This window comes from Rhinoderma darwinii, chromosome 2 (assembly GCF_050947455.1).
Source record: "Rhinoderma darwinii isolate aRhiDar2 chromosome 2, aRhiDar2.hap1, whole genome shotgun sequence".
NCBI classification, from domain to species: domain Eukaryota; kingdom Metazoa; phylum Chordata; class Amphibia; order Anura; family Rhinodermatidae; genus Rhinoderma; species Rhinoderma darwinii.
The window spans coordinates 463,613,074-463,685,162 of record NC_134688.1 but is presented as its reverse complement, the minus strand read 5'-3'; the positions used below and the strand labels follow the sequence as shown (position 1 = coordinate 463,685,162).

The window sequence follows — 72,089 nt, the reverse complement described above, 5'->3', positions numbered from 1 at the left end:
TGTAACAGAACTGTCGCATTATAAGGGTGCCCATTCAAATGAGCAACGTCTCTCTGCTTTGGCTCATAGCGGAGGACCTTCTCCATGACGTCTATGTCCTAATAAGACATTTGGACAGGGGTTGTCCTAATAGGACATAGAGAAGGTTTGCCTTAATGCAGTGGGCCCTTCCCTCTCTATGACATCAATATGTCCTAACAGGGCCTTTAGACAGTTGTTGTGCTAGTAGGGTATATGATCAAAGCTTCATCATAATGGGACAACCTTTGAAAGCCTAACTTCACTCAAGTAACTGCACATATCTAGTATAATAATAGTATTATTGTAATGCCCGCGGCCACGGACCACCGGTATCCCCTTCTTACCGGAAGCCACGACCGCAGGACTATGCCTCTCCGTCGTGTGCTCTGACCTCTGCCTCCTCTCCCTGTCTGTCCCATAGTCCCCAGCCTTCCCTGGCCCTTATACGTGACCCTGCCCCTTTCTCCAGTGCCTGAGCAATGTTATTTCTAACCCAGAGTTAGTATGCAAAGGTTTCGTATCCTGTTCCCTGTAACCTGTGTCCGTGCCCATTCCTGTATCCTGAGTCCAGTGTCCGTGACGAGTCCAGTGTCCGTGACAAGCCAGCTTCCGATAATCCCGCACAAGCCTCCTTCCAGCTACCCAGCACCAGCCTGCTTCCAGTAATCCGGCACAAGCCTGCCATCATGGTACCATCTACCGGTCGACTGCACCATGGATTCCGTCAAAACAACAGAACCCTGTCACAACGGTGACAAACGGAAGCCATTAGCAAAGTTTCCGTCGCCATTGAGAGCAATGGTGATGCAAATGGAAGCTAAGGTTTCCGATTGCTCTTCTATTGAGGGGCTAACCCGATGGAAAGCTCAGACGGAACCCCTCAACGGAGAGGGCAACGCTGATGTGAACAGGCCCTTAGTGTATTAAGTTCAGGTCACCTGCCAACCTCCTGGTCAGCTTTAGACCTGCTATATAATATACTGCCTCTCCATGCTATAGTCACCCTATGTTTTACCCTATACACAGGCTGGGCACTGGTATACAAGTAACAAAGCAGAAGCAACCATTCACTTATTTGTAATATTCTTTAAGAACTTTAAGATGTGGGGAGAGGACGAAACAGGCGATTACATCTCAGTCAGAGCACAAATAAACAGCGTTCTCCTGCACGTTAGGAAAACAGACGCAGAGATTCATAGTTTCACACATGCGGAATCCAATAAACTGCAGCTTGTTTTTAATAAATAAATAAATAATGGCTTAGTTCGCTCCTTGACCTACGGCCTCTTTGATAATGTTTGTTTTATTAACAAGCAGAAGTAATGAGAATTTTATTGACAGGTATGGCTGCCAAAAGCAGAAACGAAAAAGTGGAAGCCGCCAAGTTAATCATAGAGCACAGTGCGGACGGAGCTGCAAATAAGTCCTGTCTGCTATGTTGTATATAAGATACATTATACCTTCCAATGCAATAAGGGGGACACGTTTTTAGGATGCTGCACCAGCCAGAGATGCCTCTAGTTTGTAGAGGGGAGAACTAGAACTAGATCCTTCTGAAATGCACGGCTTACAGAGTACCACATTTAGGGAATATGCAGACGAGGCGAATTAGCTGCGGATTTTCCGCAGCGGATTTCATTGCAGGAAATCCGCAGCGTATTACAGGAGCAGCAAAGTGGATGAGATTTAAACTCTTTAAATCTCATCCACATGCTGCAGAAAAAAATCAGCTGAGAAAACGTTCAAAAAATGTACCCGCAGTTTTTTAATCCGCAACATGTAAATTCATGCTAAGGAACCGTTGCACTTTTGTTGCAGTTCTTACCGTTGAATTCACTGGGGAGGTAAAAGCCACAACAAGTAGCAAATGTAGCAGTTTTTGCTGCGGAAAAAGAACGCAAATCTGAAAAAAATAAAAATGTGATAAAAAAACTCCATCCATACTTCCTTGGCGTTGCCATAGTGACGGCTCCCCGTTCCCCTGGCTGTAATTCGTGCTGCAGGCTTCCTGGTTTGACATTTCATCCCATGTTACCGCTGCTGCTCTAGTGGTCACATGGGCTACAGCGTCATCACAGGAAGATGAGCAGCACGGAGGCCGGAGATGAGGAGAATGAACATGGTCGCTATGGCAACGCCACTGAAGGTAAGTATTAACTTTTTTTTTTTCTACTCTGCTTTCCGCAGCTGAGATTACGCCCGAAAATCTGCACCACAATTTGGAGCTCTCTTTTGGCCAGAAATTCCCTGAGGGCTCTATGTTAGATACGCTGTGGTTTTTTCCGCAGCATATCCGACCTGTGTGCACCTACCTTTATTGTTCCCAGCATTTTGCGCTTCCTTAGGATACGGACCGCCACTGATCAGCAGAATGAAAGAGCAATGATACTCACTGGAGTGCCACGGCCTCTCCACCCAGTACCCAGCCCAGCGAGATCTATATGTGCCTAATTAAAAGTTCAATACAGTATGGTGCCCAAATACAAATAATGACGCCCCCACTACACACCGCTAAAATAATATACTGTACATTGACTAAGTAGCAGTGCCACACAATGCCTACGTACCATCAAACTGCTTAAATAGTGCCATAAAGTGCTATAGAAAGTGATCTAATAATTGTGCAGTCACACATGGCAGATTTTGTTGCAGAAACATTTGCGACTGAAAATCTGTTCCATTCATCTGAATGGAAGTTGCAGAAATCCATGAAACTGCTGCAGACACAACCACATTCAGATATATGGAACCAATCTTCAGTCGCAGAAATTTCGCCGACAAAATCTGCCGCGTGTGAATCCACCCTAACACTGCTATACAAAATATAAATAATACTGCTATGCAATTAATATTGAAGCGTACCTAACCTTTCAGGTGACTTTTCAAAATAAGTGGTCAAACATGTGTACATGATAGATAACACTATTTCTGTCCATTGTATGACTCGTATCTTGCAGTTTTCCCCCTCTTCAGGCTCTAACTCTAGGTTTTCCCCCAGCTAGTGGTAGAAGCCTAACTGGTATCATGTCCCCCATACATTGCACACATAGAGAACAGAACATCCTGCTCCCCAATCTGCAGCACACCCTCAGAAACAGCAACAACCTGGAGGACATCATACAGCAGTAATGAGTAGTGTAGCTGTGTATCTAGCACTGGGGTAAGATATATCGCTTACTAAAAACTGCAGCAGCATAGCAGACATCATACAGCAGTAATGAGCAGTGTAGCTGTGTATCTAGCACTGGGGTAAGATATATCGCTTACTAAAAACTGCAGCAGCATAGCAGACATCATACAGCAGTAATGAGCAGTGTAGCTGTGAATCTAGCACTGGGGTAAGATATATCACTGAGGGTATGTTCACACGCACTGTTTTCAGACGTAATTCGGGCGTTTTACACCTTGAATTCCGCCTGAAAAATCGGCTCCAGTACGCCTACAAACATCTCCCCATTGCTTACAATGGGAATTACGATGTTCTGTTCCCACGAGCCTTTATTTTACGCGTCGCTGCCAAAATCTGGCGCGTAAAATGACGGCTCGTCAAAAGAAGTGCAGGACACTTCTTGGGACGTTTTTGGAGGCATTTTTCATTGACTCCATTGACAAACAGTTCCAAAAACGGCCGTAACAAACGCCGCGAAAAACACGAGTTGCTACAAAAACGTCTGAAAATCAGGAGCTGTTTTCGCCTGAAAACAGCTCCGTATTTTCAGACGTTTTTGGTCACTGCGTGTGAACATACCCTTACTAGAAACTGCAGCAGCATGGCAGACATCATACAGCAGTAATGAGCAGTGTAGCTGTGAATTCAGCTTGGGGTAAAATATAACACGCGCCAGAAGCTGCAGCGGAGTATCATTGTCCCTCTGTCACTCTGCTCTTTCCTCCCCTCTACACAGACTTCTATGGGCAGCTGTAACCTCATCCCTCACTGAGCTGATAGACTGTCTTATCTTGAGGAGACGGATTTCACAGTAAATTCAGAGTGAGTGAAAAGTTAGGAGGGGAGGGGGTAAGGAGTCTGATAAGTGAAGAAAGAGGCATTTATCTCTAATAAGATATATTACAGATTTTATTATAGTCACTTGTACGATTGATTTATGCAAAGTTTGTTGAAAAGTCAGTGACTATTTAAAAATTGGTGGTGGTTGCAAGCCATGGGTGCCCTGACATCGGTTAAATACAAGCAACAACCAACGTCCTGACCTATCAGCTTCAGCGTAAATTCCGTGGCTACGTTTTATCGTCATTATTTGCCACTTTACAGGCTGTGGAGCATGATCGGTTTCGACACATTGAATATATTTGCACTTGGCACAGGATTTGCTTATTAACAGTTACAGGATACAGTTACGCGCCGGCCGAGACCAAACACTGAGTCTTATGAGAAAGTTACATTCCATAAACTGGCGCAAGCCACAACGTTATGTTCCGCGCTGTACCCAAGTTTTGCAGATCTGGGTTTTGTACTTGTTTTCAGACTTCAGATAAGAAGATTGGTGGAGATTTTTTTTCATGACTATAAAATAAACTTCGTGAGCAAATACAGATTTTCAAGGTAAAGTTAGAAGGTGTTTTCTACGGGCTTAATCTATAAAAATGACTTCAAAGAAAACAAGTTAAGACCAGGGAACAATTGATATAAAACAGCGTAATTTAATTTTCTAAGGGTATGTTCACACGCTTCACCAAAAACGTGTGAAAATACGGAGCTGTTTTGAAGCGAAAGCAACTCGCGTTTTTTCTATAGAGTCAATGAAAAACGGCTCCAAAAACATCCCAAGAAGTAACATGCACTTCTTTTTCGCGGTCGTCTTTTTACTTGCCGTTTTTGGAAAACGAGGCGTAAAATAACACCCTGTCGGAACAGAATCCCGTATTTCCCATTGAAATGGGCAGATGTTTGGAGGCGTTTTCTGATTTTTCAGCCGTTTACGGCGGAAAAACGTCTGAAAACACTACGTGTGCACATATCCTTACAGTCAGTTCTGCAGAGTTTTTCATGTTACATGAAGTTCTTGCCGTATGGATGTCAAACCCTAAGAGAAAAAAACTTTATGTTGAGAAAGTTGTTGGAAAAAACTTTTTTTAATAACTTATTGCATCAGTTCAGGATTTACAGGATTGATACTTTTTATACTTATATCTTACATTATGTACACCTTGTATCACTTGACATACATGTGTAATATATACGCTGTATATTCGATTATACACATAACTGTATATGTTTGTGTCAAATGCAATTTTTCATGTTTTTTAACCCTTTCCTGACTTCGGCCATATATATACAGTGCCCACCAAAAGTTCCGGAACACCCTCATAACTTTTGAACGGCTCGAGGTAGAGGGTTGAAATTTAGTGGGATTTAATGGGGTCATAAAATCAACCAGTTAACGCAAAAAAAAAAAACACACCCTTGGGGGCTGTGGGGTGGGTGGGGGCAGAAAAATATTAAATGGGTTGAGTGGGGGCTCATTTGAAATCTCTTTTCAATACAAAAACGATGCTGCAAACGATTTTGAGATAGGATTTTTTTTCCTGAGATATTTAACGTTAAAGTTATCATCTTCATGATCGGCTACCGCCGGTGTTAGCATTACCCGAAATGTACTGTGCAGGTAAAATCCTAAATGTGTGTGTGTGTGTGAGCTTGGGAATGCCACATCAAGGTGACTTTAAATTACGTATTATTACAATCGACCTCGGCGATACAAAATGGACCTTGTCTACGATTGTAACAGGATTTCATGTGTACACATTTCCGTAGTTGCTTGTGAATTTCAGAGAGCGCTATTTCGGAGAGTCATTTTCATTTTTGTACATTTCTATTGTCATATCACAAAATGCATTTGACCGAAACGAAAAGGATCACGTTATTGATGATGAGAGGGTATGGCGAAGACAAAATAAGATCCTATTGAGAAGTAGCGGCTTCATTCAATGCTACTTATCCCATCCGTGATCCAATTTGATTGTCAAGTGTTAAAAGTTCATAGTTTCGAAATAACCGGTTCAATTAAAGACGCACCAAGATCCGGAAGACCCAAACATGCGAGTAATGATGAAAAAGCTTTAGATGATCTGCTCACGGTACATAATAATCCTCATACATCTGTCTCGAGTGGAGCACAACAAGCGACTACCGAAATGTCTACACATGAAATCATGTTACAATCTTAGACAAGGTCCATTTTGTATCGCCGAGGCCGATTGTAATTTAAAGAGAATCTGTCACCACATTATAAGTGCCCTGTCTCCTAGATAAGGAGATCGGCGCTGTAATATAGGTGACAGTAATGCTTTTTATTTAAAAAAACAATCTATTTTTACCACTTTATGAGCGTTTTTAGATTTATGCTAATGAGTTTCTTAATGCCCAAGTGGGCGTGTTTTTACTTTAGACCAAGTGGGCGTTGTACATGGGAGTGTATGACGCTGACCAATCAGTGACCAATCAGCGTCATGCACTCCTCTCCATTCATTTACTCAGCGCATAGGGATCCTGCTAGATCCTTATGTGCTGTCTTATACTAACACATTAACGATACTGAAGTGTTTAGACAGTGAATAGACATTCCATGGGATGTCTATTCACAATCTCTGCACTTTGTTACTCTGTCTGTGGTAGTTACAGCAGAGGAAGCGTAATCTCGTTGTAACCTGTCATTTGCCGCGTATTACGCATCCTCTGCTGTAACTACCACAGAGTAACGAAGTGCAGAGATTGTGAATAGACATCCCGTGGAATGTCTATTCACTGTCTAAACACTTCAGTATTGTTAATGTGTTAGTATAAGGGCGGATTTAGACGAGCGTGTGCGTTTTGCGCACGCAAAAAACGCGGCGTTCTGCGTGCGCAAAAGGCACTTAACAGCTCCGTGTGTCATGTTCATGTGGTGCGCGGCTGCGTGCTTTTCACGCACCCGCCATCATTAATGGCACTCCATTTGGATGTTTGTAAACAGAAAAGCACGTGGTGCTTTTCTGTTTACATTGATTTTTTTACTGCTGTTGCGCAAATAACGCGCGTCCCACGGAAGTGCTTCCGTGTGGTGCGTGTGATTTTTACGCACCCATTGATTTCAATGGGTGCGTGATGCGCAAAAAACGCCGAAATATAGAACCTGTCATGAGTTTTACGCAGCGGACTCACGCTGCGCAAAAATTACGGACAGTCTGCACTGCCCCATAGACTTGCATAGGTCCGTGCGACCCGCGTGAAAATCACGCGGGTTGCAGGGACGTAAATCCTGTTCGTGTAAATCCGCCCTAAGACAGCACATAAGGATCTAACAGGATCCCTATGCGCTGACTAAATGAATGGAGAGGAGTGCAGGATGCTGATTGGTCAGCGTCATACACTCCTCTGTACAACGCCCACTTGGTCTAAAGTAAAAATACGCCCACTTGGGCATTAAGCAACTCATTAGCATAAATCTAAAAATGCTCATAAAGTGGTAAAAATAGATCGTTTTTTTTAAATAAAAGGCATTACTGTCACCTACGTTATAGCGCCGATCTCCTTATGTAGAAGATACGTCACTTATAATGTGGTGACAGAGTCTCTTTAAAGTCACCTTGATGTGACATTCCCAAGCTCACACGCCCACGCGCCCACACACATTTAGGATTTTACCCGCGCGGTACACTTTGGGTAATGCTAACACCGGCGGTAGCCAATAATGAAGATGATAACTTTAACATTAAATATCTCAGCTAAAAAAAATTATATCTCAAAATCGTTTGCAGCATCGTTTTTGTATTGAAAAGAGCTTTCAAATGAGGCCCCCACTCGACCCCCCCGTGCAATTTAAGATTTTTCTGCCACCGCCCCCAAGGTGGTGGGGGTGTTTTTTTTTACGTTAATTGGTAAATTTTATGACCCCATTAAATCCCACCAAATTTCAGCCCTATTCAAAAGTTATGAGGGTGTTCCAGAACTTTTGGTGGGCACTGAATATGTATATACACGTTAAATATGTAACAAAAATTAAGACCGCAGAATTTTTTCTTCACTTCATCTTCAACAAAAAATGGAATAAAAAGTGAAAAAAAATTATGAAAAAGTACCCCACAATGGCACGAATATAAACTACAGCTTACCCCGAAAACAATAAACCCTCATACCACTCAATCGACGGAAAATTAAAAAGTTCTGGCTCTCAGAATATTGCAACACAAAACAAATTTTATTCTTAACAATCAATTTTTTCCTTGTAAAAGTAGTAAAACATTAAAAAAACAATATAAATTTAGCATCACCGTAATCGTATAAAGTTCACAGGTCGTTTTTACCGCCGTAAAAATGAAACGCGCCAAAAAGCTAGAAGAGTTGCTGTTTTTTACCCATTACATTTACAACGTGTCCCGCAAAAATGCCCTCATACGGTTATGGCCTCATGCACACGGCCGTGCCCGTAATCCCGGCCCGCGATTGTGGGCACGGCCGCCACCAACCGACCAGCCATACAAAGAGAACGGCCCGTAAAATATGAAAAGTAGGACATGCTCCATAATTTCCGGCACGGTTCCATGGCACGGACACCTATCTGTAGCGATACGGAAAAGTGTCCGCACCCAATCGAACCGAACGGGTCCGTAATTACGGACCGTATTACGGTCCGCAATTACAGAGATTTTTTAAGGTCGTGTGCATGGGGCCTAAGTCGACAAAAAAATTAAAAACTTATGGCTTTGGGAAGGTGGGGAGGAAAAAAACGAAAGTGAAAATTCGAAAAATGGCTGCGGCGGGAAGGGGTTAATAATTGTTATGTTAATTACACTTCATTATGCTTGAAAAAGGCCCTGATTAGTCTAGGGCTACAGTACCAAATTTGTCTGTGAAAAAAGTCGAGTGCTTAAAGATCGCAGTGTCGCCATGCGTATATCACAGTTATGTAAGTAAATGAGGCCGCGTTGCGATCCACAAGTCACTGCAACCTGTAAGTTGCAAGAAATACAAGAAAATTAAATTCACTTACATTACTGCGATGTACGCAAGGTGATACAGCGATCTTTGGACGCGCGACTTGTGTCACGGACAAAGTCGCCATATAGCCCTAGCCTAAGGGCTGTAACGTTGCCTTAACATGGGTGAATAAACCACCGTTTTCACTGGATATTTTGAGTGCTGCGATTTATTTTAGACTAATTAATATTATTCTTATTATTTTATTTACACAGCGAACGCCACTAAAAAAAATGTGTTGCACCTTTCAGCCGAATGTGCGCCACATTTGTGACGCAATGTCTGCGGCCATACACCACGCACCTTCCCATCGAACATAAAATAAAAAAAAGTATACTTACCTCCTTTTCTTCCCTCTGGGTCCCCTCAGCCTCCCTTAGCATGTTGCGACACATACAACGTTCTAACGATGCTCGTTCTGACTCTACCGTGCTGCGCCAGTGAAATATACGCCACTTACCTATAGATTCTTATTATAATTTACGCCAGTTTTCTGGCATAAATACTAATAAATTTGTCTGGCCTCTGTGGTGCCTTCCCGTTTTTCGACGCCACGCCCCCTTTTCACAGAGATGGCAAGGGCAGCGTAAAAAGGCCTATAAGCGAGGGCTTCTGGGATATTTTGTGACTTTTCTACACCAGAAAACTGCCATAGAAAGTTTGATAAATTCCCCCTAATATGTTTTAAAAAGGTTGTCTCAGAGACAACCCCTCTCATATTGAAACCACTTTGGCGATCAGCTGGATCTTTGTTCTGGCTCGTAAAGGGGCTTCCAAGCGATGGAGGCCCATCATTGTGTCAGAACCAGGACCCCCATCCCAAGTACTTGGTTGGGCCAGTGCTACCCTGCTCATGGGGACCCATAAGCAGAAGAAGCCTGTATGTTCAATCAATGATATCTTTACTAAGGAGAGGAGGAAATTTTTTTGTTCTATATAAGCTTGTCTTTAAAGTGGTCATGCCAGTACCTGGGGTACAAACCCCCCTCCCCCCCAAAAAAAGAAAACCTTATACCAGGTATAGCAGATTCTGCAGACTAAGGGCATGACCACACATGGCGGAATTCCTCCGCAACTGTCCGCATCAATGCCGCACCTAATCCGGGTTGCGGATTACGGCTGCGGATCTGCACAAAATGTGCAGAAAATTGATGCGGACTGGCCGCTGCGGACTGCAGGAAAAGTGCTTCCCTTCTCCCTATTCAGTGCAGGATAGAGAGAAGGGACAGCACTTTCCCTAGTGAAAGTCAAAGAAATTCATACTTACCGCCCGTTGTCTTGGTGACGCGTCCCTCTTTCGGCATCCAGCCCGACCTCCCTGGATGACGCTCCAGTCCATGTGACCGCTGCAGCCTGTGCTTGGCCTGTGATTGGCTGCAGCCGTCACTTAGAATGAAACGTCATCCTGGGAGGCTGGACTGGAGACAGACGCAGGGAGTTCTCGGTAAGTATGAACTTATATGTTTTTTTACAGATACATGTATATTGAGATCGGTAGTCACTGTCCCGGGTGCAGAAACAGTTACTGCCGATCGCGTAACTCTTTCAGCACCCTGGACAGTGACTATTTACAGACGTCTCCTAGCAACGCTCCCGTCATTACGGGAGCCCCATTGACTTCCTCAGTCTGGCTGTAGACCTAGAAATACATAGGTCCAGCCAGAATGAAGAAATGTCATGGTAGTAAAAACAATACGCTCCGCAGCACACATAAGATCTGCGGACTTCATTGCGGAATTTTGACTCTCCATTGAAGTCAATGGAGAAATTCCGCCATGAGTCCGCAACCAGTCCGCCACTGCTCCGCAACAGACAGAGCATGCTGCGGACACCAAATTCCGCTCCGCAGCCTATGCTCCGCAGCGGAATTGTACGCATCGTGTAAACGAACACTGCTAAATTAAAGTGAAAGTCAATGGAGAAACGGCTCCGCTGCGGATTAACGCTGCGGAGTGTCCGCAGCGGAATTTAAGTGAAATTCCGCCATGTGTGAACCCGCCCTAAGTATTGCGAGATCAGATGACTCTTTCGGTGACCCTTGGTAATTTTGCATTCCCTGCCCTAGTATTACCTGCCATTTCCATAAAATATTTATTTTTATGACACTTTGGCTCCATTGGAAAATTCTTCCAATGAATAAACCTTTTTTATCCCACTTACTAAAAAATGGACTGTCAAAATAGTGTATGAGTCATATATGCTTCCAACCAGACTGGAGCCAACATTTGCTTTGACCATGCCAAATTGTGTGGGCAGCTCTGAAATTGCGTCTAATAATATTTCGAAATTGGAATCTTTTCTCCAACATTTTTGCCACCTTCTTCTCATGACAAAGCATCCACTAAGTTGTCCATCCATGTGGTCAGATTTCAAAAGGCCGTTTCTAGATGTGAATGACATTCTATAAGGAAGGTTTCGAAGCTCAATGGAGATATAATCAATTCATCGTCCATCTCTATATTTTTCCTTAAACAGAAGCTTTTTAATCTGGAACCCATTTTGTAGGAATAGTTTATAATTTTTCCCTCTTTCTGGCAGAATAGAAAATTGCACACAAGAAAAGAAAAAATGTGAGTCTTTGCCAAAGCGAAACACTATAATCAACAGCAAATGTTTTAGAGTGGATGACTGATGAATTTACTAACTTCTAATAAGAAAAAGCCACTCACTGTTTATATTATTACATAATAATATAAAAAAAAGTGTAAAAAAATAAGTACAATAAAAATTACAATTAAAAAACAGTAAAAAAATATATATATAAAAAACAAATAAAACTCAGATCAGTTCAAACTGCTTCATAAAATAGTAATAGGCAGCAATATCTCACCGTTCTGCTGTTCGTGGGGGTCCCTAGGGTGGGGCCCTCACCAATCATACATTATTAGGCTATCCTAATAGGTCACCAATATAATATCCCAGAAAGCCCCGTTTATTACTAACAATACAAAATCATCCTTATTACTTAATCCAAATTAAAACTTAGTTCTACTTAAAGGAGTTTCCACAGGATATACCATAAATGTGTGATAGATGTAGGTCCCAGCCCTGGGACCCACACCTATGTCGAGAACGGGGGTCCCCTGACCCACATCCCATCTGGTAAGGCAGCTGGCTGTTTCCATAACTCCCGTAGAACAGAATGAGGTGAGCCACGAGAATGCATGGCCAGCTCTTCACCTAGCCTTCATCTGGAATCGGTGGCCAAGGCCACCTCACCATGGAGGACAGGGATGGGGGGGACCCCCGTTCTCGATATAGATACATGTCCCAGAGCTGACCAATCAATATTTTGACAAATATATATATATATTTTAAATTAATTAAATTCTTCGCCAACCCGTCCCACATTTTTGACAAATTCCACGTTGACCACTAAGTCATGCACTATGTACTGTACTCAGCGTGAGAGAAGCCATGGACTGACTTTGTTCACATTTGAGCTTTCTTACCTGTTCCTCTTCTATGGTCATCCATAGGTTTTCTGGAAAAAGAAAAAATGTCCACAGATGACAATGAGCGAAGCTCAACTTTTTCATGTTTCTTTTTCCTTATGGAATAGTAGCATCAGATAACTTTAAATTCTTTAGTATTTATTTACGTAGACATCATGGCTTTATTCCTCTTCAAACTGGACCCAATAGGTAGAAAAAACAAGACAACAAATTTACACACACACACACATATATATATAAAATTATGTTTATTATTATATACTATTCATATACAACAATAGGAATATATTAGAAGCAGCATCATATTAACAACCATAAATACATTATATATAAAACATGTCACTATGAATATCTACTGTTCAAGGATTGTTTTAAAAACTTAATTGCCTAAATTTCTTTTAATATTCTTTGACCTGTCATTTTTATTTTATTGCATTATCATCCATGCGATTCAGTACTGCCGGATATAAACCTTTATTCCTGAGGATTTTCTTAAAATAAACCAAGAATTAAAACTGCATAATTTTATTTTGTTTTTATTCAAAGTACAAGTCTTTGAATTTGCCATTTTTTTTATGGCATTAACACCCACGCGATTCGGTACTTATAGACAGATATAAACCCTACCATGTGACATTTTCAATTGAGCCATCCATACTGTACGTGATCCCGTGGACAACCAAGGCCTTTGTATAACGCCCGCTCCTCATACACACATCGGTGACACCCTCGGCCTACTTGATAAATCAGTCTCGGGGATAATGTCTGATGTTTTTTTCAAAGCACGGAGCTTCTAATGACCGTTGTTTCACAGAGAACATGTCTTATTCCTTGAAGCCCCTCTATGTTCTGGTGTAAATCTGTAGAAAAATATAACAGGGCACCTGTGTTAGTCATTTATTATAGACTTGGACAGGACTCCTGGCTTAGAGATCCCTACCTAATATTTTGAGGTTTTTCCTGCACGTTTCTTCCTTTCCAAACTCTTTTCAGCACCAAATAAATCTTACTCGTTTTACATTTTCTGAAGCCCTTGGACCATGTTAGCTTAGCATATTATTGATAACTTAGCAGTTGTTTAAAATGATTACCATAAGAGGTATAAATATATCCCTCTATAGAACAGTCGCCACTTCTGTACTCAGGAATATTTTAGGTCAAAGTGTTCCCTAAAATTTTAGCCCAATCACAAATGTAAATGTTTACCAGATTAACACACAAGGGTGTAATAAAAGCTCAATTATTTCCGAACGGTGATGTTCCAATATAAATAATTTTTTTTATTTAATTACATTTATAAAAAACAAAAAATACCGTTCACATAACACATAGCACAAATATTGGGATTATATTATGCATTAATGTAACAAAAATAATACATTAAATTAGTTTCAGATATTAGGATTATTGACCGACTTTTTTATTTTTCCGGCGACATAACTGTATGAGGGTTTTTTTTTTTGCGGGACAATTTAGACATTTTTAATGGAACCAATTCATGTACCAAAAACCGAAAAAAATATATCTTTGTGCAGTGGAATGGAAAAAAAACAGCAATTTCTCCGTTATTTTTTTGGATTTGCTTTTACAGCATTCACCGTGCGGTAAAACTGTCACTTTAACTTTATTCTGGGGGTTTTATAGAATTACGGCGATAGCAAATTTATAAAGGTTTTTTTTTGGGGGGGGATTTTACCACTTTTACAAACTGTAAAATCATTTGTTAAAAAAAATATATATATATATTGTTTTGTGTCGCCATTTTGTGAGACCCATCATTTTATTCATTTTCCATTGCTGGATCAGTGTGAGGGATTTTTTTTTCAAATACAGCAATTCTGGTGTCTTTTTTTTAAATTGTTTATGGCGTTCACCATGCTAAAAAAAATAATGTTATATTGTAATATTTCTGACTTTTACAGATGCGGCAATACTAATAAAGTTATTTTGTTTCTTTTTTACATTACTTTCTTTTAGGCAAAAATGGGAAAAAGTTTTTTTTCTTTTTACTGTTAATAATTTTTTCCCATATTAGTAAAGACTTACGTACACCTTAGAATGTTGCTGTTTTTTTTAAATTATTAATTCAATGTATTTTTCTTATTCTAATTTTTTTTTTAATACTTTCTACAAAGCAGATTCTATGTATCCTGTATACATAGAAACTGTATCGTTCTCACTCAGACCAATCCGTCAGTTCAGCTAAACTGACGGATCGGCTGAGAGTAGGGTCCTGCGTGTCTCTGACACACTGGATCCACCTAATATCGATCACTTCTAATTAACTTTATCAACTCAGATGTGATCGATATTAGCCGGATCCTGTGTGTCAGTGACACGCAGGACCTACTCTCAGCCGAGCCGTCAGTTCAGCTGAACTGACCCATTTGGCTGAGAGAGAAGCTGTATTAAAAAAAAGTTAAATCATTTTTTTAATAACAATTAAAAAAGTGCTTTGAATCGAAAAACACATTGATTCAGTATAAAAAAATAAAAACATTCAAGGCATCCAAAGCCTTTAACTCATTTTGACATTTTTTTTTAGTCCCTCTAGATTACTTGAGCAAGTGATTGTTAGATCGCTGGTATAATACGCTGAAATATGTATTGCAGTGCATTTTACTACAACCATCGGCACCCTGCAATTGCTTCGTGTCCCATATATGAATTAAATAAAATGTTCTGTTTATTTTATATCTTGGCAGGTCTCGTTAGAGTAAATTAACCCTTTCATGACCAAGGGTCATTGATGCCCCTGTGTCCAAGTCAAATTTTCCATTTCTGATGTGCACTTATTTAATCCCTTCCCGACATTTGACGTATCCATACGCCAAAGTCGGGTAGGGGAAGTATGGAGCGGGCTCACACAGTGAACTCGCTCCGTACGATGTCGGTGTCGGCTGTTTGTTACAGCCGACACTTCAGAGTAACTAGCGGCATCACGCTCGAGCGCGATCCCGCCAGTTTAACTAGTTAAATGCCGTGGTCAATAGCGACCGCAGCATTTAAATCGTCAGAAAGAGGGGGGACGACCCCCTCTAACAGCTCATCGCGCCCCCCGCAACGCAATCGTTCGGGGGCGATGGTTGCTATGGCTGCCTGGGTGCTTAATGAACGCCCCCAGGTCCGCCATCTTTGTACACCTATCAAGCCTTGCCTCCGGCCTGCCTGTCAGAATCACAATATACTGCAATACATTGGTATTGCAGTATATCGTGCAAGCGATCTAACGATCGCTGGTTGAAGTCCCCTAGGGGGACTAATAAAAAAAAGTAAAAATGAGTTAAATAACGGTTTTTTTTGTGTAAAAAAAAATTACAAAAATTAAAAGTTCAAAAAACCCCCCTTTTCCCATTTTCCCCCTAGAGCATATTAAATTTTTTTTTTAAAATAAACATAATTGGTATCGCCGCGTCCGTAAAAGTCTGAACTATTACAATATATCATTATTTAACCCGCACGGTGAACGCCGTAAAAAAAAAATTGTAAATGCCAGAATGTCTATTTTTTGGTCACCTCATCTCCTACAAAAAATGACTGTCGCATTTACACAAAAATTGTATTATTAAAAACTACAGCTTATCCCGCAAAAAATAAGCCCTCATACCACTTAATCGACGGAAAAATAAAAAACTTACGGCTCTCGGAATTTGGCGACACAAAATACATTTTCTTTTTTACACTTAGGTTTTTACTTGTAAAAGTAGTAAAACATAGAAAAAACTATATATATTTGGTATCGCCGTAATCGTATTGACCCACAGAATAAAGTTAACATGTTGTTTTAATTGAACAGTGAATTCCGTAAAAACAGCGGGTGAAAAACCATGGGGGAATCGCTGTTTTTTTCATTTTCTACACCACAAATAATTTTTTTCCTCTTTCCTAGTACATTATATGGCAAAATAAATGGTGCTACAAAAAACTACAACTCGTCACGCAAAAATCAAGCCCTCATAGTACTATATCGACAAAAAAATAAAGACGTTATGGCTTCTGGAATGTGGAGAGGAAAAAAAGAAAATGAAAATCTGAAAAAGGGCTGCAGTGGGAAGGGGTTAAACGATAATAACTTTGCAACCACTTTGGATATCCTAACTATTTTTACTATGTTTTTTTTTTTACAAGACTTATGAGGCTTTAATTTTCCAGATTAGTTTAATTAATTTCATGTTTTAAATTTTTATTATAAGCAGACAAATCACTAAAAATGTGAATAAAAAACACTTTTGTCATTTTTTTTTACATATTTATCTATGTTATTTATGTGTGTGTGTATATGTATATATAGATACACATATATATTTATATATATATATATATACATACATATATACATACATATACCGTATATATCGGCGTACAAGACGACTTTTTACACCCTTAAAAAAATGTCAAAAGTGTGGGGTCGTCTTATATGCCGGATATTGTCTTGTACACAGGTTGTGTGTTACCTTGTGAGCCTGCAGTCCGGTACACAGGCTCCCGGGATGCACGGAATCCGCCACGGATCTGAGGGAAGCCGGTATTAGCCGCCAGGGAACATCTCTGTAAGATCCTGTAAGCCTCCGTAGATCTCCCTTTCCCTGCCTCTCAGATCTCGCGCGATGAAGCAGCCTATCTGCGCATGCGCGAGTTCAAAGAGACAGAGAGTCCTGGGTCCTGCCGCCGATGGCCATAGTGAAGCGCTCCTGCACGAAATGGCGAGTATATCTTAAATTCTATATTTTAAGGGTAAAAGTTGGGGGTCGTCTTATACGCCCAGTCGTCTTATACGCCGACATATACGGTACACACTTTTGCAGCTCTTTAACAGTTAGCCTTCTTCACTCTCCAGGAGAGAGAAGAAGGCTAAAGAGTTAAAACAAAACGTAACTTTTTAGCACCTCATCTGCCGAGATAAGGAGCGCACTGGCTCCGTTATCTCTGGGCAGAAGCCAACAGAGGGAGAAGGAGGGTGGAGGTGCCGACACACGGGGGAGAGAGAAAAGTGCAGACTGCTTCATTGTGAGCAGAGCTGCACTTGTATCTTTAGTTTCATTAAAAAAAACACGTTTGTTTTATGAAACTGAGGGCTCGCTTACACGAGCGTGTGCGTTCTGCGCACGCAAAAAACTCTGCGTTTTGCGTGCGCAAAAGGCACTTAACAGCTCCGTGTGTCATCCCCGTATGATGCGCGGCTGCGTGATTTAGCGCAGCCGCCATCATTATGACACTCCGTTTGGATGTTTGTAAACAGAAAAGCACTTGGTGCTTTTCTGTTTACATTCAAAGTTTGACAGCTGTTGCGCGAATCACGCTCGTCCCACGGAAGTGCTTCCGTGTGGCGCGCGTGATTTTCAGGCACCCATTGACTTCAATGGGTGCGTGATGCGCGAACAACGCACAAATATAGGGCATGTCGTGAGTTTTTCGCAGCGGACTCACGCTGCGCAAAAATCACGGACTGTCTGCACTGCCCCATAGACTAACATAGGTCCGTACGACACGCGTGAAAATCACGCGCGTTGCACGGACGTATATCACGCTCGCGTTGGAACAGTTTTTGGAGCTGTTTTTCTATTGATACAATGAAAAACGGCTCCAAAACCGATTCAAGAATGCACTTCTTTTTACGGGAATTTTTTTACGCGCCGTTTTTTCAAAGGGCCGCGTAAACAAACGCCCCATCTGAACGAAACGCCGTTTTTCCCTTTTAAATCAATGGGCACATGTTTGGAGATGTTCAGCTAATTTTTTTCTGGCGTTTTTCGAGGAGTTTACACCCTGAAAAACTATTGAAAACACATGTGAACATACCCTAATACACTGCAGATTTTCCGCAATGAAATCCGTTGTGGAAAATCCACAGTATTTACGCTATGTGTGAACCCGTCCCAAAGATGAACTTGAAATTTCCAGCAACCCTTTAACTAAATGGTGTTTTTAAGACAAAGAAAAAAGTTAAATAGTGACAGTCCGGCCGTATTTAGCCCTGACATCCATTCTTCAATAGGATCCTGGTGGTAGTCATTGCCGTAACTTTCAGACTACCACCTCCCTCTAGTGGCAGAGTGGGAAGTGGTAGTCGAAACAATCCCCCAAACTGCACTGGCGCCAGTGATTTGACATTAGAACAGTCTAGTGGATGGGGCGTGTAAGCCACTCGGCAACATATGCGCACCCACTCAATTCTGAAGCGGCGAACGGAAGAGGAGCCAAGGGGAATGGAGGCGAGGTGAGTATTAACTTTTTTCAAAATTCATCACACCTCGTGCCTCATGTCAGAAAATGGAAGAACTTTTTTTTTAATTATTATTATTGTTGGCAAAGTATCGTTTTGGTATCGAGAATCGCAATACTGCACAAAGTATCGGCATCGCAGTCCAAATTCTGGTATCGCGATATCCCTAGTTCCACGTTCGTTGAGTGATTTCCTGCCGTGTCGTTGTGTCTCTTCCTGGTCAGTGAACTTCTAGTGTTTAGTGTTTGGCGGCTTCTATGTATATCCAGCTAACCCAAAGTGAACACCAATAAACATGAATTGTGGTTTTGACTTTTATTTCCCATGGCTCTTATTTTTCTTTAGTCTGTAATACTTCTCTGCTGATGGTATGGTAAAGTATATAGCACCACCTATTGATAGATGACAACATTTTCCTATGCCACATGTGTGTATATACTGGTATATAGCTTTCCATTATAGTTTCTCTCTGCGGAGGTTCCACTACTGCTTTGGGCTCACACATACTGCCGTGTGAGCGTGGCCTCATTTTGTTTTTTAATTTGTGTCATTTACTGTATTTACCACAAAACAAGTTTCATATGAACCAATTACCATCCACTTGTGTGGTCATTGAATTTCCGTCCCAATCAAAAATCATATCGTTACTGATAACGGTTACAATCATGGGGTTTAATCAGAAATGCACATAAATGATGCTTTAACATAGAAAATAATTCATCTTGTTTTTAATTTTCTTTATATGTGTATGTCCCTTTAATGACCAGAATCCCAATACTGATAATGATCAGAATTCTGATGGGATCCAATAAATCTTTAGGTCCAACTTAATAATAGTTGAAGGTATAATTTTACCTCCTAGCATATCTCCCAAACATCCCGATTTTTTGCCAGAATGTCCTGCGAACGGGTCGCAAAGTGGGCAGGGCATATGTCAATTTGCAAAAGTGTGGGTGTTCTCTGGATGTTTCATGGGCGTTTCTAGGCGGATCGGTAGCAGGACTTAAAAGTGTCCTGTGAATGTTGGGGGGTATGCTCCTATGGCTCTTAAAGAGGCACAGGCCTGACCATATTACTCACTATTCATGATCCCCTCATTTTCTGTTATATCCAAACTTTCCCATCCTTTGGATTCTGTTGTTTCCCTTAAGTCAGAGAAGAATTATTTTCTATTAAGATAATAATTACTATATTAGAGTGCGCTATCCGGTAAAAACTTCTGATAGGACGTTCATAAAGTTTCCGACAGATGGTCAACCAAAGGTGAGGTAGAAAGACGGCTATTGTAGGGTCCAGTAGACAAAGGGTTATTCATGCTACTAATAGAGTATCTCATGGAATTTGTATAAATATTTAAGCAGATGATCTCAAATATGTTGTCATTCCTGCGTTAACACTATATGAGAGTATACACCCACAGTTACTGAAGTAGTCAAGGGACGTTCTATCTGCTATACAATAGACTGCTCCTCCAGGCTGCACAGACTTCTTTCAGATGACTGCCACACAGATAATAAGAATCATGAGCAGCACAATAAATCATGCAGCACCTGGATAAAAGCATGCAAGATAACTTTCAGAATGGTAATCCTGATGCTATCTTTCACAGATGCTACAGAAAGGGGCTTTCTTCCGTGGGGCAATTTGTGAGTATAGAAGAGCGTAGGATGTTTTTCCTTTAGGGTGTGTGCACACGACAACGCCAAATATGTCTGAAATTACAGAGCTGTTTTCAGGAGAAAACAGCTCCTGAATTTCAGACGTTTTTATAAGTGCACGCGTTTTTTGCGGCGTCTTTTACGGACGTAATTGGAGCTGGTTTTCATTGGAGTCAATGAAAAACGGCTCCAATTTTACGAGCCGTCTTTTGACAGCGACACGTAAAATGACAGCTCATCTGCACAGACCATCGTAAAACCCATTGCAAGCAATGGGCAGATGTTTGCCGACGTATTGGAGCCGTCTTTTCAGGCTTAATTCAAGGCGTAAAACGCCTCCGTTATGTCTGAAAACAGGTCGTGTGCACATATCCTTACGGAGTTATGTTCTAAATTCACAATTAATCTCTTTAGCTATTTACAAGTTAAAAGTTACCTAACAAAGATATTACCACAACTACCTGACCAGGAATGGAATCCATACTTAAAGTGTAGCTAAATGTTTGACAAACTTCTGACATGTCATAGTGACATGTCAGAAGATTGGATTGGTGGGGGTCCGAGCACTGAGACCCCCACCAATCGCTAGAACGAAGCAGCTGAAGCACTCGTGTGAGCGCTCAGCTGCTTCGTGTCTGTTCGGCTTTTTCCGGAAAGCCGATGTATCGGAGTACGGGCTCATAGACTTTCTATTGAGTCCGTACACCGATACATTTATTTCCAGGAATAGCCGAACAGACACGAAGCAGCTGAGCGCTCACACGAGTGCTTCAGCTGCTTCGTTCTAGCGATTGGTGGGGGTCTCAGTGCTCGGACCCCCACCAATCCAAACTTCTGACATGTCACTTTGACATGTCAGAAGTTTGTCAAACGTTTAGCTACACTTTAATACATAACTTTTCAAAACGTAACTACCTCAGGGGACAAATAACTCGTAATTACCAACTTATCCATGTTTCCTTAGATTACTCCCAAACCCAAATCCCCCTAACCAAATGGCAAACAGATGACCAAACGCTCACCTACACAAACATCTTAACGGCCTGGAGACAGGCACATAAATTTCGCCCTTCGGCACGTTTCCTGGAGATGAGATTGAAAGTCACTCATAGGTCTTACCTAACTCCACACATAGGGCACAAAAGTGGCATCTACCACACCTCACACTGCTTCAAATGCCACACACCGGAGGCTAACCTCTACCATTGTCTATGGTCCTGCCCCAACATCCATACATTTTGGTCCAGAATACGATTATTCACCTCTGAACACCTCACAAATTTTGTTCCCAATACAGCGTTATGGCCAATCTTTGGATACCTAGACCCTGATACACACCACTGTTCCCCCGGGGCATACAGACTACTGCATTACGTGGCAGCAGCAGGGGTAAAGGCTATCCTGCAAACCCGGCTTCACGATCAGGCCCCGCCTTTCAAAATGTTTCTTGACAAACTCTCTTACCTGTTGAAGATGGATTGGATGGAAACATCTCTCCATAAAGAGCAAAAAGTTCAAACAATTTTTCGATACATGGGAATCCTTAATTTCACTCCTCCCGCGGAATGTACAAATGAAAATAAAACACTGCTTTGATTCCACCATATGGTTTCAAGAACAGTTGCTCATGGAGAATACACTTATATTGTAATGTGTGTTTACTATAAATTGATGAGTTGTCGGGGATTCGGATTCTCATGGTGCCTACGGGGGTCGTGCCTCTGATCTGTCTAATGGCGATCTTCTTCCTCGGGGAAAACTCTTGGACGACAGATCAGTGAGACTGGCGCAGGATAGTTGGCTGGTACCCTACCCATGCTTTCATTCTCACTGGTGCTGAGGACCATGCGAGGGAGGCCTGTCATTCATTTAATATGTATATCCCCTCACCTGACCTATTTAATCTATTGATATAGCGAGCTTAATAGGTATAGTTATGACTATGTTATGTTTTTTGATTTCTTAATTTGTTTTTATTTTATTTTCTCCTTTCACCCCCAACTACATTTTTGTACACTTTTATTTTTGTGATGTTTTTTATTCTTTTATTTTATCTTTATCAGTATCTTTTATGCTTCTCATACCCCATCCCCTCTTTACTTTTTGTATCCCTTATTGAAAAATGTTAATAAAAACTATTTTGAAAAGCATGCAAGATAAGGACAAAGGGTACAGAAAAAAAAACTAATTATCTTTGTATCTGAGGAGACAAAAAAGGTTTAATAGGATGTAAAAATACCCAAACCTTATTAATTTTGTGCCTTTCCTCCTTCATTACAAACTAAACCTGACGGTCACGCAATGCCCACGCTGGCCAATCAAGGCCTGCTGCAGTAACGGTTCATCCACTTTATGTGGCGGTGATTGTAAATTAGATGGACTGTGTTTGGTGGGAATTGATGGCATGGTAAAAGTGCAGATTCTCAATCTGCACCATCTCTATGCAGCGGATCTACGCAGCGGATTTTCCACACAGAACATCCGGTCGGAAATTCTGCAGTGTGACTGCTATGTGTGAATACACCCAAACTAGGTCCGAAATTTTGTGGTGGTTCATTTCTTAATATATCTTTATAGCAGTAAGAGCTCAATTCCAAATGCTTAGACATCTAGTTCCAATATACAATTCTGGCAGCCTGCAGCGACCACTAGGGGGAGCTTAAGAGACACTGTATATACACAGAGCTCAATAATATTACAATATACAGCTAACTGATCGACATTCACTTTATGGCTTGGGGGAGAATTGTACAGACTTTAAATAGATAAACTTGGGTCTATGACATTGAAATAATGAATTTCGTCTATGTAATCGTTTTTTACCACTAAAAGTTCAAATGAATATTCATAATCTTAATGGAAGGGGGGACTTTCTTCTGTTTTTATCAGTGGTGAAGAAATTTGTGCCAATATTCGACTTTACCAGTGCCAAGTTGTCATCCTTGATTATTACTATGAATATTGCTATGGAAAGATCGCTGGCCTGGTACCTGTCCCCGTTTTCCGCGTACAGAAGTTTTGCTTTCCATATTTTACGGCAGTGTTTGCAACAATATTTTTATAAGTCAATCATTGGTCAACGAGGGTTTCCATCCAGTTTGATAAGCAGTGAACGTCCTTTAACCCCATAGAGAACTCCAAGCCTGTAATGTTTTATCATCTCGATCAAGTAACGACACACACCAAGATTATCTGAGCATGAAATAAAGGTACGATATATACAGAGGAGGGACCCTTGTCGTTGGTGGGCATATGTTTACATTGAAAAAATTGATTTGCCTGCCGGCAAAAGAAGCCCTGTTTTCCAACTCACAAGATTGAAAATAGAAAATAAAATAAAAAATATATTTATTAGGTTTATGCAACAAGAACAAACTACATAGACGTAAAAACAAGGTCCAATGCTGACTACAAATCGGCACAGTGCAGAGTATAAGGAGCCTGGAGTCAACGGCTGCAGCACGTTGCACTCAGCCCACAATTAGATTAGAGGAGTCAGCAGGACAAGTATTTAAAACAAGGAAGGAAGCCCCCCCGACATGTTTCGCTACGATGTAGCGTCTTCAGGGGTATCGGGGCTACTGACAGCGCGCGGCGAAAAGTCAGTGTTTAAATGTATCGTGGAGTTGCTCCATGTGTTCCCCTGATTGGCCACCGCCCTGGAATCTGGCCAGAGACATGAAACAGGTGGAGCAACGTTCCGAAAGCTGGAAGACTTTCCTCCATCTTTTCGTAATCAAAGACAAAAATATTGAAAATCATGTCTGTTAACCCCTTCCATCCGCAGGCATTTTTTGTTTTATTTCAGGGTTTTTTTTACCTCCCCACTTCCAAAAGCCGTAACTTTTTTTATTTTTCCGTCAACATCAGCTGTATGAGGTTTTTCCTGTTGGCGGGACGTGTTGATGTTTTTCACTGCACCATTTATTATACCATATAATGTACCTTGAAACTGGAAAAAAAAAATATTTGCGGGCTGGAATGGGAAAAATGACAGTGATTCCTCAATAATTTTTTGGGTTTTGTTTTTACGGCGTTCAAACAACATGTTAACTTTATTCAGTGGGTCAATATGATTACTGCGATACAAAATGTATCCAGGTTTTTTTTTTACGTTTTATAACTTTTACAAAAAAAAACCTAATTGTTGATAACAAATATTTTTTGTCGAAATATTCTAAGAGCCATAACTTTTTTATTTTTCCGTCGATGGAGCGATGTTAGGGCTTGTTTTTTTTTTATGGGGAGAGCCTATTGGTACCATTTTTGGGTAGATGCAAATTTTTATCACTTTTTTTATTCCATTTTATGTAGGAGTCGACGTGACTAAAAAAACAGCAATTTTAGTGTTTCTATTTTTGTATTTTTTTTAATGGCATTTCCCGTGCGAGTTAAAGAGGCTCTGTCACCAGATTTTGCAACCCCTATGGGTATGTTCACACGAGGGCGTCCGTTACGGCTGAAATTACGGGGATGTTTCAGCCTGAAAACATCCCCGTAATTTCAGCCGTACCGGCATGTGCAGGCGCTTGAACGCCGCGTCCATTACGGACGTAATTGGCGCTGCTATTCATTGGAGTCAATGAATAACGGCTCCAATTATGGCCAAAGAAGTGACAGGTCACTTCTTTGACGCGGGCGTCTATTTACGCGCCGTCATTTGACAGCGGCGCGTAAATTACGCCTCGTGTGAACAGACAAACGTCTGCCCATTGCTTTCAATGGGCAGATGTTTGTCAACGCTATTGAGGCGCTATTTTCGGACGTAATTCGGGGCAAAAACGCCCGAATTACGTCCGTAAATAGGCTGTGTGAACATACCCTATTTGCTATTGCAGCAGATCGGCGCTGCAATGTAGATAAGAGTAACGTGTTTTTTGTTTTTTTTAAACGAGCATTTTTGGCCAAGTTATGACCATTCTTATATTTATGTAAATGAGGCTTTCTAAAGTACAACTGGGCGTGTATTATGTGTGTTACATCGGGGCGTTTTTACTTCTTTTACTAGCTGGGCGTTGTGTATAGAAGTATCATCCACTTCTCTTCGTTACCACCCAGCTTCTGGCAGTGCACAGACACACAGCGTGTTCTCGAGAGATCACGCTGTGACGTCACTTCCTGCCCCAGGTCCTGCATCGTGTCGGACGAGCGAGGACACATCGGCACCAGAGGCTACAGTTGATTCTGCAGCAGCATCGGCGTTTGCAGGTAAGTCGATGTAACTACTTACCTGCAAACGCTGATGCTGCTGCAGAATCAACTGTAGCCTCTGGTGCCGATGTGTCCTCGCTCGTCCGACACGATGCAGGACCTGGGGCAGGAAGTGAGTGACGACACAGCATGATCTCTCGAGAACACGGCTGTGTCTGCACTGCCAGAAGCTGGGTGTTAACGAAGAGAAGTGGATGATACTTCTATACACAACGCCCAGCTAGTAAAAGAAGTAAAAACGCCCCGATGTACGCACACAATACACGCCCAGTTGGACATAACTTTAAACACGCCCAGTTGTACTTTAGAAAGCCTCATTTACATAAATATAAAAATGATCATAACTTGGCCAAAAATGCTCGTTTAAAAAAAAAAAAAAAAATGTTACTCTTATCTACATTGCAGCGCCGATCTGCTGCAATAGGAGATAGGGGTTGCAAAATCTGGTGACAGAGCCTCTTTAAATAATATTAACCAAGCAGAGAGAAAAGAAGATACAATACTCACCCAGTACTTGCTGTCTGCACTGTCCTCCCTGCGAAACCATTTCTGAATTTTTGTAATGCCACAATAAAGGACAAAAATGTTTTTCCCGTATGGGTGAGAGCCGCTTCTTCTATTCTCTCTCGTTTGTTTACAAATATACAATACTATCTAATTTTTCTGAGCACCCCCCAAAGTAAAAAAGGAACCCCTGATAAAATCTTACATTTCTAGTAAGATGTTTATCCTTCAGTATTGCCAACGTCTCCTCACTTATAAATAATGGTATATTGTAAAAGTTCAGACTTTTACGGACGCGGCGATACCAATTATGTCTATTTTATTTTAATTTTTTTATATTACTTTTATGGGAAAAATAAGAAAAAGTCTTTTTTTTTTTTTACTTACATTTTTTTGTATAGAAGAAAAACCTTTATTTAACTGTTTTTGCTTTTGTTATTTTTTATTAGTCCCTTCTAGGGCCGCTCCCCACTCTTTCAACTGACAGTTGCTGTGAGCCTGCCCCATACGCCTCCATCCCGGCCATTACGCAACCCTACCTCAAATGTCAGCATGCGGTTAATGTCTATGTAGCTGGTTGCAGAAACAGCGCCACTCTTGTTTATAGGCTGCATCTGTTATTGCAGATTATCCTCATTCATTGATTGGGACTGAGTTGCAATACCAGACACAGCTGATAATTGCAAAGACTGAATTTATTGTAGTAAACACTGAGCTATCAGAAGTATAAGTTATGTACTCTGGGTATAAACCAGAATGCTCCCATTCACTAACAACAAGCAGAGATCTTGACAAAGTTGAGGAATTGAAACACAAACTATATTAGAAAGCTGCAGAGCTTTTCATTTTACAAAGAATAAAGAATATGTCCACCTTTGCAACCAACTTTTCCTATTGCTCCAATGCATATAGTAAAACAACTAAAGCAATGTGTAAATAGTCTGACTATTGTTTTGTGTCAACAGCTCCTGTGCATACTTATGCATCTCCATGGTTACAGACTACAAACAAAATATGTATATTCCGATCCTGCAATCTACTCTCTTCCAGCTGACCCTATTTCTTGAAAATCTACATTCAAGAAGGAAGTGTTTATTACTGCAGAACCGGACTACACAAGGTTTGTAACCATGGAGACACATAGGTCTGCATAGAAGCTGTAGACACAAAACAGTAAGAGATTTTTAACCAAGACTATTTGCAAAGTTGCTTTATTTTGTATTTTAGATGCATTGGATCAATAAAAGAAATTAGTTGCCAAAGTGTCCCTTCTCTTTAAGCGTAATTTACATAAAATTGTCAGGCTTCTTTAAGTCAATCACTTGGATCAATAAATAAATTGTCCGGCATAACATTTCCCGGGGGCACTATAGCCTATGTATATAGTAAGTTTCGCACACGTCCACATCATGACTCCATTTTACTCCATACCTAGCCATAATAAAGATGCCATAGAGGTGCATGCACCTCCACTGAACCTCTACTGAACCTCTGCATACCTCCGCTCAGAGGCTGAATATGGAGAAAAAATTGTGACATGTTCCATCGGACTCCGTATGCATTGCTTCTAGGGAAGAATATCTCTTCACTACTATGGCTCCGTACAAAAGAAGCTTTATAGGCTCCATTCACTGCCTTATAGCTCCATACACTGCCTTATAGCTCCATACACTGCCTTATAGCCCCATACTCTGCCTTATAGCTCCATACACTGCCTTATAACTCCATACACTGCTTTATAGCAACATATACTGCCTTATAGCTCCATACACTGCCTTATAGCTCCATACTCTGCCTTATAGCTCCATACACTGCCTTATAGGCTCCATACACTGCCTTATAGGCTCCATACACTGCCTTATAGGCTCCATACACTGCCTTATAGGCTCCATACACTACCTTATAGGCTCCATACACTGCCTTATAGCACCATACACTGCCTTATTGCTCCATACACTGCCTTATAGCTCCATACACTGCCTCATAGCTCCATACTCTGCCTCATAGCTCCATACACTGCCTTATAACTCCATACACTGCCTTATAGCACCATACACTGCCTTATAGCTCCATACACTGCCTTATAACTCCATACACTGCCTTATAGCTCCATACCCTGCCTTATAACTCCATACACTGCCTTATAGGGTCCATACACTGCCTTATAGCTCCATACACTGCCTTATAGCTCCATACACTGCCTTATAAGCTCCATACATTGCCTTATAGCACCATACACTGCCTTTTAGCTCCATACACTGCCTAATAGCTCCATACACTGCCTTATAGCTCCATACACTGCCTTATAGCTCCATACACTGCCTTATAGCTCCATACACTGCCTTATAGCTCAATACACTGCCTAATAGCTCCATATACTGCCTTATAACTCCATACACTGCCTTATAGGGTCCATACACTGCCTTATAGCTCCATACACTGCCTTATAGCTCCATACACTGCCTTATATAGCTCCATACCTGCCTTATAGCTCCATACACCGCCTTATAACTCCATACACCGCCTTATAACTCCATACACTGCCTTATAGCTGCATACACTGCCTTATAGCTCCATACACTGCCTTATTGCTCCATACACTGCCTTACAGCACCATACACTGCCTTATAGCTCCATACACTGCCTTATAGCTCCATACACTGCCTTATAGCTCCATACACTGCCTTATAGGGTCCATACACTGCCTTATAGCTCCATACACTGCCTTATAGCTCCATACACTGCCTTATAACTCCATACACTGCCTTATAGGGTCCATACACTGCCTTATAGGCTCCATACACTGCCTTATAGCTCCATACACTGCCTTATAGCTCCATACACTGCCTTATAGCTCCATACACTGCCTTATAACTCCATACACTGCCTTATAGGGTCCATACACTGCCTTATAGGCTCCATACACTGCCTTATAGCTCCATACACTGCCTTATAGGCTCCATACACTGCCTTATAGCTCCATACACTGCCTTATAGCCTCCATTGATTGCCTTATAGGCTCCATGCACTGCCTTATAGGCTCCATGCACTGCCTTATAGCCTCCATTGATTGCCTTATAGGCTCCATACACTGCCTTATAGGCTCCATGCACTGCCTTATAAGCTCCATACACTGCCTTATAGCACCATACACTGCCTTATAGTCTCCATACACTGCCTTAGAGCTCCATACACTGCCTTATAGCTTTATACACTGCCTTATAGCTCCATACACTGGCTTATAGCTCCATACACTGCCTTATAGTGTCCATACACTGCCTTATAGGCTCCATACACTGCCTTATAGGCTCCATACACTGCCTTATAGCTCCATACACTGCCTTATAGCTCCATACACTGCCTTATAGCTCCACACACTGCCTTATAAGCTCCATACACTGCCTTATAGCACCATACACTGCCTTATAGCTCAATACACTGCCTAATAGCTCCATACACTGCCTTATAGCTCCATATACTGCCTTATAACTCCATACACTGCCTTATAGGGTCCATACACTGCCTTATAGCTCCATACACTGCCTTATAGCTCCATACCTGCCTTATAGCTCCATACACCGCCTTATAACTCCATACACCGCCTTATAACTCCATACACTGCCTTACAGGGTCCATACACTGCCTTATAGCTCCATACACTGCCTTATAGGGTCCATACACTGCCTTATAGGCTCCATACACTGCCTTATACACTGCCATATAGCTCCATACACTGCCTTATTGCTCCATACACTGCCTTACAGCACCATACACTGCCTTATAGCTCCATACACTGCCTAATAGCTCCATACACTGCCTTATAGCTCCATACACTGCCTTATAGCTCCATACACTGCCTTATAGGGTCCATACACTGCCTTATAGCTCCATACACTGCCTTATAGCTCCATACACTGCCTTATAACTCCATACACTGCCTTATAGGGTCCATACACTGCCTTATAGGCTCCATACACTGCCTTATAGCTCCATACACTGCCTTATAACTCCATACACTGCCTTATAGGGTCCATACACTGCCTTATAGCTCCATACACTGCCTTATAGCTCCATACACTGCCTTATAGGTCCATACACTGCCTTATAGGGTCCATACACTGCCTTATAGGGTCCATACACTGCCTTATAGGGTCCATACACTGCCTTATAGGCTCCATACACTGCCTTATAACTCCATACACTGCCTTATAGGGCCCATACACTGCCTTATAGGCTCCATACACTGCCTTATAGCTCCATACACTGCCTTATAGGCTCCATACACTGCCTTATAGGCTCCATACACTGCCTTATAGCTCCATACACTGCCTTATAACTCCATACACTGCCTTATAGGGTCCATACACTGCCTTATAGCTCCATACACTGCCTTATAACTCCATACACTGCCTTATAGGGTCCATACACTGCCTTATAGGCTCCATACACTGCCTTATAGCTCCATACACTGCCTTATAACTCCATACACTGCCTTATAGGGTCCATACACTGCCTTATAGGCTCCATACACAGCCTTATAGCTCCATACACTGCCTTATAGGCTCCATACACTGCCTTATAGCTCCATACACTGCCTTATAGCTCCATACACTGCCTTATAGATCCATACACTGCCTTATAGCTCCATACACTGCCTTATAGCTCCATACACTGCCTTATAACTCCATACACTGCCTTATAGGGTCCATACACTGCCTTATAGGCTCCATACACTGCCTTATAAGCTCCATACACTGCCTTATAGCACCATACACTGCCTTATAGTCTCCATACACTGCCTTATAGCTCCATACACTGCCTTATAGCTTTATACACTGCCTTATAGCTCCATACACTGCCTTATAACTCCATACACTGCCTTATAGGGTCCATACACTGCCTTATAGCTCCATACACTGCCTTATAGCTCCATACACTGCCTTATAACTCCATACACTGCCTTATAGGGTCCATACACTGCCTTATAGGCTCCATACACTGCCTTATAGCCTCCATTGACTGCCTTATAGCTTCATACACTGCCTTATAGGCTCCATACACTGCCTTATAGCTCCATACACTGCCTTATAGGCTCCATACACTGCCTTATAGTTCCATACACTGCCTTATAGGCTCCATACACTGCCTTATAGGCTCCATACACTGCCTTATAGGCTCCATACACTGCCTTATAGGCTCCATACACTGCCTTATAGCTCCATACACTGCCTTATAGGCTCCATACACTGCCTTATAGGCTCCATACACTGCCTTATAGGCTCCATACACTGCCTTATAGCTCCATACACTGCCTTATAGGCTCCATACACTGCCTTATAGCTCCATACACTGCCTTATAGGCTACTTACACTGCCTTATAGCTCCATACACTGCCTAATAGGCTCCATACACTGCCTTATAGGCTCCATACACTGCCTTATAGATCCATACACTGCCTTATAGGCTCCATACACTGCCTTATAGGCTCCATACACTGCCTTATAGTTCCATACACTGCCTTATAGTTCCATACACTGCCTTATAGGCTCCATGCACTGCCTTATAGGCTCCATACACTGCCTTATAGGCTCCATACACTGCCTTATAGGCTCCATACACTGCCTTATAGTTCCATACACTGCCTTATAGCTCCATACACTGCCTTATAGGCTTCATGCACTGCCTTATAGCTCCATACACTGCCTTATAGCCTCCATTCACTGCCTTATGGGCTTCATACACTGCCTTATAGTTCCATACACTGCCTTATAGGCTCCATACACTGCCTTATAGCTTCATACACTGCCTTATAGGCTCCATACACTGCCTTATAGCTCAGTACACTGCCTAATAGGCTCCATACACTGCCTTATAGCTCCATACACTGCCTTATAGGCTCCATACACTGCCTTATAGATCCGTACACTGCCTTATAGGCTCCATACACTGCCTTATAGGCTCCATACACTGCCTTATAGGCTTCATGCACTGCCTTATAGCCTCCATTCACTGCCTTATAGGCTCCATACACTGCCTTATAGTTCCATACACTGCCTTATAGGCTCCATACACTGCCTTATAGCTCCATACACTGCCTTATAGGCTCCATACACTGCCTTATAGCTCCATACACTGCCTTCTAGCTCCATACACTGCCTTATAGCTCCATACAGGGCCTTATAGGCTCCATACACTGCCTTATAGCTCCATACACTGCCTTATAGGCTCCATACACTGCCTTATAGTTCCATACACTGCCTTATAGGCTTCATGCACTGCCTTATAGCTCCATACACTGCCTTATAGCCTCCATACACTGCCTTATAGCTCCATACACTGCCTTATAGCTCCAAAAACTGCCTTATAGGCTCCATACACTGCCTTATAGGCTCCATACACTGCCTTATAGTTCCATACACTGCCTTATAGTTCCATACACTGCCTTATAGTTCCATACACTGCCTTATAGGCTCCATGCACTGCCTTATAGCTCCATACACTGCCTTATAGGTTCCATACACTGCCTTATAGCTCCATACACTGCCTTTTAGGCTTCATGCACTGCCTTATAGCTCCATACACTGCCTTATAGCCTCCATTCACTGCCTTATAGTTCCATACACTGCCTTATAGGCTCCATACACTGCCTTATAGCTTCATACACTGCCTTATAGGCTCCATAAACTGCCTTATAGCTCCATACACTGCCTAATAGGCTCCATACACTGCCTAATAGGCTCCATACACTGCCTTATAGCTCCATACACTGCCTTATAGGCTCCATACACTGCCTTATAGATCCATACACTGCCTTATAGGCTCCATACACTGCCTTATAGGGTCCATACACTGCCTTATAGCTCCATACACTGCCTTATAGGGTCCATACACTACCTTATAGGCTTCATACACTGCCTTATAGCTCCATACACTGCCTTATAGGCTCCATACACTGCCTTATAGGCTCCATACACTGCCTTATAGATCCATACACTGCCTTATAGATCCATACACTGCCTAATAGGCTCCATACACTGCCTTATAGGCTCCATACACTGCCTTATAGATCCATACACTGCCTTGTAGGCTCCATACACTGCCTTATAGTTCCATACACTGCCTTATAGTTCCATACACTGCCTTATAGTTCCATACACTGCCTTATAGGCTCCATGCACTGCCTTATAGGCTCCATACACTGCCTTATAGTTCCATACACTGCCTTATAGTTCCATACACTGCCTTATAGCTCCATACACTGCCTTATAGGCTTCATGCACTGCCTTATAGCTCCATACACTGCCTTATAGCCTCCATTCACTGCCTTATGGGCTTCATACACTGCCTTATAGTTCCATACACTGCCTTATAGCTCCATACACTGCCTTATAGCTCCAAACACTGCCTTATAAGCTCCATACACTGCTTTATAGCTCCATACACTGCCTTATAGCTCCATACACTGCCTTATAGCTCCATACACTGCCTTATAGCTCCATACACTGCCTTATAGCTCCATACACCGCCTTATAACTCCATACACTGCCTTATAGGGTCCATACACTGCCTTATAGCTCCATACACTGCCTTATAGCTGCATACACTGCCTTATAGCTCCTTACACTGCCTTATAGCTCCTTACACTGCCTTATAGCTCCATACACTGCCTTACAGCACCATACACTGCCTTATAGGCTCCATACACTGCCTTATAGGGTCCATACACTGCCTTATAGGGTCCATACACTGCCTTATAGGCTCCATACACTGCCTTATAGCTCCATACACTGCCTTATAGGCTCCATACACTGCCTTATAGCTCCATACACTGCCTTATAACTCCATACACCGCCTTATAGGGTCCATACACTGCCTTATAGCTCCATACACTGCCTTATAGCTCCATACACTGCCTTATAGCTGCATACACTGCCTTATAGCTCCTTACACTGCCTTATAGCTCCTTACACTGCCTTATAGCTCCATACACTGCCTTACAGCACCATACACTGCCTTATAGGCTCCATACACTGCCTTATAGGGTCCATACACTGCCTTATAGGGTCCATACACTGCCTTATAGGCTCCATACACTGCCTTATAGCTCCATACACTGCCTTATAGGCTCCATACACTGCCTTATAGCTCCATACACTGGCTTATAGCTCCATACACTGTCTTATAGGCTCCATACACTGCCTTATAGCCTCCATTGATTGCCTTATAGGCTCCATACACTGCCTTATAGGCTCCATACACTGCCTTATAAGCTCAATACACTGCCTTATAGCACCATACACTGCCTTATAGGCTCCATACACTGCCTTATAGCTCCATACACTGCCTTATAGCTCCATACACTGCCTTATAGCTCCATACACTGCCTTATAGCTCCATACACTGCCTTATAGGGTCCATACACTGCCTTACAGCTCCATACACTGCCTTATAGCTCCATACACTGCCTTATAACTCCATACACTGCCTTATAGGGTCCATACACTGCCTTATAGGCTCCATACACTGCCTTATAGCTCCATACACTGCCTTATAGGCTCCATACACTGCCTTATAGCCTCCATTGACTGCCTTATAGCTCCATACACTGCCTTATAGGCTCCATACACTGCCTTCTAGCTCCATACACTGCCTTATAGGCTCCATACACTGCCTTATAGTTCCATACACTGCCTTATAGGCTCCATACACTGCCTTATAGCTCCATACACTGCCTTATAGGCTCCATACACTGCCTTATAGTTCCATACACTGCCTTATAGGCTCCATACACTGCCTTATAGCTCCATACACTGCCTTATAGGCTCCATACACTGCCTTATAGCTCCATACACTGCTTTATAGGCTCCATACACTGCCTTATAGCTCCATACACTGCCTTATAGGCTACTTACACTGCCTTATAGCTCCATACACTGCCTAATAGGCTCCATACACTGCCTTATAGGCTCCATACACTGCCTTATAGATCCATACACTGCCTTATAGGCTCCATACACTGCCTTATAGGCTCCATACACTGCCTTATAGTTCCATACACTGCCTTATAGTTCCATACACTGCCTTATAGTTCCATACACTGCCTTATAGGCTCCATACACTGCCTTATAGGCTCCATACACTGCCTTATAGGCTCCATACACTGCCTTATAGCCTCCATTGACTGCCTTATAGCTCCATACACTGCCTTATAGGCTCCATACACTGCCTTCTAGCTCCATACACTGCCTTATAGGCTCCATACACTGCCTTATAGTTCCATACACTGCCTTATAGGCTCCATACACTGCCTTATAGCTCCATACACTGCCTTATAGGCTCCATACACTGCCTTATAGTTCCATACACTGCCTTATAGGCTCCATACACTGCCTTATAGCTCCATACACTGCCTTATAGGCTCCATACACTGCCTTATAGCTCCATACACTGCTTTATAGGCTCCATACACTGCCTTATAGCTCCATACACTGCCTTATAGGCTACTTACACTGCCTTATAGCTCCATACACTGCCTAATAGGCTCCATACACTGCCTTATAGGCTCCATACACTGCCTTATAGATCCATACACTGCCTTATAGGCTCCATACACTGCCTTATAGGCTCCATACACTGCCTTATAGTTCCATACACTGCCTTATAGTTCCATACACTGCCTTATAGTTCCATACACTGCCTTATAGGCTCCATACACTGCCTTATAGGCTCCATACACTGCCTTATAGGCTCCATACACTGCCTTATAGTTCCATACACTGCCTTATAGCTCCATACACTGCCTTATAGGCTTCATGCACTGCCTTATAGCTCCATACACTGCCTTATAGCCTCCATTCACCGCCTTATAGGCTCCATACACTGCCTTATAGTTCCATACGCTGCCTTATAGGCTCCATACGCTGCCTTATAGCTTCATACACTGCCTTATAGGCTCCATACACTGCCTTATAGCTCCATACACTGCCTAATAGGCTCCATACACTGCCTTATAGCTCCATACACTGCCTTATAGGCTCCATACACTGCCTATTAGATCCATACACTGCCTTATAGGCTCCATACACTGCCTTATAGCTCCATACACTGCCTTATAGGCTCCATACACTGCCTTATAGCTCCATACACTGGCTTATAGCTCCATACACTGTCTTATAGGCTCCATACACTGCCTTATAGCCTCCATTGATTGCCTTATAGGCTCCATACACTGCCTTATAGGCTCCATACACTGCCTTATAAGCTCCATACACTGCCTTATAGCACCATACACTGCCTTATAGGCTCCATACACTGCCTTATAGCTCCATACACTGCCTTATAGCTCCATACACTGCCTTATAGGCTCCATACACTGCCTTATAGGCTCCATACACTGCCTTATAGTTCCATACACTGCCTTATAGTTCCATACACTGCCTTATAGGCTCCATGCACTGCCTTATAGCTCCAAACACTGCCTTATAGGCTCCTTACACTGCCTTATAGTTCCATACACTGCCTTATAGCTCCATGCACTGCCTTATAGGCTTCATGCACTGCCTTATAGCTCCATACACTGCCTTATAGCCTCCATTCACTGCCTTATGGGCTTCATACACTGCCTTATAGTTCCATACACTGCCTTATAGGCTCCATACACTGCCTTATAGCTTCATACACTGCCTTATAGGCTCCATACACTGCCTTATAGCTCAGTACACTGCCTAATAGGCTCCATACACTGCCTTATAGCTCCATACACTGCCTTATAGGCTCCATACACTGCCTTATAGATCCATACACTGCCTTATAGGCTCCATACACTGCCTTATAGGCTCCATACACTGCCTTATAGGCTTCATGCACTGCCTTATAGCCTCCATTCACTGCCTTATAGGCTCCATACACTGCCTTATAGTTCCATACACTGCCTTATAGGCTCCATACACTGCCTTATAGCTCCATACACTGCCTTATAGGCTCCATACACTGCCTTATAGGCTTCATGCACTGCCTTATAGCCTCCATTCACTGCCTTATAGGCTCCATACACTGCCTTATAGTTCCATACACTGCCTTATAGTTCCATACACTGCCTTATAGTTCCATACACTGCCTTATAGTTCCATACACTGCCTTATAGGCTCCATGCACTGCCTTATAGCTCCATACACTGCCTTATAGGCTCCATACACTGCCTTATAGTTCCATACACTGCCTTATAGCTCCATACACTGCCTTTTAGGCTTCATGCACTGCCTTATAGCTCCATACACTGCCTTATAGCCTCCATTCACTGCCTTATAGGCTCCATACACTGCCTTATAGTTCCATACACTGCCTTATAGGCTCCATACACTGCCTTATAGCTTCATACACTGCCTTATAGGCTCCATAAACTGCCTTATAGCTCCATACACTGCCTAATAGGCTCCATACACTGCCTTATAGCTCCATACACTGCCTTATAGGCTCCATACACTGCCTTATAGATCCATACACTGCCTTATAGGCTCCATACACTGCCTTATAGGGTCCATACACTGCCTTATAGCTCCATACACTGCCTTATAGGGTCCATACACTACCTTATAGGCTTCATACACTGCCTTATAGCTCCATACACTACCTTATAGCTCCATACACTGCCTTATAGATCCATACACTGCCTAATAGGCTCCATACACTGCCTTATAGGATCCATACACTGCCTTGTAGGCTCCATACACTGCCTTGTAGGCTCCATACACTGCCTTATAGTTCCATACACTGCCTTATAGTTCCATACACTGCCTTATAGTTCCATACACTGCCTTATAGGCTCCATGCACTGCCTTATAGCTCCATACACTGCCTTATAGGCTCCATACACTGCCTTATAGTTCCATACACTGCCTTATAGCTCCATACACTGCCTTATAGGCTTCATGCACTGCCTTATAGCTCCATACACTGCCTTATAGCCTCCATTCACTGCCTTATAGGGTCCATACACTGCCTTATAGGGTCCATACACTGCCTTATAGGCTCCATACACTGCCTTATAGCTCCATACACTGCCTTATAGGCTCCATACACTGCCTTATAGCTCCATACACTGGCTTATAGCTCCATACACTGTCTTATAGGCTCCATACACTGCCTTATAGCCTCCATTGATTGCCTTATAGGCTCCATACACTGCCTTATAGGCTCCATACACTGCCTTATAAGCTCCATACACTGCCTTATAGCACCATACACTGCCTTATAGGCTCCATACACTGCCTTATAGCTCCATACACTGCCTTATAGCTCCATACACTGCCTTATAGCTCCATACACTGCCTTATAGCTCCATACACTGCCTTATAGGGTCCATACACTGCCTTACAGCTCCATACACTGCCTTATAGCTCCATACACTGCCTTATAACTCCATACACTGCCTTATAGGGTCCATACACTGCCTTATAGGCTCCATACACTGCCTTATAGCTCCATACACTGCCTTATAGGCTCCATACACTGCCTTATAGCCTCCATTGACTGCCTTATAGCTCCATACACTGCCTTATAGGCTCCATACACTGCCTTCTAGCTCCATACACTGCCTTATAGGCTCCATACACTGCCTTATAGTTCCATACACTGCCTTATAGGCTCCATACACTGCCTTATAGCTCCATACACTGCCTTATAGGCTCCATACACTGCCTTATAGTTCCATACACTGCCTTATAGGCTCCATACACTGCCTTATAGCTCCATACACTGCCTTATAGGCTCCATACACTGCCTTATAGCTCCATACACTGCTTTATAGGCTCCATACACTGCCTTATAGCTCCATACACTGCCTTATAGGCTACTTACACTGCCTTATAGCTCCATACACTGCCTAATAGGCTCCATACACTGCCTTATAGGCTCCATACACTGCCTTATAGATCCATACACTGCCTTATAGGCTCCATACACTGCCTTATAGGCTCCATACACTGCCTTATAGATCCATACACTGCCTTATAGGCTCCATACACTGCCTTATAGGCTTCATGCACTGCCTTATAGGTACTAAACCTATATGGAGAGCACCAAAAGGAGCAGCGCCAGCCAGACCCAAATCCCAAAAATAACTCGTTGATAAGATGAGTATCTTTAGTGTACATATAGGATAATTAAAGGGACAACAAGAGGGGGAGGCGGGACTTACAGGCCCTGAGTGAGCATGATGGTATCGGTGGAGATACCCACTAAATGAATTGTAAACCTAGAAACGGAGTCCGACACACCAAGGTTATGAAAATATAACAAATTTTATTAAACACATAACAAAGAAGAACATTAAAAGTTAAAGATGATAGCCACAGTATGAGAAGGATGGCAGACAGTAATATATATGATGTTAAAGTTAAATGCATTAAATAACAAAGTGACAACAGGAAAAGATGGCAATTCCCACTTCATGCATGATAGAATGGATGAATAAATAAATATAAATGCATGTAGTAATAGTGCACAGAGTCCTGCATCTGGTATAATAGATAAAGACCACACCAACCGGTGTATATTAGGCACAGCCAGATGCAGGAGTGAAAGTGCAACAGCAATCCACTCACATACATGCAGATATCGATAGATATATGCATGAAAAATACCAGCAACAAGCAATCAATTGAGAGCTCAAAGAATGAAGTAGGACGTCTTACCCATGTCACACACAGCACTGTCTGGCATCAACCCCGACGCGCGTTTCGGCCCTCGAGCCTTCGTCTGGGGGTGGTGTCAGAAAGTGAAGAGACATCTTTTTAAACAATCAGGAGCAAATCAGAACATCAGGGGGCAGCTGAAGCTGCTGAGAATCACTATACAAAGTGTAATAATCCACCAGTCGGGTGTGTCAGCCGTCCGGACCGGAAACGAGGCGAGAGTCACGTGTCCCGCAGCCCAGTCCGGCCAGGGACACAGGCAGCCGAACGAGAGTTCCGGCATGTCACCATCCCAAGCACGGACACAGACCCCGGGAGACGGGAGCCACGCCCCCGTACTGCTCCGGCCGAGGCAGCCAAGACCCGGACTGACAGACCGCGCGTGCGCAGTAAACAGAAGATGGAACACCGTGGATAATGAGAAAAAGAGAGAAACGTATGTATATATTGAATTATACTCATGTGCATATTGCACAAAATCCAGAATAAATGTTTAAATGATTTTACATTATGTATAGCGTTTTGAAATAATAAAATGAAGGAATAAAGGAATGATATAAAGATGATAATGAAATAGGTGTATATATTAGATTAGTCACAATTAATCCTTGTTTAGCTGTCCCTACTACTTTCCCTACAACGATTACATAATACATACAAAATGAATTACATGGATGCGCATTTGTCCATGTCAAAGCAAGGGGTGTACATATATTTGCAGATCAAACATAGAAAAATGCAAAAATAAATTCACATGATTGTACTACTGTAGTTTGGTTTGGATGAAAATGTGTTAATACAAATTATGATAAGTTGACATATATACCCCCTGACCGAACATATACATGAGAATACATATCTATATACTCATGTTCACATATACATACACAAATCAAAGAGCATATATAATGATGAGTGCAAAGTAATAGTTCCATACCATTACAACTCTAACAACATTTATGTATATCAAAGGTACACATAACACAATATATACACACATATATTCACCCACATTCACATATACAAACATACCGGACTTCACACATTGCATATGCATTCAATATACACAGACATTGCAAGTATACATGAGTATATGACAATCTACATACAAAATTTTTAATAATAAAAAATACCCATGCTAAAAAATTATAGTAGTGAATAAGATATAATAGTGACAGTAATATTGTGATGATAAAAAGCGGGGTGTATACCAATATTAAGAAATCATCAAATATATATAATATGTATATATTTATAAACTACACATTGATTTAGATCTGATGATCATACAATCACCCACATAAAAAAGTGTGAACAAATATATATGATGCATATTGATAATGGCACTTATAAATGCGCCAATAATCACTGTGATGTGAAAGTGCATGTTACTGATAAATAAATTATAGTGACTAAAAGGTGAACAATAAGTACATAATTAAACAAAAATCAAGATATGTAGGTAAATGTGAAAAAAATATATATAATAATGATAATAAGTGTACATGTAAGGATGTGCAATATGTGTGTATGGATATGTGAAGAGCTAAAAAATCATAAGTAAAGTGTGGTGAGTGATGAGTGTGTGTGTGTGTGTGTGTGTGTGTGTGTGTGTGTGTGTGTGTGATGTGTGTGTGTGTGTGTGTGTAAATGTATATCCAAGTGATGTGAGGATGACGATAAAGTGATAAGACTTTTTTCTCGTTATATAGTATAGTAAAATAGTGTGAAAAATACACTTTGAAACCCTGTTGTTACTGGATAGTGATGTTAGTAAACAATTATACAAAATTGCGCTGCACATATAACTCTGCATGTCTACATTTTAGTATTGTATTCCCATAGTTTTCTATATATCCATTGTTGTAGGATAGCTAGGTGAATCCCCTGGAATGAATTGTTCAAAAATCAAATGAGGAAGTGGTTATGATCTCAAAAGATCATTACATGTTAGATCACAGCCAGTTCATAAACGATCATCTGTAACATTAAAAATAAAAATTAGAAACATAAAAATTTAGAAACGACAGTGATTTGATCATTGCTAAACAATTAAAACTGACACCATGAGAGATCCCGACACCTCTATAAAAATGCTGCAAATCCCAAGTTCTCATTCAAGCCATTTGGTTGTACTGTCTTTAATTTCCAGATCCATCTGGATTCCAATTTTGACAGTTTTTTCATTACTGACCCACCTCTCAAATCAGTCTTTACACAATCAATGCCTTTGACTTTGAGGGTTCTGGATTCACATCCATGGTATGTGAAAAAATGCCTCGGAAGAGTTTTTAACAACTCAATGTTTTCTGGAGCAGTGCCCCTCGCTGCCTCTATGCTATTCACGTGTTCCCTTGTTCTGATTTTGAGCTCTCTACTGGTAAGACCAATATAAATCTTTGGGCATGGGCACCATGCATAATAAATCACTCCTTTAGTACCACAGTTGATTGGCCAAGTGATTTTGTATGTCATCTTGCCAGTCGAATCTACAAATTCATCGCTCCTAGCCACATTTGGGCAGGCTATACATCTACCGCAAGGGCGGCAGCCCCATTTAGGTTTTGACGCTCCAAAGATTGGTTTTATACTTTGGGGTTGGTGGTAACTGTGGACAAGGGTATCACGTAGATTCCTTGCTCTTCTCGATGCTACCGCAGGTTTTACAGGGAGAATTTTAGATAAGGTAGTGTCAGTTTTTAATATAGACCAGTGTTTGGCCAGACATTTCCTCATCTGCCCCCATCTGTCATGATAAGTAGTGACATACCTGATTGTCGAGTCCACATTTCTCTTGATAATGGGGTGAAGAAGTTGGGTTCGTGTAGAGCGTCTTGCCCTCTCATATGCCTTATTTATACATCTTCTATTGTATCCCCTGTCGAGAAAACGTTGTTTCAGATTATTTGCCTGGATCTCAAAGTCATCATTTGATGAACATAGCCTTTTAATCCTCAGAAACTGACCGATGGGAATAGCACGGATCAGATGGCTCGGGTGTGAAGATGAGGCATGAAGATAAGAATTAACTGACGTATCTTTTCTATGTATATCTGTCCTGATATAACCGTCAGTGTCTCGTCTAATAAGTACGTCCAGAAAATCAATCACTGTTTCACTTGTTTTCCACGTCAGATGAATATTAAGATCATTGATGTTAAGATTTGTCATAAAACCAGCAAATTCATCACTGGTGCCATGCCAGATGATGAAGATATCATCAATGAACCGGGTCCATAGGACCACCTTGTCCATTGATGATATCCGATCTGATAGAAACAGATCCCTCTCCCACAGCCCCAGGAACAGGTTGGCATATGAAGGTGCACAGGCCGCCCCCATTGCCGTGCCCTGGAGCTGCAGGTAAAAGGATCCGTTAAAGGTGAAAAAATTGTGCGTGAGCACAAATTCTAAGAGAGTGAGGATGAATTGGGACATAGATGGATTACTATCAGTCATCCCCATAAAGTATGACACTGCCTGGAGACCATCCTGATGTCGGATGTTGGTATATAAGGATTCTACGTCACACGTAGCAAGCAACATATTAGGTTCTAATTGAATCCCTTCCAGTCTTTTAAGGAGGTCTGAGGAGTCTCTAAGATATGATGGTAAGATCTCAACCATGGGCTTCAGTGTAGCATCAATATACTTACTTATATTGTCACATAAGTTGCCTCTTCCAGATATGATGGGACGCCCTGGTGGTGATTTGGGGTCTTTATGTATCTTGGGTAGTAAGTATAAGCTTGCTACTGTGGGATCCTGTACCATGAGACATTCGGTAAGGGCCGCAGAGATGGTACCCTCATTTTGAGCTTCTTTTAATATATCATCAAGTAGACCACTAAAAGAAGAGAGAGGATTAAAGGTCAGCTTTTTGTAGCAGGTCGTATTTCTCAATTGCCGATACGCTTCTCGTTCGTACATGGCCCTAGGCCACATCACTATATTACCCCCCTTATCTGCGGGTTTAATTACAGTATCCTCGAGATTTTTCAATCTCTTTAGACTCATCCGTTCAGCGCAGGTTAAATTGTCGCACTTAATCCCCGTGGATATTCTCTCGAAGTCCTGGGCCACCAATTTCACGAATAAGTCGATCGGTGGACATATCGAAAATGGAGGAAATTTAGAGGATCGTTTCCTTATAGTTTGAGGGATCGTACCTGTCTCAGGGTTTTGTTGTTCTTCAAGTAACTGTTGCAAAGATTGTAAAGCCTCTCTTTCTTCCAATGTGTCAAAGATCTCGTCTTCCTTCCGATGAAACCATCTTTTGAAGATCAATCCTCTGGCAAATAGATGTAAGTCCTTCACCGCTGTAAAGGTGTCAAAATGGGAAGAAGGTGCAAAAGTCAGTCCCTTGGACAAGACCCCAATATCTGTAGGGGACAAGTGATGGGTAGATAAGTTAATTACCTGCATTCTCGAGTTCTCAGGCAATTGAGTGGCCATTTGATTGCGCCAGCCTTCTCCCCTTTGTCTATTGGCTGGATCATAATTCTGCATCCGTTGTTCACCACCTCCGCCTCTCTGTCGATTCTTTTGTCTAAACATGTTTGGTCTCCTATAGTCTATTCCACTCCGTGTCCTGCCTCTCTGCGCATTGTCTTCCGGTTCTGACATGGAGCTCGCTGATGACACAGAGGGAGATCTTCTGCCATCCACACTAAATTGTTTGGAATATTGCCACCTGTACATGCGGTTTGTCACCTTATCGTTCAGATCTCGTTGAAATTTCCGACTTTTAACATCTTGGATGCTCTTCTCCCACTTATCCATCTCCAGATCAAGTTGTTGGAATGTGTTGGTCCACTCCTCATCATTCCGCTTAGTCTTGAGTTCAGTTTGTATTTTTTCGATCTCAACGTTAAGCATCTCAAGTGTCTGCTTGTCCAGGCCAATCAACAGTTCCATAAATGTTTGAGATGATGTCCTACAGGTGTCCTCCCATCGGGAGATAAAGCATTCATCCAAACTATTGAGTGTCGGAAAGACCTGAATCCTGAGTCCCCTTGGTATAAGGCCTCTTTGTAGGTATTTCTCCAAGAAGGCCTTATTCCACCAGGTTTTGGTCCGCTTATGAAATAATGACTTGAGATTGTTTTTGATAGCAGCTATATTACCCCGGGTGTCGGGATCTCCCACTGTGGGATCATCTTTAAAAACCAAGTCTAGCTTGGTCAACCAGGATTTTTCCCTGGCCTTGAAGTCCATGCTGGTGGACCTCCCGGAATCTGTAGAAAAAACAGAACTTAGACGTACTAAACCTATATGGAGAGCACCAAAAGGAGCAGCGCCAGCCAGACCCAAATCCCAAAAATAACTCGTTGATAAGATGAGTATCTTTAGTGTACATATAGGATAATTAAAGGGACAACAAGAGGGGGAGGCGGGACTTACAGGCCCTGAGTGAGCATGATGGTATCGGTGGAGATACCCACTAAATGAATTGTAAACCTAGAAACGGAGTCCGACACACCAAGGTTATGAAAATATAACAAATTTTATTAAACACATAACAAAGAAGAACATTAAAAGTTAAAGATGATAGCCACAGTATGAGAAGGATGGCAGACAGTAATATATATGATGTTAAAGTTAAATGCATTAAATAACAAAGTGACAACAGGAAAAGATGGCAATTCCCACTTCATGCATGATAGAATGGATGAATAAATAAATATAAATGCATGTAGTAATAGTGCACAGAGTCCTGCATCTGGTATAATAGATAAAGACCACACCAACCGGTGTATATTAGGCACAGCCAGATGCAGGAGTGAAAGTGCAACAGCAATCCACTCACATACATGCAGATATCGATAGATATATGCATGAAAAATACCAGCAACAAGCAATCAATTGAGAGCTCAAAGAATGAAGTAGGACGTCTTACCCATGTCACACACAGCACTGTCTGGCATCAACCCCGACGCGCGTTTCGGCCCTCGAGCCTTCGTCTGGGGGTGGTGTCAGAAAGTGAAGAGACATCTTTTTAAACAATCAGGAGCAAATCAGAACATCAGGGGGCAGCTGAAGCTGCTGAGAATCACTATACAAAGTGTAATAATCCACCAGTCGGGTGTGTCAGCCGTCCGGACCGGAAACGAGGCGAGAGTCACGTGTCCCGCAGCCCAGTCCGGCCAGGGACACAGGCAGCCGAACGAGAGTTCCGGCATGTCACCATCCCAAGCACGGACACAGACCCCGGGAGACGGGAGCCACGCCCCCGTACTGCTCCGGCCGAGGCAGCCAAGACCCGGACTGACAGACCGCGCGTGCGCAGTAAACAGAAGATGGAACACCGTGGATAATGAGAAAAAGAGAGAAACGTATGTATATATTGAATTATACTCATGTGCATATTGCACAAAATCCAGAATAAATGTTTAAATGATTTTACATTATGTATAGCGTTTTGAAATAATAAAATGAAGGAATAAAGGAATGATATAAAGATGATAATGAAATAGGTGTATATATTAGATTAGTCACAATTAATCCTTGTTTAGCTGTCCCTACTACTTTCCCTACAACGATTACATAATACATACAAAATGAATTACATGGATGCGCATTTGTCCATGTCAAAGCAAGGGGTGTACATATATTTGCAGATCAAACATAGAAAAATGCAAAAATAAATTCACATGATTGTACTACTGTAGTTTGGTTTGGATGAAAATGTGTTAATACAAATTATGATAAGTTGACATATATACCCCCTGACCGAACATATACATGAGAATACATATCTATATACTCATGTTCACATATACATACACAAATCAAAGAGCATATATAATGATGAGTGCAAAGTAATAGTTCCATACCATTACAACTCTAACAACATTTATGTATATCAAAGGTACACATAACACAATATATACACACATATATTCACCCACATTCACATATACAAACATACCGGACTTCACACATTGCATATGCATTCAATATACACAGACATTGCAAGTATACATGAGTATATGACAATCTACATACAAAATTTTTAATAATAAAAAATACCCATGCTAAAAAATTATAGTAGTGAATAAGATATAATAGTGACAGTAATATTGTGATGATAAAAAGCGGGGTGTATACCAATATTAAGAAATCATCAAATATATATAATATGTATATATTTATAAACTACACATTGATTTAGATCTGATGATCATACAATCACCCACATAAAAAAGTGTGAACAAATATATATGATGCATATTGATAATGGCACTTATAAATGCGCCAATAATCACTGTGATGTGAAAGTGCATGTTACTGATAAATAAATTATAGTGACTAAAAGGTGAACAATAAGTACATAATTAAACAAAAATCAAGATATGTAGGTAAATGTGAAAAAAATATATATAATAATGATAATAAGTGTACATGTAAGGATGTGCAATATGTGTGTATGGATATGTGAAGAGCTAAAAAATCATAAGTAAAGTGTGGTGAGTGATGAGTGTGTGTGTGTGTGTGTGTGTGTGTGTGTGTGTGTGTGTGATGTGTGTGTGTGTGTGTAAATGTATATCCAAGTGATGTGAGGATGACGATAAAGTGATAAGACTTTTTTCTCGTTATATAGTATAGTAAAATAGTGTGAAAAATACACTTTGAAACCCTGTTGTTACTGGATAGTGATGTTAGTAAACAATTATACAAAATTGCGCTGCACATATAACTCTGCATGTCTACATTTTAGTATTGTATTCCCATAGTTTTCTATATATCCATTGTTGTAGGATAGCTAGGTGAATCCCCTGGAATGAATTGTTCAAAAATCAAATGAGGAAGTGGTTATGATCTCAAAAGATCATTACATGTTAGATCACAGCCAGTTCATAAACGATCATCTGTAACATTAAAAATAAAAATTAGAAACATAAAAATTTAGAAACGACAGTGATTTGATCATTGCTAAACAATTAAAACTGACACCATGAGAGATCCCGACACCTCTATAAAAATGCTGCAAATCCCAAGTTCTCATTCAAGCCATTTGGTTGTACTGTCTTTAATTTCCAGATCCATCTGGATTCCAATTTTGACAGTTTTTTCATTACTGACCCACCTCTCAAATCAGTCTTTACACAATCAATGCCTTTGACTTTGAGGGCTCTGGATTCACATCCATGGTATGTGAAAAAATGCCTCGGAAGAGTTTTTAACAACTCAATGTTTTCTGGAGCAGTGCCCCTCGCTGCCTCTATGCTATTCACGTGTTCCCTTGTTCTGATTTTGAGCTCTCTACTGGTAAGACCAATATAAATCTTTGGGCATGGGCACCATGCATAATAAATCACTCCTTTAGTACCACAGTTGATTGGCCAAGTGATTTTGTATGTCATCTTGCCAGTCGAATCTACAAATTCATCGCTCCTAGCCACATTTGGGCAGGCTATACATCTACCGCAAGGGCGGCAGCCCCATTTAGGTTTTGACGCTCCAAAGATTGGTTTTATACTTTGGGGTTGGTGGTAACTGTGGACAAGGGTATCACGTAGATTCCTTGCTCTTCTCGATGCTACCGCAGGTTTTACAGGGAGAATTTTAGATAAGGTAGTGTCAGTTTTTAATATAGACCAGTGTTTGGCCAGACATTTCCTCATCTGCCCCCATCTGTCATGATAAGTAGTGACATACCTGATTGTCGAGTCCACATTTCTCTTGATAATGGGGTGAAGAAGTTGGGTTCGTGTAGAGCGTCTTGCCCTCTCATATGCCTTATTTATACATCTTCTATTGTATCCCCTGTCGAGAAAACGTTGTTTCAGATTATTTGCCTGGATCTCAAAGTCATCATTTGATGAACATAGCCTTTTAATCCTCAGAAACTGACCGATGGGAATAGCACGGATCAGATGGCTCGGGTGTGAAGATGAGGCATGAAGATAAGAATTAACTGACGTATCTTTTCTATGTATATCTGTCCTGATATAACCGTCAGTGTCTCGTCTAATAAGTACGTCCAGAAAATCAATCACTGTTTCACTTGTTTTCCACGTCAGATGAATATTAAGATCATTGATGTTAAGATTTGTCATAAAACCAGCAAATTCATCACTGGTGCCATGCCAGATGATGAAGATATCATCAATGAACCGGGTCCATAGGACCACCTTGTCCATTGATGATATCCGATCTGATAGAAACAGATCCCTCTCCCACAGCCCCAGGAACAGGTTGGCATATGAAGGTGCACAGGCCGCCCCCATTGCCGTGCCCTGGAGCTGCAGGTAAAAGGATCCGTTAAAGGTGAAAAAATTGTGCGTGAGCACAAATTCTAAGAGAGTGAGGATGAATTGGGACATAGATGGATTACTATCAGTCATCCCCATAAAGTATGACACTGCCTGGAGACCATCCTGATGTCGGATGTTGGTATATAAGGATTCTACGTCACACGTAGCAAGCAACATATTAGGTTCTAATTGAATCCCTTCCAGTCTTTTAAGGAGGTCTGAGGAGTCTCTAAGATATGATGGTAAGATCTCAACCATGGGCTTCAGTGTAGCATCAATATACTTACTTATATTGTCACATAAGTTGCCTCTTCCAGATATGATGGGACGCCCTGGTGGTGATTTGGGGTCTTTATGTATCTTGGGTAGTAAGTATAAGCTTGCTACTGTGGGATCCTGTACCATGAGACATTCGGTAAGGGCCGCAGAGATGGTACCCTCATTTTGAGCTTCTTTTATACACTGTAGTTCCATACACTGTAGTTCCATACACTGTAGTTCCATACACTGCCTTATAGGCTCCATACACTGCCTTATAGGCTCCATACACTGCCTTATAGGCTCCATACACTGCCTTATAGCCTCCATTGACTGCCTTATAGCTCCATACACTGCCTTATAGGCTCCATACACTGCCTTCTAGCTCCATACACTGCCTTATAGGCTCCATACACTGCCTTATAGTTCCATACACTGCCTTATAGGCTCCATACACTGCCTTATAGCTCCATACACTGCCTTATAGGCTCCATACACTGCCTTATAGTTCCATACACTGCCTTATAGGCTCCATACACTGCCTTATAGCTCCATACACTGCCTTATAGGCTCCATACACTGCCTTATAGCTCCATACACTGCTTTATAGGCTCCATACACTGCCTTATAGCTCCATACACTGCCTTATAGGCTACTTACACTGCCTTATAGCTCCATACACTGCCTAATAGGCTCCATACACTGCCTTATAGGCTCCATACACTGCCTTATAGATCCATACACTGCCTTATAGGCTCCATACACTGCCTTATAGGCTCCATACACTGCCTTATAGTTCCATACACTGCCTTATAGTTCCATACACTGCCTTATAGTTCCATACACTGCCTTATAGGCTCCATACACTGCCTTATAGGCTCCATACACTGCCTTATAGGCTCCATACACTGCCTTATAGTTCCATACACTGCCTTATAGCTCCATACACTGCCTTATAGGCTTCATGCACTGCCTTATAGCTCCATACACTGCCTTATAGCCTCCATTCACCGCCTTATAGGCTCCATACACTGCCTTATAGTTCCATACGCTGCCTTATAGGCTCCATACGCTGCCTTATAGCTTCATACACTGCCTTATAGGCTCCATACACTGCCTTATAGCTCCATACACTGCCTAATAGGCTCCATACACTGCCTTATAGCTCCATACACTGCCTTATAGGCTCCATACACTGCCTATTAGATCCATACACTGCCTTATAGGCTCCATACACTGCCTTATAGGCTCCATACACTGCCTTATAGGCTCCATACACTGCCTTATAGGCTCCATACACTGCCTTATGGGCTCAATACACTGCCTTATAGGCTTCATGCACTGCCTTATAGCCTCCATTCACTGCCTTATAGGCTCCATACACTGCCTTATAGTTCCATACACTGCCTTATAGGCTCCATACACTGCCTTATAGGCTCCATACACTGCCTTATAGCTCCATACACTGCCTTATAGCTCCATACACTGCCTTATAGCTCCATACACGGCCTTATAGGCTCCATACACTGCCTTATAGCTCCATACACTGCCTTTTAGGCTCCATACACTGCCTTATAGTTCCATACACTGCCTTATAGGCTCCATGCACTGCCTTATAGCTCCATACACTGCCTTTTAGGCTCCATACACTGCCTTATAGCCTCCATGCACTGCCTTATAGCCTCCATTCACTGCCTTATAGGCTCCATACACTGCCTTATAGTTCCATACACTGCCTTATAGGCTCCATACACTGCCTTATAGCATCATACACTGCCTTATAGGCTCCATACACTGCCTTATAGCTCCATACACTGCCTAATAGGCTCCATACACTGCCTTATAGCTCCATACACGGCCTTATAGGCTCCATACACTGCCTTATAGTTCCATACACTGCCTTATAGGCTCCATACACTGCCTTATAGCTCCATACACTGCCTTATAGGCTCCATACACTGCCTTATAGGCTCCATACACTGCCTTATAGTTCCATACACTGCCTTATAGTTCCATACACTGCCTTATAGGCTCCATGCACTGCCTTATAGGCTCCATGCACTGCCTTATAGCTCCATACACTGCCTTATAGGCTCCATACACTGCCTTATAGGCTCCATACACTGCCTTATAGCTCCATACACTGCCTTATAGGCTTCATGCACTGCCTTATAGCCTCCATTCACTGCCTTATAGCCTCCATTCACTGCCTTATAGGCTCCATACACTGCCTTATAGGCTCCATACACTGCCTTATAGGCTCCATACACTGCCCTATAGGCTCCATACTCTGCCTTATAGGCTCCATACACTGCCTTATAGGCTCCATACTCTGCCTTATAGGCTCCATACACTGCCTTATAGGCTCCATGCACTGCCTTATAGGCTTCATGCACTGCCTTATAGGCTTCATGCACTGCCTTATAGCTCCATACACTGCCTTATAGCCTCCATTCACTGCCTTATAGGCTCTATACACTGCCTTATAGATCCATACACTGCCTTATAGGCTCCATACACTGCCTTATAGGCTCCATACACTGCCTTATAGTTCCATACACTGCCTTATAGCTCCATACACTGCCTTATAGCCTCCATTCACTGCCTTATAGGCTCCATACACTGCCTTATAGTTCCATACACTGCCTTATAGGCTCCATACACTGCCTTATAGGCTCCATACACTGCCTTATAGGCTCCATACTCTGCCTTATAGGCTCCATACACTGCCTTATAGGCTTCATGCACTGCCTTATAGCCTCCATTCACTGCCTTATAGGCTCCATACACAGCCTTATAGTTCCATACACTGCCTTATAGCTCCATACACTGCCTTATAGGCTCCATACACTGCCTTATAGCTCCATACTCTGCCTTATAGCTCCATACACTGCCTTATAGCTCCATACACGGCCTTATAGGCTCCATACACTGCCTTATAGCTCCATACACTGCCTTATAGCCTCCATTCACTGCCTTATAGGCTCCATACACTGCCTTATAGTTCCATACTCTGCCTTATAGGCTCCATACACTGCCTTATAGCTTCATACACTGCCTTATAGGCTCCATACACTGCCTTATAGCTCCATACACTGCCTAATAGGCTCCATACACTGCCTTATAGCTCCATACACTGCCTTATAGGCTCCATACACTGCCTTATAGATCCATACACTGCCTTATAGGCTCCATACACTGCCTTATAGGCTCCATACACTGCCTTATAGGCTCCATACACTGCCTTATAGGCTCCATACACTGCCTTATAGGCTTCATGCACTGCCTTATAGCCTCCATTCACTGCCTTATAGGCTCCATACACTGCCTTATAGTTCCATACACTGCCTTATAGGCTCCATACACTGCCTTATAGCTCCATACACTGCCTTATAGCCTCCATACACTGCCTTATAGCCTCCATACACTGCCTTGTAGCTCCATAGACTGCCTTGTAGCTCCATACACTGCCTTATAGCTCCATACATTGCCTTATAGCCTCCATACATTGCCTTATAGCCTCCATACACTGCCTTATAGCTCCATACACTGCCTTATGGCTCCATACACTGCCTTATAGGCTACTTACACTGCCTTATAACTTCATACACTGCCTAATAGGCCTCATACACTACCTTATAGGCTCCATACACTGCCTTATAGGCTCCATACACTGCCTTATAGATCCATACACTGCCTTATAGGCTCCATACACTGCCTTATAGGCTCCATACACTGCCTTATAGTTCCATACACTGCCTTATAGTTCCATACACTGCCTTATAGTTCCATACACTGCCTTATAGTTCCATACACTGCCTTATAGGCTCCATACACTGCCTTATAGCTCCATACACTGCCTTATAGGCTCCATACACTGCCTTATAGTTCCATACACTGCCTTATAGCTCCATACACTGCCTTATAGCTCCATACACTGCCTTATAGGCTTCATGCACTGCCTTATGCCTCCATTCACTGCCTTATAGGCTCCATACACTGCCTTATAGTTCCATACACTGCCTTATAGTTCCATACACTGCCTTATAGGCTCCATACACTGCCTTATAGGCTCCATACACTGCCTTATAGATCCATACACTGCCTTATAGATCCATACACTGCCTTATAGGCTCCATACACTGCCTTATAGGCTCCATACACTGCCTTATAGTTCCATACACTGCCTTATAGGCTCCATACACTGCCTTATAGGCTCCATACACTGCCTTATAGGCTTCATGCACTGCCTTATAGCTCCATACACTGCCTTATAGCCTCCATTCACTGCCTTATAGGCTCCATACACTGCCTTATAGGCTCCATACACTGCCTTATAGGCTCCATACACTGCCTTATAGGCTCCATACACTGCCTTATAGGCTCCATACTCTGCCTTATAGGCTCCGTACACTGCCTTATAGCTCCATACACTGCCTTATAGGCTTCATGCACTGCCTTATAGCCTCCATTCACTGCCTTATAGGCTCCATACACTGCCTTATAGGCTCCATACACTGCCTTATAGTTCCATACACTGCCTTATAGGTTCCATACACTGCCTTATAGCTCCATACACTGCCTTATAGGCTCCATACACTGCCTTATAGCTCCATACACTGCCTTATAGCTCCATACACTACCTTATAGCTCCATACACGGCCTTATAGGCTCCATACACTGCCTTATAGCTCTATACACTGCCTTATAGGCTCCATACACTGCCTTATAGTTCCATACACTGCCTTATAGGCTCCATACACTGCCTTATAGGCTTCATACACTGCCTTATAGCATCCATACACTGCCTTATAGCTCCATACACTGCCTTATAGCTCCATACACTGCCTTATAGGCTCTATACACTGCCTTATAGGCTCTATACACTGCCTTATAGCTCCATACACTGCCTTATAGGCTACTTACACTGCCTTATAGCTCCATACACTGCCTAATAGGCCTCATACACTGCCTTATAGGCTCCATACACTGCCTTATAGTTCCATACACTGCCTTATAGCTCCATACACTGCCTTATAGGCTCCATACACTGCCTTATAGCTCCATACTCTGCCTTATAGCTCCATACACTGCCTTATAGCTCCATACACGGCCTTATAGGCTCCATACACTGCCTTATAGCTCCATACACTGCCTTATAGCCTCCATTCACTGCCTTATAGGCTCCATACACTGCCTTATAGTTCCATACTCTGCCTTATAGGCTCCATACACTGCCTTATAGCTTCATACACTGCCTTATAGGCTCCATACACTGCCTTATAGCTCCATACACTGCCTAATAGGCTCCATACACTGCCTTATAGCTCCATACACTGCCTTATAGGCTCCATACACTGCCTTATAGATCCATACACTGCCTTATAGGCTCCATACACTGCCTTATAGGCTCCATACACTGCCTTATAGGCTCCATACACTGCCTTATAGGCTCCATACACTGCCTTATAGGCTCCATACACTGCCTTATAGGCTTCATGCACTGCCTTATAGCCTCCATTCACTGCCTTATAGGCTCCATACACTGCCTTATAGTTCCATACACTGCCTTATAGGCTCCATACACTGCCTTATAGCTCCATACACTGCCTTATAGCCTCCATACACTGCCTTATAGCTCCATAGACTGCCTTGTAGCTCCATACACTGCCTTATAGCTCCATACACTGCCTTATAGCTCCATACACTGCCTTATAGCCTCCATACATTGCCTTATAGCCTCCATACACTGCCTTATAGCTCCATACACTGCCTTATGGCTCCATACACTGCCTTATAGGCTACTTACACTGCCTTATAACTTCATACACTGCCTAATAGGCCTCATACACTGCCTTATAGGCTCCATACACTGCCTTATAGGCTCCATACACTGCCTTATAGATCCATACACTGCCTTATAGGCTCCATACACTGCCTTATAGGCTCCATACACTGCCTTATAGTTCCATACACTGCCTTATAGTTCCATACACTGCCTTATAGTTCCATACACTGCCTTATAGTTCCATACACTGCCTTATAGGCTCCATACACTGCCTTATAGCTCCATACACTGCCTTATAGGCTCCATACACTGCCTTATAGTTCCATACACTGCCTTATAGCTCCATACACTGCCTTATAGCTCCATACACTGCCTTATAGGCTTCATGCACTGCCTTATGCCTCCATTCACTGCCTTATAGGCTCCATACACTGCCTTATAGTTCCATACACTGCCTTATAGTTCCATACACTGCCTTATAGGCTCCATACACTGCCTTATAGGCTCCATACACTGCCTTATAGATCCATACACTGCCTTATAGATCCATACACTGCCTTATAGGCTCCATACACTGCCTTATAGGCTCCATACACTGCCTTATAGTTCCATACACTGCCTTATAGGCTCCATACACTGCCTTATAGGCTCCCTACACTGCCTTATAGGCTTCATGCACTGCCTTATAGCTCCATACACTGCCTTATAGCCTCCATTCACTGCCTTATAGGCTCCATACACTGCCTTATAGTTCCATACACTGCCTTATAGCTCCATACACTGCCTTTTAGGCTTCATGCACTGCCTTATAGCTCCATACACTGCCTTATAGCCTCCATTCACTGCCTTATAGGCTCCATACACTGCCTTATAGTTCCATACACTGCCTTATAGGCTCCATACACTGCCTTATAGCTTCATACACTGCCTTATAGGCTCCATAAACTGCCTTATAGCTCCATACACTGCCTTATAGGCTCCATACACTGCCTTATAGGCTCCATACACTGCCTTATAGGCTCCATACACTGCCTTATAGGCTTCATGCACTGCCTTATAGCCTCCATTCACTGCCTTATAGGCTCCATACACTGCCTTATAGTTCCATACACTGCCTTATAGGCTCCATACACTGCCTTATAGCTCCATACACTGCCTTATAGCCTCCATACACTGCCTTATAGCTCCATAGACTGCCTTGTAGCTCCATACACTGCCTTATAGCTCCATACACTGCCTTATAGCTCCATACACTGCCTTATAGCCTCCATACATTGCCTTATAGCCTCCATACACTGCCTTATAGCTCCATACACTGCCTTATGGCTCCATACACTGCCTTATAGGCTACTTACACTGCCTTATAACTTCATACACTGCCTAATAGGCCTCATACACTGCCTTATAGGCTCCATACACTGCCTTATAGGCTCCATACACTGCCTTATAGATCCATACACTGCCTTATAGGCTCCATACACTGCCTTATAGGCTCCATACACTGCCTTATAGTTCCATACACTGCCTTATAGTTCCATACACTGCCTTATAGTTCCATACACTGCCTTATAGTTCCATACACTGCCTTATAGGCTCCATACACTGCCTTATAGCTCCATACACTGCCTTATAGGCTCCATACACTGCCTTATAGTTCCATACACTGCCTTATAGCTCCATACACTGCCTTATAGCTCCATACACTGCCTTATAGGCTTCATGCACTGCCTTATGCCTCCATTCACTGCCTTATAGGCTCCATACACTGCCTTATAGTTCCATACACTGCCTTATAGTTCCATACACTGCCTTATAGGCTCCATACACTGCCTTATAGGCTCCATACACTGCCTTATAGATCCATACACTGCCTTATAGATCCATACACTGCCTTATAGGCTCCATACACTGCCTTATAGGCTCCATACACTGCCTTATAGTTCCATACACTGCCTTATAGGCTCCATACACTGCCTTATAGGCTCCATACACTGCCTTATAGGCTTCATGCACTGCCTTATAGCTCCATACACTGCCTTATAGCCTCCATTCACTGCCTTATAGGCTCCATACACTGCCTTATAGTTCCATACACTGCCTTATAGCTCCATACACTGCCTTTTAGGCTTCATGCACTGCCTTATAGCTCCATACACTGCCTTATAGCCTCCATTCACTGCCTTATAGGCTCCATACACTGCCTTATAGTTCCATACACTGCCTTATAGGCTCCATACACTGCCTTATAGCTTCATACACTGCCTTATAGGCTCCATAAACTGCCTTATAGCTCCATACACTGCCTAATAGGCTCCATACACTGCCTTATAGCTCCATACACTGCCTTATAGGCTCCATACACTGCCTTATAGATCCATACACTGCCTTATAGGCTCCATACACTGCCTTATAGGGTCCATACACTGCCTTATAGCTCCATACACTGCCTTATAGGGTCCATACACTACCTTATAGGCTTCATACACTGCCTTATAGCTCCATACACTACCTTATAGCTCCATACACTGCCTTATAGATCCATACACTGCCTAATAGGCTCCATACACTGCCTTATAGGCTCCATACACTGCCTTGTAGGCTCCATACACTGCCTTGTAGGCTCCATACACTGCCTTATAGTTCCATACACTGCCTTATAGTTCCATACACTGCCTTATAGTTCCATACACTGCCTTATAGGCTCCATGCACTGCCTTATAGCTCCATACACTGCCTTATAGGCTCCATACACTGCCTTATAGTTCCATACACTGCCTTATAGCTCCATACACTGCCTTATAGGCTTCATGCACTGCCTTATAGCTCCATACACTGCCTTATAGCCTCCATTCACTGCCTTATGGGCTTCATACACTGCCTTATAGTTCCATACACTGCCTTATAGGCTCCATACACTGCCTTATAGCTTCATACACTGCCTTATAGGCTCCATACACTGCCTTATAGCTCCATACACTGCCTAATAGGCTCCATACACTGCCTTTTAGCTCCATACACTGCCTTATAGGCTCCATACACTGCCTTATAGATCCATACACTGCCTTATAGGCTCCATACAGTGCCTTATAGGCTTCATGCACTGCCTTATAGCCTCCATTCACTGCCTTATAGGCTCCATACACTGCCTTATAGTTCCATACACTGCCTTATAGGCTCCATACACTGCCTTATAGCTCCATACACTGCCTTATAGTTCCATACAGGGCCTTATAGGCTCCATACACTGCCTTATAGGCTCCATACACTGCCTTATAGGCTCCATACACTGCCTAATAGGCTCCATACACTGCCTTATAGACTCCATACACTGCCTTATAGGCTCCATACACTGCCTTATAGGCTCCATACACTGCCTTATAGGCTCCATACACTGCCTTATAGTTCCATACACTGCCTTATAGTTCCATACACTGCCTTATAGTACCATACACTGCCTTATAGCTCCATACACTGCCTTATAGGCTCCATACACTGCCTTATAGTTCCATACACTGCCTTATAGCTCCATACACTGCCTTATAGGCTTCATGCACTGCCTTATAGCTCCATACACTGCCTTATAGCCTCCATTCACTGCCTTATGGGCTTCATACACTGCCTTATAGTTCCATACACTGCCTTATAGGCTCCATACACTGCCTTATAGCTTCATACACTGCCTTATAGGCTCCATACACTGCCTTATAGGCTCCATACACTGCCTTATAGGCTCCATACACTGCCTAATAGGCTCCATACACTGCCTAATAGGCTCCATACACTGCCTTATAGCTCCATACACTGCCTTATAGGCTCCATACACTGCCTTATAGGCTCCATACACTGCCTTATAGATCCATACACTGCCTTATAGGCTCCATACACTGCCTTATAGGCTTCATGCACTGCCTTATAGGCTCCATACACTGCCTTATAGTTCCATACACTGCCTTATAGGCTCCATACACTGCCTAATAGCTCCATACACTGCCTTATAGGCTCCATACACTGCCTTATAGGCTCCATACACTGCCTTCTAGCTCCATACACTGCCTTATAGCTCCATACAGGGCCTTATAGGCTCCATACACTGCCTTATAGCTCCATACACTGCCTTATAGGCTCCATACACTGCCTTATAGTTCCATACACTGCCTTATAGGCTCCATACACTGCCTTATAGGCTTCATGCACTGCCTTATAGCTCCATACACTGCCTTATAGCCTCCATACACTGCCTTATAGCCTCCATACACTGCCTTATAGCCTCCATACACTGCCTTATAGCCTCCATACACTGCCTTATAGATCCATACACTGCCTTATAGGCTCCATACACTGCCTTATAGGCTCCATACACTGCCTTATAGTTCCATACACTGCCTTATAGTTCCATACACTGCCTTATAGGCTCCATGCACTGCCTTATAGTTCCATACACTGCCTTATAGCTCCATACACTGCCTTATAGCCTCCATTCACTGCCTTATAGGCTCCATACACTGCCTTATAGTTCCATACACTGCCTTATAGGCTCCATACACTGCCTTATAGCTTCATACACTGCCTTATAGGCTCCATACACTGCCTTATAGCTCCATACACTGCCTAATAGGCTCCATACACTGCCTTATAGCTCCATACACTGCCTTATAGGCTCCATACACTGCCTTATGGCTCCATACACTGCCTTATAGGCTCCATACACTGCCTTATAGATCAATACACTGCCTTATAGGCTCCATACACTGCCTTATAGGGTCCATACACTGCCTTATAGCTCCATACACTGCCTTATAGGGTCCATACACTGCCTTATAGGCTTCATACACTGCCTTATAGGCTTCATACTCTGCCTTATAGCTCCATACACTGCCTTATAGCTCCATACACTGCCTTATAGGCTCCATACACTGCCTTATAACTCCATACACTGGCTTATAGCTCCATACACTGCCTTATAGTGTCCATACACTGCCTTATAGGCTCCATACACTGCCTTATAGCTCCATACACTGCCTTATAGCTCCAAACACTGCCTTATAAGCTCCATACACTGCTTTATAGCTCCATACACTGCCTTATAGCTCCATACACTGCCTTATAGCTCCATACACTGCCTTATAGCTCCATACACTGCCTTATAGCTCCATACACCGCCTTATAACTCCATACACTGCCTTATAGGGTCCATACACTGCCTTATAGCTCCATACACTGCCTTATAGCTGCATACACTGCCTTATAGCTCCTTACACTGCCTTATAGCTCCTTACACTGCCTTATAGCTCCATACACTGCCTTACAGCACCATACACTGCCTTATAGGCTCCATACACTGCCTTATAGGGTCCATACACTGCCTTATAGGGTCCATACACTGCCTTATAGGCTCCATACACTGCCTTATAGCTCCATACACTGCCTTATAGGCTCCATACACTGCCTTATAGCTCCATACACTGCCTTATAACTCCATACACCGCCTTATAGGGTCCATACACTGCCTTATAGCTCCATACACTGCCTTATAGCTCCATACACTGCCTTATAGCTGCATACACTGCCTTATAGCTCCTTACACTGCCTTATAGCTCCTTACACTGCCTTATAGCTCCATACACTGCCTTACAGCACCATACACTGCCTTATAGGCTCCATACACTGCCTTATAGGGTCCATACACTGCCTTATAGGGTCCATACACTGCCTTATAGGCTCCATACACTGCCTTATAGCTCCATACACTGCCTTATAGGCTCCATACACTGCCTTATAGCTCCATACACTGGCTTATAGCTCCATACACTGTCTTATAGGCTCCATACACTGCCTTATAGCCTCCATTGATTGCCTTATAGGCTCCATACACTGCCTTATAGGCTCCATACACTGCCTTATAAGCTCCATACACTGCCTTATAGCACCATACACTGCCTTATAGGCTCCATACACTGCCTTATAGCTCCATACACTGCCTTATAGCTCCATACACTGCCTTATAGCTCCATACACTGCCTTATAGCTCCATACACTGCCTTATAGGGTCCATACACTGCCTTACAGCTCCATACACTGCCTTATAGCTCCATACACTGCCTTATAACTCCATACACTGCCTTATAGGGTCCATACACTGCCTTATAGGCTCCATACACTGCCTTATAGCTCCATACACTGCCTTATAGGCTCCATACACTGCCTTATAGCCTCCATTGACTGCCTTATAGCTCCATACACTGCCTTATAGGCTCCATACACTGCCTTCTAGCTCCATACACTGCCTTATAGGCTCCATACACTGCCTTATAGTTCCATACACTGCCTTATAGGCTCCATACACTGCCTTATAGCTCCATACACTGCCTTATAGGCTCCATACACTGCCTTATAGTTCCATACACTGCCTTATAGGCTCCATACACTGCCTTATAGCTCCATACACTGCCTTATAGGCTCCATACACTGCCTTATAGCTCCATACACTGCTTTATAGGCTCCATACACTGCCTTATAGCTCCATACACTGCCTTATAGGCTACTTACACTGCCTTATAGCTCCATACACTGCCTAATAGGCTCCATACACTGCCTTATAGGCTCCATACACTGCCTTATAGATCCATACACTGCCTTATAGGCTCCATACACTGCCTTATAGGCTCCATACACTGCCTTATAGTTCCATACACTGCCTTATAGTTCCATACACTGCCTTATAGTTCCATACACTGCCTTATAGGCTCCATACACTGCCTTATAGGCTCCATACACTGCCTTATAGGCTCCATACACTGCCTTATAGCCTCAATTGACTGCCTTATAGCTCCATACACTGCCTTATAGGCTCCATACACTGCCTTCTAGCTCCATACACTGCCTTATAGGCTCCATACACTGCCTTATAGTTCCATACACTGCCTTATAGGCTCCATACACTGCCTTATAGCTCCATACACTGCCTTATAGGCTCCATACACTGCCTTATAGTTCCATACACTGCCTTATAGGCTCCATACACTGCCTTATAGCTCCATACACTGCCTTATAGGCTCCATACACTGCCTTATAGCTCCATACACTGCTTTATAGGCTCCATACACTGCCTTATAGCTCCATACACTGCCTTATAGGCTACTTACACTGCCTTATAGCTCCATACACTGCCTAATAGGCTCCATACACTGCCTTATAGGCTCCATACACTGCCTTATAGATCCATACACTGCCTTATAGGCTCCATACACTGCCTTATAGGCTCCATACACTGCCTTATAGTTCCATACACTGCCTTATAGTTCCATACACTGCCTTATAGTTCCATACACTGCCTTATAGGCTCCATACACTGCCTTATAGGCTCCATACACTGCCTTATAGGCTCCATACACTGCCTTATAGTTCCATACACTGCCTTATAGCTCCATACACTGCCTTATAGGCTTCATGCACTGCCTTATAGCTCCATACACTGCCTTATAGCCTCCATTCACCGCCTTATAGGCTCCATACACTGCCTTATAGTTCCATACGCTGCCTTATAGGCTCCATACGCTGCCTTATAGCTTCATACACTGCCTTATAGGCTCCATACACTGCCTTAAAGCTCCATACACTGCCTAATAGGCTCCATACACTGCCTTATAGCTCCATACACTGCCTTATAGGCTCCATACACTGCCTATTAGATCCATACACTGCCTTATAGGCTCCATACACTGCCTTATAGGCTCCATACACTGCCTTATAGGCTCCATACACTGCCTTATAGGCTCCATACACTGCCTTATGGGCTCAATACACTGCCTTATAGGCTTCATGCACTGCCTTATAGCCTCCATTCACTGCCTTATAGGCTCCATACACTGCCTTATAGTTCCATACACTGCCTTATAGGCTCCATACACTGCCTTATAGGCTCCATACACTGCCTTATAGCTCCATACACTGCCTTATAGCTCCATACACTGCCTTATAGCTCCATACACGGCCTTATAGGCTCCATACACTGCCTTATAGCTCCATACACTGCCTTTTAGGCTCCATACACTGCCTTATAGTTCCATACACTGCCTTATAGGCTCCATGCACTGCCTTATAGCTCCATACACTGCCTTTTAGGCTCCATACACTGCCTTATAGCCTCCATGCACTGCCTTATAGCCTCCATTCACTGCCTTATAGGCTCCATACACTGCCTTATAGTTCCATACACTGCCTTATAGGCTCCATACACTGCCTTATAGCATCATACACTGCCTTATAGGCTCCATACACTGCCTTATAGCTCCATACACTGCCTAATAGGCTCCATACACTGCCTTATAGCTCCATACACGGCCTTATAGGCTCCATACACTGCCTTATAGTTCCATACACTGCCTTATAGGCTCCATACACTGCCTTATAGCTCCATACACTGCCTTATAGGCTCCATACACTGCCTTATAGGCTCCATACACTGCCTTATAGTTCCATACACTGCCTTATAGTTCCATACACTGCCTTATAGGCTCCATGCACTGCCTTATAGGCTCCATGCACTGCCTTATAGCTCCATACACTGCCTTATAGGCTCCATACACTGCCTTATAGGCTCCATACACTGCCTTATAGCTCCATACACTGCCTTATAGGCTTCATGCACTGCCTTATAGCCTCCATTCACTGCCTTATAGCCTCCATTCACTGCCTTATAGGCTCCATACACTGCCTTATAGGCTCCATACACTGCCTTATAGGCTCCATACACTGCCCTATAGGCTCCATACTCTGCCTTATAGGCTCCATACACTGCCTTATAGGCTCCATACTCTGCCTTATAGGCTCCATACACTGCCTTATAGGCTCCATGCACTGCCTTATAGGCTTCATGCACTGCCTTATAGGCTTCATGCACTGCCTTATAGCTCCATACACTGCCTTATAGCCTCCATTCACTGCCTTATAGGCTCCATACACTGCCTTATAGTTCCATACACTGCCTTATAGGCTCTATACACTGCCTTATAGATCCATACACTGCCTTATAGGCTCCATACACTGCCTTATAGGCTCCATACACTGCCTTATAGTTCCATACACTGCCTTATAGCTCCATACACTGCCTTATAGCCTCCATTCACTGCCTTATAGGCTCCATACACTGCCTTATAGTTCCATACACTGCCTTATAGGCTCCATACACTGCCTTATAGGCTCCATACACTGCCTTATAGGCTCCATACTCTGCCTTATAGGCTCCATACACTGCCTTATAGGCTTCATGCACTGCCTTATAGCCTCCATTCACTGCCTTATAGGCTCCATACACAGCCTTATAGTTCCATACACTGCCTTATAGCTCCATACACTGCCTTATAGGCTCCATACACTGCCTTATAGCTCCATACTCTGCCTTATAGCTCCATACACTGCCTTATAGCTCCATACACGGCCTTATAGGCTCCATACACTGCCTTATAGCTCCATACACTGCCTTATAGCCTCCATTCACTGCCTTATAGGCTCCATACACTGCCTTATAGTTCCATACTCTGCCTTATAGGCTCCATACACTGCCTTATAGCTTCATACACTGCCTTATAGGCTCCATACACTGCCTTATAGCTCCATACACTGCCTAATAGGCTCCATACACTGCCTTATAGCTCCATACACTGCCTTATAGGCTCCATACACTGCCTTATAGATCCATACACTGCCTTATAGGCTCCATACACTGCCTTATAGGCTCCATACACTGCCTTATAGGCTCCATACACTGCCTTATAGGCTCCATACACTGCCTTATAGGCTTCATGCACTGCCTTATAGCCTCCATTCACTGCCTTATAGGCTCCATACACTGCCTTATAGTTCCATACACTGCCTTATAGGCTCCATACACTGCCTTATAGCTCCATACACTGCCTTATAGCCTCCATACACTGCCTTATAGCTCCATAGACTGCCTTGTAGCTCCATACACTGCCTTATAGCTCCATACACTGCCTTATAGCTCCATACACTGCCTTATAGCCTCCATACATTGCCTTATAGCCTCCATACACTGCCTTATAGCTCCATACACTGCCTTATGGCTCCATACACTGCCTTATAGGCTACTTACACTGCCTTATAACTTCATACACTGCCTAATAGGCCTCATACACTGCCTTATAGGCTCCATACACTGCCTTATAGGCTCCATACACTGCCTTATAGATCCATACACTGCCTTATAGGCTCCATACACTGCCTTATAGTTCCATACACTGCCTTATAGTTCCATACACTGCCTTATAGGCTCCATACACTGCCTTATAGCTCCATACACTGCCTTATAGGCTCCATACACTGCCTTATAGTTCCATACACTGCCTTATAGCTCCATACACTGCCTTATAGCTCCATACACTGCCTTATAGGCTTCATGCACTGCCTTATGCCTCCATTCACTGCCTTATAGGCTCCATACACTGCCTTATAGTTCCATACACTGCCTTATAGTTCCATACACTGCCTTATAGGCTCCATACACTGCCTTATAGGCTCCATACACTGCCTTATAGATCCATACACTGCCTTATAGATCCATACACTGCCTTATAGGCTCCATACACTGCCTTATAGGCTCCATACACTGCCTTATAGTTCCATACACTGCCTTATAGGCTCCATACACTGCCTTATAGGCTCCATACACTGCCTTATAGGCTTCATGCACTGCCTTATAGCTCCATACACTGCCTTATAGCCTCCATTCACTGCCTTATAGGCTCCATACACTGCCTTATAGGCTCCATACACTGCCTTATAGGCTCCATACACTGCCTTATAGGCTCCATACACTGCCTTATAGGCTCCATACTCTGCCTTATAGGCTCCGTACACTGCCTTATAGCTCCATACACTGCCTTATAGGCTTCATGCACTGCCTTATAGCCTCCATTCACTGCCTTATAGGCTCCATACACTGCCTTATAGGCTCCATACACTGCCTTATAGTTCCATACACTGCCTTATAGGTTCCATACACTGCCTTATAGCTCCATACACTGCCTTATAGGCTCCATACACTGCCTTATAGCTCCATACACTGCCTTATAGCTCCATACACTACCTTATAGCTCCATACACGGCCTTATAGGCTCCATACACTGCCTTATAGCTCTATACACTGCCTTATAGGCTCCATACACTGCCTTATAGTTCCATACACTGCCTTATAGGCTCCATACACTGCCTTATAGGCTTCATACACTGCCTTATAGCATCCATACACTGCCTTATAGCTCCATACACTGCCTTATAGCTCCATACACTGCCTTATAGGCTCTATACACTGCCTTATAGGCTCTATACACTGCCTTATAGCTCCATACACTGCCTTATAGGCTACTTACACTGCCTTATAGCTCCATACACTGCCTAATAGGCCTCATACACTGCCTTATAGGCTCCATACACTGCCTTATAGTTCCATACACTGCCTTATAGCTCCATACACTGCCTTATAGGCTCCATACACTGCCTTATAGCTCCATACTCTGCCTTATAGCTCCATACACTGCCTTATAGCTCCATACACGGCCTTATAGGCTCCATACACTGCCTTATAGCTCCATACACTGCCTTATAGCCTCCATTCACTGCCTTATAGGCTCCATACACTGCCTTATAGTTCCATACTCTGCCTTATAGGCTCCATACACTGCCTTATAGCTTCATACACTGCCTTATAGGCTCCATACACTGCCTTATAGCTCCATACACTGCCTAATAGGCTCCATACACTGCCTTATAGCTCCATACACTGCCTTATAGGCTCCATACACTGCCTTATAGATCCATACACTGCCTTATAGGCTCCATACACTGCCTTATAGGCTCCATACACTGCCTTATAGGCTCCATACACCTCCTTATAGGCTCCATACACTGCCTTATAGGCTTCATGCACTGCCTTATAGCCTCCATTCACTGCCTTATAGGCTCCATACACTGCCTTATAGTTCCATACACTGCCTTATAGGCTCCATACACTGCCTTATAGCTCCATACACTGCCTTATAGCCTCCATACACTGCCTTATAGCTCCATAGACTGCCTTATAGTTCCATACACTGCCTTATAGTTCCATACACTGCCTTATAGCTCCATACACTGCCTTATAGCTCCATACACTGCCTTATAGCCTCCATACATTGCCTTATAGCCTCCATACACTGCCTTATAGCTCCATACACTGCCTTATGGCTCCATACACTGCCTTATAGGCTACTTACACTGCCTTATAACTTCATACACTGCCTAATAGGCCTCATACACTGCCTTATAGGCTCCATACACTGCCTTATAGGCTCCATACACTGCCTTATAGATCCATACACTGCCTTATAGGCTCCATACACTGCCTTATAGGCTCCATACACTGCCTTATAGTTCCATACACTGCCTTATAGTTCCATACACTGCCTTATAGTTCCATACACTGCCTTATAGTTCCATACACTGCCTTATAGGCTCCATACACTGCCTTATAGCTCCATACACTGCCTTATAGGCTCCATACACTGCCTTATAGTTCCATACACTGCCTTATAGCTCCATACACTGCCTTATAGCTCCATACACTGCCTTATAGGCTTCATGCACTGCCTTATGCCTCCATTCACTGCCTTATAGGCTCCATACACTGCCTTATAGTTCCATACACTGCCTTATAGTTCCATACACTGCCTTATAGGCTCCATACACTGCCTTATAGGCTCCATACACTGCCTTATAGATCCATACACTGCCTTATAGATCCATACACTGCCTTATAGGCTCCATACACTGCCTTATAGGCTCCATACACTGCCTTATAGTTCCATACACTGCCTTATAGGCTCCATACACTGCCTTATAGGCTCCATACACTGCCTTATAGGCTTCATGCACTGCCTTATAGCTCCATACACTGCCTTATAGCCTCCATTCACTGCCTTATAGGCTCCATACACTGCCTTATAGGCTCCATACACTGCCTTATAGGCTCCATACACTGCCTTATAGGCTCCATACACTGCCTTATAGGCTCCATACACTGCCTTATAGGCTCCATACTCTGCCTTATAGGCTCCGTACACTGCCTTATAGCTCCATACACTGCCTTATAGGCTTCATGCACTGCCTTATAGCCTCCATTCACTGCCTTATAGGCTCCATACACTGCCTTATAGGCTCCATACACTGCCTTATAGTTCCATACACTGCCTTATAGGTTCCATACACTGCCTTATAGCTCCATACACTGCCTTATAGGCTCCATACACTGCCTTATAGCTCCATACACTGCCTTATAGCTCCATACACTACCTTATAGCTCCATACACGGCCTTATAGGCTCCATACACTGCCTTATAGCTCTATACACTGCCTTATAGGCTCCATACACTGCCTTATAGTTCCATACACTGCCTTATAGGCTCCATACACTGCCTTATAGGCTTCATACACTGCCTTATAGCATCCATACACTGCCTTATAGCTCCATACACTGCCTTATAGCTCCATACACTGCCTTATAGGCTCTATACACTGCCTTATAGGCTCTATACACTGCCTTATAGCTCCATACACTGCCTTATAGGCTACTTACACTGCCTTATAGCTCCATACACTGCCTAATAGGCCTCATACACTGCCTTATAGGCTCCATACACTGCCTTATAGGCTCAATACACTGCCTTATAGATCCATACACTGCCTTATAGGCTCCATACACTGCCTTATAGGCTCCATACACTGCCTTACAGTTCCATACACTGCCTTATAGGCTCCATGCACTGCCTTATAGGCTCCATGCACTGCCTTATAGGCTCCATACACTGCCTTATAGGCTCCATACACTGCCTTATAGGCTCCATACACTGCCTTATAGGCTCCATACACTGCCTTATAGGCTCCATACACTGCCTTATAGCCTCCATACACTGCCTTATAGCCTCCATACACTGCCTTATAGCCTCCATACACTGCCTTATAGGCTCCATACACTGCCTTATAGGCTCCATACACTGCCTTATAGTTCCATACACTGCCTTATAGTTCCATACACTGCCTTATAGGCTCCATACACTGCCTTATAGTTCCATACACTGCCTTATAGGCTCCATACACTGCCTTATAGGCTCCATACACTGCCTTATAGGCTCCACACACTGCCTTATAGGCTTCATGCACTGCCTTTTAGATCCATACACTGCCTTATCTCTCCATACACTGCCTTATATTCTCCATTCACTGCCTTGTAGGCTCCATACACTGCCTTATAGGCTCCATACACTGCCTTATAGCTCCATACACTGCCTTATAGACTCCATACACTGCCTTATAGGCTCCATACACTGCCTTATAGCCTCCATTCACTGCCTTATAGGCTCCATGCACTGCCTTATAGGCTCCATACACTGCCTTATAGGCTCCATACACCGCCTTTTAGGCTCCATGCACTGCTTTATTGGCTCCATACACTGCCTTATAGGCTCCATACACTGCATTATAGTCTTGATGCACAGGGCTCTGTTGTGTACATAAGCCCCTAGTAAATTATGCAATGAAGCGTAATGGAGATGGAGCAGTAGATGACTCATCTCTGTCCCAACACAGTGATCAGGCTATGCTCCAGCTACCTGTACAAATAACCCACTTACTGGGACAGGGGCCATTAATCATATACTAGGGTGATGTCTTGACTACCTGTCATAGTGGATATGATTACAGGTTGACATACGCCGGGTGGTCCTAATTACAGCACAGCAAAAATTCCCTGACTAAGACACCTGATAGCACTTAGGTCTCTTGTGAACAGTGGCTTGTAATAACACTTAACATCATTGTTTATACATATTATTAGTAATTGGAGCATTTTACATATTGGTTCATTTTATAGTCAGAATAATTAAAATAGAAATGAATAGAAAAAAATACAGGCACATTTTTAGGATTTCATGCACCTGTGGATATAGAAGAAATGGAAAATTTAAAGGCAATGTAAACCATTAAATGGCATATTTAAAAAAAATAAAATAAATGGTCAGTCAGTGTGATTAGTGCAGCTTTCTAAACCATTTTTATTAAAAATTATTTTTACTTTTTGAGATACAGCTGCTCTGTATTCTCTATACAGAGCAGCGGTATCGTTCGCTATGACCTGAATCCGTCAGTCCCGCAGACCTGACGGGTTCAGAGTCAGGGGGGTCCTGCAAGTCTCTGACACGCAGCAGGATCCACCTATAATCTATCACATCTAAGTTAGGAACTTAGATGTGATAGATTACAGGTAGATCTTGCATGTCAGAGATATTCATGACCTTGGAATGTCTGACAATTTCTGTCCCTTCTACATAATGTGATTGGCGCTGTAATGTAGATTACAGCAGTGTTTTTTATTTAGAAAAACAATCAATTTTGACTAAGTTATGACCTATTTAAGATTTATGCTAATTACTTTCTTTATGCCCAACTAGGCGTTTTTTTAGCTTTTGACCAAGTGGGCATTGTGGAGAGAAGTGTATGACGCTGACCAATCAGTGACCAATCAGCGTCATACACTTCTCTCCATTCATGTACTCAGCACATCGTGATCTTGCTAGATCACGATGTGCTGTCACTTACTCATACATTAACGTTACTGAAGTGTCTTGAGATTGAATAGACATCACCTCCAGCCAGGACGGGATGCCTATTAACACTCCCGATACTTCGGTAACGTTTGTGTGGGACTTAATGACAGCAAGCGTGATTTACAGCGTGATCTTGCTGTCATTAAGTCCCACACAAATGTTACCGAAGTGTTGGGATTGTGAATAGACATCGCGTCCTGGCTGGAGGTGATGCCTATTCACTGTCAAGACACTTCAGTAACGTTAATGTCGCAAGATCACGCTGTGCTGAGTACATAAATACGCCAGTCCTTTTGAGTAAGTTCTCGATTAATAAAGCTTCTAACTGCCCCAGATGTGGTGCAGCGGAAGCAAACTATTTGCACATGTTATGGAATTGTATTAAGATTGCTGATTACTGGGATAGAATTTTTAAAAACATTTTGGAAAAAATAGATCCAGATATAGTGTTTCAACCTCAACTGGTATTGCTGGGGGATGATTCCAAATTAAAAATTTCTAAGGAAAAAAAATGTGGATTAATAAAACTATTATTTATTGCAAAATTACTAATAGTTAGAAAGTGGATATCTAGCTCCCCACCGGAGTTTAATGCTTGGGTAAATAATGTAAAAATTATAATGAAATATGAGAAAATCTATAATCAAGGCAAACACCGTAAAACCTATTGGGGGGAGTGGTAAGAATTTTTGTTCTCTTTGTTTTTTCTTTTACCAAGATCGGTCTTGAGAGGGTGGGGGGTGGGAGTAGGGGGAAAATGTAAAAATGTGCATAATTGTATTTTCTTTATTCCTTACTTGTATGGAATTTTATATTGTATTGAATAAAAAATAAATGGAGAGAAGTGTATGATGCTGATTGGTCACTGTCATACACTTCTCTTTACAATGCCAACTTAGTCAAAAGCTAAAAAACGCCCAGTTGGGCATTAAGAAAGTCCTCAGCATAAATCTAAAATAGGTCATTACTTGGTCAAAATTTATCATTTTTCTAAATAAAAAACACTGTTGTTATCTACATTACAGCGCCGATCACATTATGTAGGAGACAGGGCATTTATAATGTGGTGACAGAGCCTCTTTAAATAAAAGACCCAACCTCACAAATACCAAAGAACTCATCTTAACTATTACCTGAAATAAAGACCATGAGCGTGTGACTTTGGATAAAAATGGCCACAACAGCCTCCTTCTTTATTAATAAAATAACCATATATATATATATATATATAAACATCATTAATTAACAATTAACAATACAGGAAGGGGCCTTTGAAGTTACCATTTTGTCTCCATTTCAACATCAGCACCACCTCTCCGCCCTCAGCCGCATATCGTTGATTCGAGGGCCCTCCTGCTGAATCTTGCACCGAAATTATCGTCCCGCTGAG

The 72,089-nt window shown here is 42.7% G+C and overlaps 1 protein-coding gene and 2 long non-coding RNA genes across 4 annotated transcripts in view; all 3 read right to left on the bottom strand.

The window, feature by feature from the left end:
• Positions 1-41,451: 41,451 nt before the first annotated feature.
• Positions 41,452-43,581, bottom strand: LOC142741628 (uncharacterized). The gene is made up of 3 exons (XR_012881210.1): positions 43,397-43,581; positions 42,511-42,618; positions 41,452-41,720 (listed from the first exon to the last, which is right to left on the bottom strand). It is a non-coding gene; the product is annotated as an uncharacterized LOC142741628 (long non-coding RNA).
• A 3,724-nt stretch (positions 43,582-47,305) lies between these two features.
• Positions 47,306-49,406, bottom strand: LOC142741627 (uncharacterized). The gene is made up of 3 exons (XR_012881209.1): positions 49,288-49,406; positions 48,402-48,509; positions 47,306-47,611 (listed from the first exon to the last, which is right to left on the bottom strand). It is a non-coding gene; the product is annotated as an uncharacterized LOC142741627 (long non-coding RNA).
• Positions 49,407-71,950: 22,544 nt separating this feature from the next.
• Positions 71,951-72,089, bottom strand: part of CHAF1B (chromatin assembly factor 1 subunit B) — a 102,184-nt gene continuing 102,045 nt past the window's right edge. For both annotated transcript variants that reach the window (XM_075854598.1, XM_075854597.1), the window contains exon 15: positions 71,951-72,089. This exon is cut by the window's right edge and continues 142 nt beyond it. The gene's annotated coding sequence lies outside the window, so the exon portion shown is untranslated.